This window comes from Equus przewalskii, chromosome 8 (assembly GCF_037783145.1).
Source record: "Equus przewalskii isolate Varuska chromosome 8, EquPr2, whole genome shotgun sequence".
In the NCBI taxonomy this organism is placed as follows: domain Eukaryota; kingdom Metazoa; phylum Chordata; class Mammalia; order Perissodactyla; family Equidae; genus Equus; species Equus przewalskii.
In genome coordinates, this window is record NC_091838.1 from 84,974,268 (window position 1) to 85,034,618 (window position 60,351).

At 46.9% G+C, this 60,351-nt stretch overlaps 2 protein-coding genes across 8 annotated transcripts; both read right to left on the reverse strand.

The window, feature by feature from the left end:
• Window positions 1-9,130: 9,130 nt before the first annotated feature.
• Window positions 9,131-25,060, reverse strand: ZNF16 (zinc finger protein 16). Of its 4 annotated transcripts, none has more exons than XM_008526186.2 (3): window positions 24,894-25,060; window positions 22,119-22,323; window positions 9,131-11,246 (listed from the first exon to the last, which is right to left on the reverse strand). In XM_008526186.2, exons 2-3 carry the CDS (start codon window positions 22,312-22,314, stop codon window positions 9,481-9,483), a joined length of 1,962 nt encoding a protein of 653 aa, XP_008524408.2. In that variant the 5' UTR covers window positions 22,315-22,323; window positions 24,894-25,060; the 3' UTR covers window positions 9,131-9,480. The 4 variants fall into 4 exon arrangements, with proteins under 4 accessions (XP_008524408.2, XP_070488493.1, XP_008524409.2 ...); XM_070632392.1 differs by having other exon boundaries at window positions 22,225-22,323; window positions 24,894-25,049; XM_008526187.2 differs by lacking the exon at window positions 24,894-25,060 and adding an exon at window positions 23,989-24,062.
• Window positions 25,061-40,689: 15,629 nt separating this feature from the next.
• On the reverse strand, window positions 40,690-55,972 carry LOC103554899 (zinc finger protein 252-like). Of its 4 annotated transcripts, none has more exons than XM_008526183.2 (5): window positions 55,648-55,972; window positions 53,182-53,257; window positions 52,686-52,812; window positions 51,881-51,994; window positions 40,690-44,630 (listed from the first exon to the last, which is right to left on the reverse strand). In XM_008526183.2, the coding sequence occupies exons 2-5, from the start codon at window positions 53,215-53,217 to the stop codon at window positions 42,259-42,261; spliced, it is 2,649 nt and encodes an 882-aa protein (XP_008524405.1). In that variant the 5' UTR covers window positions 53,218-53,257; window positions 55,648-55,972; the 3' UTR covers window positions 40,690-42,258. The 4 variants fall into 4 exon arrangements, with proteins under 4 accessions (XP_008524405.1, XP_008524407.1, XP_008524406.1 ...); XM_008526185.2 differs by lacking the exon at window positions 55,648-55,972 and adding an exon at window positions 54,907-55,037; XM_008526184.2 differs by lacking the exon at window positions 55,648-55,972 and adding an exon at window positions 54,370-54,506.
• Between the last annotated feature and the right edge of the window lie 4,379 nt (window positions 55,973-60,351).

Sequence of the window (60,351 nt, forward strand, 5' to 3'; positions counted from 1 at the left end):
TCCCCCCATCACTGGCAACTGATCTGCTTTCTGTCACTGTCGCATAGTCTACACTTTCTATAATCTTATGTAAATGGAATCTTAGAGTAGATATTATTTTGGGGGTGGGTGGGTCTGACTTCTTTCACTCTGCATAATTATTTTGAGATTTATCCATATTGCTGTATGTATCAATAGTTGTTCCTTTTGAGTGCTGGGAAGTATCCATTGTAAGAACATACTACACTCTGATTACCCATTTACCTGTTATTAGACATGGGGTTGATTCCATGTTTTGTCTATTGCAGCTAAAACTGCTACAAATGTTTGTATATAAGTCTTTGTGTGGACCTGTTTTTGTTTCTCTTGGGTAAATATCTAGAGTGGCATAGCTGGGTGGTATAGTAGATGTATGTCTAACTTTTTAAGGAACTGCTAACCTCTTTCCAAAGTGTTTTTACCACTTTACATTCCCCAGCAGACGTGACAGCTCCAGGTGCTTCACATAACGCCCTCGCTTGGTATAGTCAATCGTTTCAAAACTTAGCCCTTCTTGTGGGTACAGAGTGCTGTCTGATTGTGGTTTTAATTTGCATTTCTAATGCTTAATGATGTTGAGTATCTTTTCTTGTGCTTATTTGCCAAGATAGATTCTTTGGTGAAATGTCTGTTGAAATCTTTTGCCCATTTTTTATTGGGTCATTTGTCTTCTTTTAATTGAATTGTAGGGCTTCTTTGTAGGATGGGATACAAGTCCTATGCTGGATATATGTTTTACAAATATTTTCTCCCAGTTTGTGCTTTGCCTTTTGATTTCATTTCATTTTTGAGGAGCAAAAGTTTTAAATTTTGATGAAGTCCTATTCACTGGTTTCCTTCCTTGAAAGTTATGCTTTTCATATCCTATTTAATACATGTTGGCCAAAGTCAGTGTCACTAAGGTTTTCTCCTAGAAGTTTCTACTTTACGTTTTGGTTAGTGACACTCTCTTTTTTTTTTTTTTTTGGCAAGGCAGATTAGCCCTGGGCTAACTTCTGTTGCCAATCTTCCTCTTTTTGCATGAGGAAGATTGTCCCTGAGCTCACATCTGTGCCAATCCTCCTCTACTTTGTATATGGGATGCCGGCACAGCATGGCTTGATGAGTGGTGTATAGATCCGCACCTGGGATCCAAACCTGTGAATCCCAGGCCCCCAAAGCAGAGCGCATGAACTCAACCACTACGCCATGGGGCCAGCCCCTGATGATACGTATATAAAAACTAACTCAAATATTTATGGTGTGGGGTAAGGGTTGAGGTTCATTTTGTTGGTATATGGTTATTCAATAGTTCCAGCATCATTTGTTGAAAATGAAACCCTAATTTTAAAATAATCTTTTGTAAATTAATTTATATATGCTACCTGTAATATAAGTTGTAAATATTTCCCCCAGTTTGTCATTTGTTTTTTTACTTTGACTATGTTATTGGTCATGCAAGAATTTATTTCTCTGCAGTCAAATTTATCAGTGTTTTCCCTTATTGTTTCTTGATTGAGTCATAGTGAAATTTCCCTAACGTCCAGGTTCTGGAGGAATTCATCTAGTACTTGTTTGGTTTTGTTTCTTTACATTTAAATCTCTGTTCCATTTTGAATTTATTCTGCTATATGATGTGAAGAATGGATCTAATTTTATCTTTTTTCCATAGGGCTGTCTGGTTATCCCAATACTACATATTGTGAGTTTATCCTTTCCCCACAGATTTGGGATGCCACCTTTTTCTTACATCAAATTTCCACATGGGAGTGGTCTCACCAGTAGATGTTCTGATGTTGGGAAAAACCCAGAGCCTGGCCCATGGACACAGAAGACCCTCATGTAGAACAAGCCACACGGGGACCCCCAGGCCTTTGTGTTACTTCCAGGGAGGCTCAGTGAGGACTGTCGGCCCTTGCCTGCCAAGCCCCAGGTGAGTGGTCCAGCTGAGATTCTGCTGCTGCCACAGCTGCCACGTGTGGCCTCAGCCATCAGGGCCCTGTTCTCCTCTCAGACCCTGGAGTTCCCTCCCGGTCCACGGAGGCTCCAGCATTGCTGGGGATCCTGGCCCCACTCCCCACACACTGCACTCCAGAGTTTCTCTGCTTCACCTTGTGTGGACGGGGACCTCTCGGGGGAGACTTTTTCTTCCCTCATGTCAATCTGACCCCACAAGTTGCAGGACCCACTTGTGGGGCCTGGGCTGTGAGAGTCCGTGAAGGAGATCTCGCAGAACTACCAAGCATGTGAAGATCCTGGCTCGGTTGGTACCAGGCCTGCTTCCAGCTGTTAGGGCTACTTTCTTTGTTGTTCTCAAAGAAATTGGGGTTGTTGGTTGGAGGTAGGAGTGTCTGGAAGTGGAAAAAAGGAGCAAGGAAGCACATCCTTGCAGTCTCCAGTTCCAGTGGTGCATGGGGCGGGGGGTGGCGGGGAGAGGGCTTCAGGCGACCTGTGTGGTCAGGAAGCAGCCGCGGTTTAGTTAAAACAAGAAGCTGAAGGAAACTTTCAGAGAAGTCACAATTCAGAGGAATTTGTTGATGTCCATAAACAAGAGCAGCGTCGAAGGTGTGGCCAAGGAGGGCTTCTATTTTTTTTTTGAAGGTGTGAAAAGGTGTATTACTTACATAATGAAGGTCTCTGGGCAGAGTGGTGAAGGCCTCTCAAACAGGTCTGAAATGGCTTGAGAGAGCAAGGAAAGGATGCCGGCCTGGTCTTTATTGTGGTCAGCAGATGGGGCCGGCAGGAGGGTTCCCACGCATAGGCAAGGGCTTATGTGGTTTGACTCTCCTGCTGGTGTCAAAGGAAGGAGCACTCGGCTTTCTTATCAGCTTGTCCAGATGTGGGCATGGAGAAAAAGGAAGATGAGGCTTCAACACTGTCAGCAAACATCAAAAAATGGGGCCAGACCACTCATTACAATTCACCCTGACATTTTATGGCTGAGACATACCATGTTTCATTTAACTGAATTAGAGCTTGTTTAAATAAACCTTATGGCACTCTCTGCAGCCTGCAGCCTGAGGCTGGTAAAGGAGGTGAAAACCCCACTGAATGCCTTCTTCAAGAGCCTGGCATTGTGTATTCTGAGAAGTGACGTGAGTGCCTCTGCCACTGTAGGTAAAGTCTGGAACTCCAGAGGGGACAGGGCCTCGGGCTCATATACGCAGAATCGTCAGTGACCTTTGTTGGTATTTTGGGGCATCTGTGAGGAGAGAGATTCCTGGAGTTCTTTACCCCAAAGGGGGCAACTCTTAGGCAATAACACAAGAGTTTGTAAAAATGTGCAGATGGGGCCCTTTGTTAGCCAGGCCATCCAGTGTTAAGATAACTGCCTGAAGTTCGGCCAATTGTGCCAACCCTCAAGGATGTCCCGGTTCAGAAATGAGCAGCAGCTCCCCACTGAGCTCCACACCTTTGTGGCTGGCAGTGCTGTTCAGATAGTCATGAACTCCCACTGCTGTTCACCTAGTTCATTCCAAGGGGCTACCGAAGTAGCTGAGGGGTCTAGGGAGGGCTGACCTCCAGCACCCTGGCATCTGGCAAGGGACTGAGGATGGGGGAGGCCACCCCTCCTGCAGGTGGGATATGCCAGAGGACCCAGGTTTGGCCCCATCCTGTACGAAGGCAGCCTTAGCAGCAGTGCTGAGCTTGTGGGGGGCTGCTTCCATGACCCAGAGCAGAATGGGCAGCTGAGGACAGAGCGTCACAGGCTTAGGGACTGTGAGAGCCTCCAATTCCGGGAGGGTCCAGTATTTTGCAGCTCTAGTGACACATAATATGGGGGCAAGGAGGGCAGTTTCTTGCATCAGAAGCCCTTGGACGACTTACGGCCATCATGGGTGGTCCCGAGACTCCAGAGGGCATGAAAGGAGGGTGCTGAAGCCCCTGCCATAGAGGGGTCTTGGTAGGGGGCAGTATTGGGGATGCCTGTGGTATTGCAATCTGGACAGATTCTAGTCTTTTGTTGGAGGAGGCCCCATTTAAGGTGGGCCGATTTGCAAGTAACAGTATAAATGGGGTTAAGTAAAATTTATAAATGAGGAATATGTTGCCTCCAGAACTCCCAAAACACCTAAAAGATATTGTGGGTGTTAAGAGGGTCAATGGCTGTTTCTTGACAGCATCAGGGAGGGAGTGGCTCTTGGTTTACCAGTCATTTTCAGTAACTTAACAGAGGTGGCAGGGCCTTGCATGACATTTGGGGCAGTGGCCCATCCCCTCTTGGTGAGCTCCTTTGTATTTTTGTGTCCTGATAAATGATGAATGAATGAATGTCAAATGAATCTCCTTGGAGGAGGAGGTCATCAATGTAATGTCACACCTGTGCTCCTGCAGAAGGTGGATGCAGTTAAGATCTTGTCTGCCAAGACTGCCTGTGGCAGTAGGGCTGCTGAGGTACCCCGGGAGCATCCTAGAAAAGGAGTGTTGTGTCCCTTCAGAGGTGAAGGCAAACAGTGGCTGAAAGGCTGTTGAAATAGGCACTGAATGGGACAAATTAGCCAAATCTATAATAGCCAAATCCTTTTTTTTTTTTTTAAAGATTTTATTTGTCCTTTTTTCTCCCCAAAGCACCCCATATATAGTTGTGTATTTTTAGTTGTGGGTCCTTCTAGTTGTGGCATATGGGACGCCACCGCAGCATGGCTTGATGAGCGGTGCCATGTCCACACCCAGGATTCAAACTGACGAATCCCTGGGCCCCCACAGCGGAGCGCGCGAACTTAACCACTTGACCCTAACCCTAACCCTAACTTGCACCCCTATCATAGCCAAATACTTAATTGCTGATTGGATGGAGTCAGTAATTTCAATAATATTGGGTGTGGTCTTTAAATAAGTCATGTATCGTGGGTTTCAATCCTTAAATGCCCTGTTTTAATTTACATGGGGCTGTATTAACTATTTTAACTGCGGGGTCCATGGGGTCCCATGTTGTCAAGCCAACTTGTAAGTGGCAAAGACTTAATTAAATTTTAGTTGCTTGCTTACTGCGTCGGAGCGTCCATGCCCACGATGGAATACTTTAGGGCAGTGAGTGCTATGATGATGGGGAGTTTAGGCAAGGCAACAGTTCCGATGGTTACGGTGAGGCATGCTGTCTGGCTGCATGTCCAGCTGCGTGAGCAGTGCAGGTCAGGTTGCGGAGAGACTGAAGACAAGACCCAGAGATGGCGTTCCAGACATAAAGGTTCACTGGGTCTTACTTCTGGGACTGTCTAGGAGAGGCTGGCGGGATGGCATTGTGCACCTGCAGCCGCTGCCGTGAACAGGGAGGGGTTGCTTATATAGGCGGGCAACAAAGACTCTGTGCTTGCCAAGAGGGGCTGTCCCTGGTAGGCCAGCGTTCCCAGGAACCGTAGATCATGTGGAGGGTCTCTGTGTTCCTTGAGGTAAGTTCTGATCTGGGTTGGCCAGGCCCAGAACTGTTACAAATCCCAGAATGTTGGCCTCCTGCCCGGGACACGTGGCTCTTAAAGGGCTCGCAGCTATTGCTGAGCAAGTGACCCTACACATACCATCTGTCCTCTATTTTATATTCAGTGATTCTGTCATAATTATGGAGCCGTGTTTAAATGTGATGGGATCCCCAGGTGTAACTGTAATTTGACACCCGATATCAAGTCTTGAAGGTTTGCCAACTGGTGCATTTCTTCAGATGTAAATTCAGAACCCATGTTATAGAGACGCGAAAGACACTCATCTTTTTGTCACATAAGTTCTTTTAGTAAATTCTGAATTTCCAGTGGGTCAAATTGTGGACCCCTGTTTTGGTTGTTTTTTTCCTCACCCTGTATCCAGGTTTCCTTCCTTTCTTGGGGTCACTGGATATACTTCAGGGAGGCCTCTCTACTGCACTCACGTTGATACATTTCTTCCTTAGCATGCCACCAAATGCCTCCCCCCAAATATGCTCTCATGAGTGTTGCGTATTCCCCCCAAAAGATGCACCTCCTGCACAGGGTGGAGTCTCTCCTCTGAGCCGAGTCAGTCACAGCTCTGTTTTCACATACAGATAGGCCTGGGATCAGACACAGAACCCAGGGCCACTTGAAGGAGGGCCCCAAACCCATACTTCTGTCTCTAAAACACCAATTATCAAACCTGCTGATTTTGTTCAGCTAAATCTGTAACAGAGGCTCCATTGGACTCAACAATGCAACACTTGCAACACGGCTGAGTGCACACCAGCCTGCAGGCAAAGGGCTGGCAAGTGAGCCAAAGAGAAGGTGGCTCCCTGGGCTGATGCCATCGCCTAGACTGTCTGCTCGCAGAGCCAAGTCCTGTTCTCATGTTCACCTACAGAGGCAGATGGACGCCACCCCAAATTAGGTTCTGATGTCAAGACTGATGATGCCACACACACACCATGAGGGTATGAAAAGGTTTATTCCTTACATGACTGAGGCCGGTAGGGCGGGTCCAAAGTGGTTTGAGAGCATGAGGACAGGAGACTGGCCTGGGTGTTTACTGTGGTTGGGGTGGGGCTGGGGCGAGCCCCCCACGTTCGAGCAGAGTGGTTTGAATCTTCTGCTGGTATCAAGGGAGGGAGCACCCAGGCTTTCTTACCAGTGTGCCCTTATGTCGGCACAAGGGGTGTGTAGGGGGCAAGGCTAAATGCTGTCAACAAACATCAAAACTCAGGCTCGGACTGCCCATTCCACTGTTGGTCTGAGGTAGATCCCTGGACAGTTGCTGTGCTCCCTCCTCATTGCTTCCTGCTTGGGATTCTCAGCATCCTGCATGCAGGCACAGATGGCCCCAGAAAGCCTGGTGAACATGACTCAGCCCTGCAGCGGTGTCCCTAGAGAATGTGTTAAGTGGTGAAATTGTGTGAGATAACTTTTTCCCTTTTCCAAATGTGCATTTTCTCAAATGATGTTGATTTAAAAATTTAATTGGGGAAGCTCCATTTGGAATCATGGCTGTTACACTGTCACAGGCACATGTCTGTAGGTGTGTGAGTCTACCACCTGCCGCCTAGTGATGTGCTCATTGCTGGCCCTGCCCCTGCACGGGGTGATCAGGGATGGCAGTTGCCTCTGTAGTACCCAGAACTCCCCCAGACCACAAGAAGGAACTGGGGGATTGGCAGCAACAAGACGGGGCAGGGTAGGCACTAGCTCTCACTTGTTGGGCGATTTCAGTCCTTTTAACAAATGCCGTCCTGAGACGCGAGTAGTAGCCAGGGCAGGGAGGGCGGGAGTCCACGGATGAACACGGTAAGAGAGGGATGGGCGTTTTAGGAGGTGGGAGCAGTGTTCAGACCCCAGTCCCAGCATGGAGTGTGATGGGTTCTCCCTCTCTGTCCTCTCCACTTCCCGTCTCCACTCCCCAATCTCTCTTTCGGTTTCTCTACCACATAAACCAGGAATTTAAATACTTAAGGGTCTTTTAAGGAAAATAATAAGGCTGGGGAAGGGGTGAAAGGAGTCAGGAAGGGTGTGACAGAGAGAGACATGTGCTTGCCCCCAGTGTCTTCTCCACACAGATGATCTTGTTGAATGGAAGTCACATCAAACCCTCCAGCACTTCCCCATCTCACCCACCATAAAAGCCAAAGTCCTGGTCATGGCCACAAGGCCCTTCGCGATAAGGCCATCACGCTCACTTCATCTGCTTCTCCTTTTGCTTGCTCTACTCCTAGCCACCTGACCTCTGATGATCCTTCAATGTTCCAGGCCCACTTCTGCTCAGGGCCTCTGCACCGGCCATTCTCACTGACCCCCGCCCCCCCATCTCACTGGTCCTTATTTGCTTCAAGTTGTTGCTCAGAGTACATCTCAGTGAGGCCCCCACTTAAAACTGAGCCACACCCCAGCTCCTCCTTAGTTTGCTTCACAGCAATCATTACCATTAGGGCATTTTCTCTCCCCACTGGCATGTACACTCCTTGAGGGCAGGCATTTTTGTCTGTCTTGTTTATATGCATATAGCAAGCATTCAACAAGTATTTACTGAAAGAAGGAATGCTCACAGCCAGGCTGGACAAGGAGAAATAAAGCCAGAGGGTTACCTGACAATGAGAAAGCACCTTGGAGTTTTCCACAAGATGAGAAGACCAACCAAGTGAGCTGGAGGATAACAGGGCAAGGTTGTCATCCAAACTGTGATGTGGCAGTTTTTTGTCTAGGGTGCTGCCTTGGCAAAGGGGGGCTGCGGTGGAGGGGAAGGGGTGCGGAAACCCGAGGGGCGAGTGTGGCGAGCAGTGCCTCTGCAGGTGAGTGGTGACGGGCTCTTCTGGATGGTCTCTGAGATGAGGGTAGGCAGCCTTTGGCCCAAGCTGATGGGCCAACCTTTGCGTCCTTGAGTCAACTCTTCCACACTTTCTTCTTTCTTCAAACCTCCCACTTCTTCCCTATCTGTGACTGACAGCCTTGCCTCTACTTCCTTGAAAACATAGAAGCCAAACACTTACCTTCCCACCATAACTACCAAACCTGACCTCATCTGCCTATTTCCTCCTGGAACAATGCAGGAGATGCTCCACCCACCCATCCATCCATCCATCCTATGACACCCCCAGGTTGGGACTTGCTGGCTGGCATACAGGGGCTTCCCTCATGGCAGACATGTTGCTTCTGGGCCAAGATGCCCTCGCTCAGGGAGCAGGAGCACAGCTCTGGGAAACTGAAGGGGGGGGGGGGGCACGGTCCTGGCACCTAGTGAGTGCTCCATAAATTTCTAGTGATGAATGGACCTGGGAAAAAACTGAGCCTGGGAGCTTGTGGGGAGAACAAGACGGGCAGAGAGAGAGCTGGCCTCTGCAGGGCTGACAGCTGGGACCGTGAGGCACAGAACTGGAGGCTGGGAAACAGCTGAATGCATAATTGTGCAGCAGCCCCAAGTGGGGCCATGGGGACCTGAGTCACAGTGGAGCTGTGAGGAGAAAGCAGGACCTGAGACTGCAGATGGACACAAAGGAAAGGGAACAGTGGGGGAGTCCTGTGTGCAATTACAGAAAGAATAGGAAAGGAGGAGGAATTGGTGGTAATGAGTACACACCACCTCTGGGGGAGGGTGACAGCAAGCAGACCTGAAAACTCTCGGCCTGACTTTTTGTAAACAGAATATCAATTACAGCCACTGACAAACAACTCATTCCTTATGTCTAATTACCAGACAACAGAATTACTGTGGTTATCCTGAACCAAAGGTCAGTTTACTTTTTTGGTTACATTTGATTACAGTAATAAACTCTATTCATGAATATGCAGCCTCTATCATCTTTTCCCTCCTAACAAATATGGCAGTCTGATGATAAAACGTAAAACAAAACAAAGAAGAAACAAGAGGGCACATGAGGCAGGAGTGACAGCAGGGGGAAGGAGGGAAGGGAGCCTGTAAAGGACGTCTCAAAAGAGGGCCCAGCTTTGTGGATGGAGAGACGTGGCATGGAGGGCAGCGGGTGGGCCTGGCTTCAGGTCTGGGAGCTTGGAGAGGCTGAGACACGGCCAGTGAGCTGGAGGGAGAGCACACTCAGTTTCACTCCCTGGTGTGGATCAGCTGGTGCTTGACCAACTTCGACCGCTGGCTGAAGGCTTTCCCACAAGCAGTGCAGTCGTAGGGCTTCACCCCAGTGTGAATCCTCTGGTGCTGGATAAGGACTGAACGCTGGCTGAAGGACTTCCCACACTCATTGCACTTATAGGGCCTCTCACCAGTGTGGATTATCTGATGCTGAATAAGGTGTGAACTCTGACTGAAGCCCTTACCACATTCAACACACATGTACGGCTTCTCCCCAGTGTGAACTTTCTGGTGGTGGATGAGGTTTGAGCTTCGATTGAAGGCTTTACCACACTGGTTACACTCATGGGGCTTCAATCCATTATGGATTCTCTGATGCTGAATGAGAGTTGAGCTCTGGCTGAAGGTTTTCCCACATTCAGTACATTCATAGGGTTTCTCTCCAGTGTGAACTCGCTGGTGGAGGATAAGGTTGGAGCTGCGACCGAACGTCTTCCCGCATTCGTGACACTCGTAGGGCTTGTCGCCTGTGTGGACGCCCTGATGCTGAATGAGGGCTGAGCTGTGGCTGAAGGCCTTCCCGCAGACGCCACACTCATATGGCTTCTCCCCTGTGTGGATTATCTGGTGCTTTCTGAGCACCGAGCTGTAACTGAAGGCTTTCCCACACACACTACACACGTGAGGCTTTTCTCCAGTGTGAATTCTCCGGTGCTGAATGAGGCTCGAACTCTGACTGAAGGCCTTTCCGCAGTCACTGCACTTATAGGGTTTCTCTCCAGTGTGGACCCTGTGGTGCTTAATGAGATTGGAGACCCGGCTGAAGGGTTTGCCGCACTCGTTACACTCATAAGGTCTCTCTCCAGTGTGGACCCGCTGATGCTTCCGCAGGTGTGAGCTCTGGCTGAAAGCTTTCCCACACTCATTGCACTCGAAAGGCTTCTCGCCTGTGTGGATCCTGTGGTGTTTAATGAGGTTTGAGCTTCGCCTGAAGGCCTTCCCACATTCACTGCACACGTACGGCTTCTCCCCAGAGTGGATTCTCTGATGCTGGATGAGGTTTGAGCTCCGCCTGAAGGCCTTCCCACATTCGCTGCACTCATAGGGCTTCTCACTCACGTGGGACTTCTGGTGCTTTTTAAGGCTCGAGCTCTGGCTGAAAGCCTTTCCACATTCACTGCACACATAAGGCTTCTCTCCACCATGGTTCACCTGGTGCCTCACGAGGTTTGAGTGCACACTGAAGGCCTTCCCACATACACTGCACTCATACGGCTTCTCACGCACATGAGACCTCTGATGATTCCTAAGAACTGAGTTCTGGCTGAAGGTTTTCCCACACTCATTGCAAATGAATGGGCTTTCAGCTGTGCGAAGCCCCTCACAGCTAGACAGGTCCATGCCGTGTTGGAAGCTCTGGCCACACAGGTCGTACGGAGGCAGTCTCTCTTCCACAGGGACTCCCGGATATGCCACTGCGTTTGGGCTCAGACTGAAGTTTCTCTCAAAATCATCCGAGTCCAGCTCACTCTCTGCTAAAGGGCCCTTAGGAAGCACGGCCACTGGTGTGAAGTCCTCCTTCCGGCAGAGGGACTCCACCCGTCTCTCGTCATCAGGGACTCCCCAGTCTCCTTCTAACACATCGTCACAGAGTTCTCCAAGCTCAGGTGCCTGGGAAACATCACTGGTATAGTTTTCTGACATTCCTGCCTGTAGTTCCAAATTCTCAGAAACTTCCTCCTTCTGAAGAAATTCCTTACCTTCAGTCCTGGTGTCCCAATCTGAAATGACAGACAAAGTCACTTGGAAGGAAACAGGAAAATACACAGGTGAGTCTAGGGGTGTGGGACCCACTGGGGGTGGTAGTCCCAGATCTCCTGAGGGGGCCAGGGAGGGGCTGTGAGAGCTCCGAGAGGACAAGGCTGCCGAGCAACGAAGACTGACCCTCAGCCCCATCTCAGAAAATCACCAGCAATCTCCATACTGGTTCAGGCCAAAATCCTAGTGCCCCTCAGCTGCCTTCCTTTTGCCCGCAGCAGGTCATCAGCAAGTCCTGTCAGCTCTACCTGGAGTGTGTTCCACACCCAGGTGCTCACCCCTCCCATGTGCACAGGGAAAGCAGTACACACTTCGCCTTACACTGTTGAACGCTCTACTCCTTTTTCTTGACCACAATGCGTGGTGTCAGTTTCTCAAGCCTCCATTTGTCCTCCTAGTGCCAACTAACGGCATTCAGACTTTGCCTGAGGAATTGCCAGTGTGGGGGGTGGGCCCGCCACCAGCAGGTGCAAGGAGCCCCCTCCCTTCAGAAAAGCAGAGCTGGTTCCGGAGGTGTGGTGGGCTGAGGGCTGTGCTGGGGACTTGTGTGAAGCATCAGAGTCTGTCTCATTCAACAGGGGCCCCTTCAGAGGCCTTGCCCTGCCAAAGCCACTATTGCCCCTTAAGACCCACTAAGAGACCTGACTGGGTTAGCTGGGTGATTTCACGCTATGCTACAATGCTGAAGTGGCTGCGTCTCTCTGGGAAGGTGGAGACATGCACAAGGCTCCTCGCCACACCAGAAGGGCTTCGGCACCTCGCCCTTCTCTCTTCCCGCCTGAAGGAACAAGGAAACGCTCGCTCTCCTGGATCTCTCACCTCAGCAAAGATCCTGAGTCTCCGTCTCATTGAAGTTGAACCCCTTATCCATACCACTGCCGCCTTTCCTGCCTGGACACTGAGCAGCTTACCTGGTCCCCCACCTTCCCCTCATGCCCAGACAGCCCGGTGACACCAGGTACTTCAAGACTCTCCCAGGCCCTCCCACGCTCATACCCACCTCTCCTCCCGCTGTGCCCTCAGCAGGTGGACACGCTCACCTCAGGATCCGCCTGCTGAACAGCCTCCCCGGATGGTTCTCATGCTCCCCTTCCCTCCCTCCTGGCCTCTGCTCAGATACCTCACTGGAGCGCCTCCTCTGGCCATCTCCTGCACAACCGCCATCGCTCCCTGACAGGGCTCCGTGTCCTGGGTCTGGGCAGCCACTCGTCTGGCTGCAGTCAGTAGCGCTCAGTGGGTGGGTGAAACACCCCCCACCACACAGCCTCCTTGGGCCCATGGCCCTCTGACCTACCACTCAGTTTGGGCCAACACTGCCTGGAACTTCTCCTGCCTCATATGGATGCCTCTGTTCTCCTTGGAGTCACCAGAGTGATCTCAAGGCAGACCTGGCTGGTCACATGCTCAGCATGTCTCAGATGTGCACACATCTGGTGCTGATACTTCACATTCCAGTCACCTGCATGGAGTCTGTGCCAGGCCTCTCTCCTATGTGGGTGACGTGCTTTACCTTCCTGCTGACCCTGGGGCAGGCCCACTGCCACACGCTGCACACAGGCTGACCGTGTCCTCCAGTGAGCCTCACTCCCTCAGGCTGGGAGCCCTGCCTCAGGGTGTCTAGGAAATGCCCACATGCTGCTAGGCTCCCAGGAGTCACGAAGGGAGGGTGCAGCAGGAAACAAGGGTCTGGACAGGATGGCCTGGGGCTCACTATGCCCCCTGTTGCCCCCAGCAACTGACCCAGGGAGCCCCCGCTCTCTTCTTGCTGCATGTGGAGAAAGGACCAGAAGGGGATGGCACACACAGGAGTCAGCAGAGCTTTCCTGTAAAGGGTCACAGAGGACCCTTTTGAGGCTTTGTGGCTGTATGGTCTCTGTCACATGGTCTGCTTTCTAACAATCCTTAAAAACTCTCTAAACCAGTCTTTGCTCACAGCTCATAAAAAACCACTGGCCAGCTGGATGTGGCCTGCAGCCATAGTCTGCTGAGCCCTGACTGAGACAGTCACTTGTGTGGCTCAGGTGGCGGCAATGGAAACAGTCCTGGGGCCTGAGCCACTGTCGGCCTAGAAGTCTTTTATTTAGACAGGAAACGAAAGTGAGTCCTGTGGGTGAGGAAGGTGAAGTCACTTTGGATTTGTTAAATCTGATGTAATTCTCTGCAACATAAGAACTCTTGGAAGAAATAATGAAAGTTCCTCTTTTGAAAAGAAATACAAAATCAGAAATATGGTTTTCCTTAAGAAAATCTAAAAAAAACAAAAAATCCAGTAGAATTTGGGTTTAAAGGCAAAGCAAAAGATTTGAAGGCAAACACAGTTGCTTGCACTGTCCTTGCTGACCCCACAACTGACACCAACTGGACAAAAGAATGAGGACTCTGAGCCCTTCTAGGACACACTAAACCTACGGCATCAACCAAGAAGAATGCTCACTGAAGACCTTCATGATGAGTAGCTTCCAGGTTTGTGAAAAACAACTTTAGATAAGTACCCAAGTGAAAGCCAAGCTTGGGCGAATGCCACGTGTGCCTGTGGTCACAGGATGCTGCCAGTGGCACAGCAGCAACTGCACCCCCCAGTGCCTCACTGAGCCACCTGCCTTACAGACCCCCATGTGCCCCTGCACATTCAGGTGGGGGCTCCACTAATCTTTCATCTCTCACACAGCAGCTTTTGTTTCATTTTATGTAATAATTTATTGAGGTGAAATTCACAAACATAAAATTAACTGTTTTAAATAAACAATTCAGGGTGAGCCCCGGTGGCCTAGTGGTTAAGTTCGGCAGGGTTCGCCTTGGTGGTCTGGGTTTGGTTCCTGGTGTGGATCTACACCACTCGCCAGTAGCCATGCTGTGGCAGTAGCTCACATGCAAAAAGAGGAAGACTGCACAGATGTTAGCTCAGGGCGAATCTTCCTCAGAAAAAAACCAACCAAACAAAAAACCAAACAATTCAGTGGCATTTAGTACATTTACAGTGCCGTGTAATCACCACCTCTATCTAGTTCCCAAACACTCCCGGCACTCCAGAGCAATGCCCCTTTCCCATCACAGTTATCTCCATGCCTCCCCACCTCAGCTCCTGGCAACCATCAATCTGCATTTTGCCTCTCTGGATTTATCTCCTCCTGACATCTCATGGATGCAATCATAACATGTGACTTTTTGTGCCTGGATTCTTTCACTTAGCCTAACGTTTTTGAAGGTTTGTCTGCATTGCAGCATGTATCAGTGCTTCATTCCTTTTTATGGCTGGACAATATTCCAGTGCATGGATATACCACATTTTGTTTACCCATTCATCTACTGGTGAACATCTGGGCTGTCTGCACCTTTTAGCTATTGTGAATAGTGCTGCTGTGAACATGATAGACATGTACTTGCTGGAGCACCTGTCTTCAATTCTTTGGTACATATCTAGCAGTGGAAGTGCTGGGTCATACGGTAATGCTGTTTAAACTTTAGAGGAACTGCCAAATTGTGTTCCACAGTGGCTGCATCATTTTACACTCCCACCAGCAGTGTACTAGGGTTCCAATTTCTTCACACCCTTCAAAACACTTGTTACTTATAATCATTCTAGGGTACAGGAAGTGGTAATCTCATTGTGGTTTTGACTTGCACTTCTCAAATGACTAATGAATTTGAGCATCTTTTCATTTGCTTGTTGACCATTTGTGTATTTTCTTTGGAGAAATGTTTATTCAAGTCCTTTGCCCATTTTTAAATTGGGCTGTTTGTCTCTTGTTGTTGAGTTGTTAGAATTCTTTATATATTCTGGGTACTACACCCTTACTAGATATGCAATTTGCAAAGATTTCCTTCCATTCTGTACGATGTCTTCTCACTTTCTTGATAATGTCCTTTGATGCCCAGAAGTTTTAAATTTTGATGAAGTCCAATTTACCTATCTTCTTCTTTTTGCTTATGCTTTTGGTATTGTATCTAAGAATCCACTGCCAAACGCAAGGTTATGAAAATTCACCTGTTTTCTTCTAAGAGTTTTACGACTTTAGTTATTATATTTAGGTTATTGGACCATTTTGAGTTAAGTTTTATCTCTGTGTGAGGTAGGGGTACAAGTTCATTCTTTTGCATGTGGATATTCACTTGTCTCAGCACCACTTGTTGAAGAGACTTATCTTTCTGCAATGAATGGTCTTGGCAGCCTTGTTGAAAATCCATTGGGCACAGATGTATGGGTTTACTTCTAGACTCTGAATTCTATGCCACTGATCTGCATGTCTATCCTTACATCAGTACCAAATTGTTTTGATTACTGCAGGTTTGTAGTAAGTTTTGAAACTGGGAAGTATGAGTCCTCCAGCTTTGTTCTTTTTCAAGCTTGTTTTTGCTATCTGGGGCCCCTTGTAATTCCATATGAATTTGAGGATCAACTTTCCTGCTTCTGTAAAAAAGCCTGTTGGTGTTTTGATAGGGATTGTATCAAATCTGGAGATTGCTCTAGACAGCACTGACATCACAGCACTATGCAGTCCAACTCGTGGACATGTGATGTCTTCCCAATTCTTTAGGTATTCTTTAATTTCTCTTGGCAATGCTTTGTAGTTCTCAGCAAACAAATCTTTCACCTCCTTGGTTAAATTTATTTGTAGGGTTTTTTTCCTTTTTGATGCTATTATAAAAGAATTGGTTTTCTTAATTTCCTTTTTGGACTACTCATTGCTGCTGTATAGAAACACATGTGATATTGTGTGTTGACCCATACCCTGAAATTTTGCTGAATTCATTTATTAGCTCTAGCAGCCTTTTAACAGATTCCTTGGGATTTTCTATATATGGGATCATGTCTTATGCAAACAGAGATAGTGTTACTTCTTTCTTCCCAATTTAAATGTCCTGTCTTTCTTTCTCTTGCCTGACTGCTCAGGTTAGAACTTCCAGTACAATGTTGAATAGCGGTGGTGAAAGCAGGCATATTTTCCTGATCTTAGGGGAAAAGCTTTAAATCTTTCACCATTGTGTATGATGCTGGCTGTGGGTTTCTCATGAATGCCCTTTATCATATTGAGGAGATTCCTTTGTATTATGAGTTTTCTGAGTATTTTTTTTAATCATGAAACGGTGTTTGATTTTGTCAAATACTTTTTCTGCATCGAGATTGTGGTTTGTTCTCTTCATTCTATTAACATGGTAAATGACACTGATGGATTTTCTTATGCTGAGCCACTCTTGTATTCCAGGGTTATTACCCATGTAGTCATGGGGTAAAATACTTTTAATATGCTGCTGGATTCTGTTTGCTTGTATTTTGTTGAGGGTGTTACATCCATAGCCATAAAAGATCTTGATATGTAACTTTCTTTTCTTGTGATGTCTTTATTTGGCTTTCCTTGCTCTTCTAAATTTTATAAGGGTTTGAGAAAAATTGGTATTAATTCTCCCTTAAATGTTTGGTAGAATTTACCAGTGAAGCCATTTGGTCCTGGGCTTTTCTTTGTTAGGAGGGTTTTTATTACTGATTAAATCTTTAATTGCCACAGGTCTGTTCAGAGTTCCTGCCTATTCTTTAGTCACTTTTGGTAATTTGTGTGTGTTTTTTTAAGATTGGCATCTAACATCTGCTGCCAATCTGTTTTTTCTTCTTCTTTTCCCCAAACCCACCCACTACATAGTTGTATATTCCAGCTGTAGGTCCTTCTGGTTGTGCTATATGAGAGACACCTCAGCATGGCTTGATGAGTGGTGTCATGTCTGTGCCCAGGATCTCAACTGGTGAAACCCTGGCCGCCGAAGCAGAGCATGTGAACTTAACCACTCAGCCACGGGGCTGACCCTGTTAATTTCCGTGGTTTTTTAAAAAAGATTTTATTTTTCCTTTTTCTTCCCAAAGCCCCCCAGTACATAGTTGTGTATTTTTTGTTGTGGGTTCTTCCAGTTGTAACATGTGGGACGCCACCCCAGCATGGCTCAGTGAGCAGTGCCATGTCCATGCCCAGAATCCGAACGGGTGAAACCCTGGGTCACTGTAGCGGAGGATGCAGACTTAACCACTTGGCCACAGGGCTGGCCCCTAATTTGTGTTTTTTTAGGAATTTATATCTTTCATCTATGTTATCTAATTTGTTGGTGTACAACTGTTAACAGTATTCTCTCATATTCCTCTTCACTTCTGTAAGGTTGGTAGTAATGTCCCCATTTTAATTTCTGATTTTTGTTGTCTTTTTTCTTTGTCAAAGGTTTGTCAATTTCATTGATCTTTTCAAAAAATCAACATTGATCCTTTACTGTTTTTCTATTTTACTTCATTTATCTCTGCTCTAACATTTATTTCCTTCCTCCTGATAGCCTTGGGTTTAGTTTGCTCTTCTTTTTTGTAGTTCTTTAAGATGTAAAGTTCAGTACTGATCAATCTTCCTTTTTTATGTAGGCTTTTATGGCTATAAATTTCCCCTTTGGCACTGCCTTCCCTGCATCCCGTAAGTTTTACTGGTATTTTGTGCTTTTGTTCTCATTTGTCTGCAGGTATTTTCTAATTTCCCTTGGCATTTCTTGTTTGATTCTTTGGCTGAGAGAGTGTTGTTTTTATTCCTACATATTTGTGAATTTTCCAATTTTCCTGCTGTTATTGGTTGGAGATGAGACTTTAAATGTTTTCAATCTTTTTATCAATATACAATGTCCTTCTTTCTCTTGTAACAGTTTTTGACTTAGTTTATTTTGTCTGATATTTGCGAAGTCACCCCAGCTCTCTTTTGGTACTATTTGCAGGCATATCTTTTTTCACTTTAAACTTATGTGTGTCTTTGCATCTAAAGCAAGCCTTCTGTACACAGCACACAGCTGAGTCCATGCCTGTTCGCCCATTCTGTAATATCCGCCTTTGACTGGACAGTTTAAGGCATTTACATGTGACGTAACCACCAGTAAGGGAGGACTCACTTCTGCCATTCACTGTTCGTTTTGACCTTTTACCTCTTTATCCCTCATTTCCTCTATTGCTGTCTTCCTTTGGGTTCAGTTTATTTTGTGCAGTGTACCATTGTGATTTTCTTCTTTCTTCCTGTTCTGTATAGTTTAAGACACTTTCTTAGTGGTATCGTGGGGATTACAATTAACATCTTAACATCCTAAAACAATCTAGTTTGTTTCCCCAGCTGTTTTCCCTCTCTAGCTTTACTGAAATACAACTGACATATAATACTGTGTAAGTTTAAGGTGTACAATGTGACGATTGGATATATGATTATGTGGAAAATGATTATCACCGTAACATTAATTAACATCTATCACCTACATAGTTACTTTTTTTTGTGGTAAGGATTTTTAAGATCTACTCTCTTAGCAGTTTTCAAGTATATAATACAGTATTGTTAACTACAGTCACCATACTGTAATTAGATCCCCAAAATAAAACCATCAAGTTTGAATTGATACCAACTCAGTTACAACAGCATACAAAACTCTGCTTCTATACAGCTCTGTTCCTCCCTTTGTGCTGTTGTCACAAATGCATCTTTATATGTTGTGTGTTCAATAACATAGATTTATAATTATTTTTATGCATTTGTCTTTTACATCATGTAGGAAATAACAAGTGGAATTATAAACCAAAAACACAGTAATACCAGCTTTTATATTTACCTTGCTAGTTACCTGTACCGGAGATCTTTATTTCTTTGTATGGCTTTGAGTCCCTGTCTAGTGTCCTTTCATCTTAACCTGTAGGATTCCCTTTAGCATGTTTTGTAGGGCAGGTCTATTGGTAACAAATATCCTCAGCTTCTGTTTATCTGGGAATGTCTTAATTTCTCCTTCATTTTGGAGGATAATGTTATCAGATAAAGAACTCTTGGTTGAGGTTGTTTTCTCTCAGCACTTTAAATATGTCATCCCATTACCTTCTGACCTCCATGGGTCCTGATGAGAAACTGGCTGTTAATCTTATTGAGGATCCCTTACATGAGATGGGTGCTTCTCTGTTGTTGTTTTCAACAATTTGATTATAGTGAGTCTTGATGTGGATCTCTGAATCTATCCCAGTTGGAGTTTGTTGAGCTTTCTGGATGTGTAGATTTAATGTCTTTCATCAAACTTGAGATGTTTTGGCCATTATTTCTTTAAATATTCTTTCTGCTCCTTTCTCTCTCTTTCCTCCTTCTTGGACTCTCCTAATGCATATATTGGTTTGCTTGATGGTATCCCACAGGTCGGTTAGGCTGTTCATTTTTCTTCAACATTTTTGTTTTTAACATTAGCCCTGAGCTAACATCTGCTGCCAATCTTCCTCTTTTTTTGCTGAGGAAGATCGGCCCTGAGCTAACATCTGTGCTCATTTTCCTCTACTTTATATGTTGGCTTGCTGAGCGGTGCCATGTCCACACCCAGGATCCAAACTGGTGAACCCTGGGCCGCTGAAGTGGAACGTGTGATTTAACCACTGTGCCACCGGGCCAGACCCTTCAACTTTTCTTCTTGCTGCTCCTCAGAGTGGACAATTTCAATTCTCCCATCTTCAAGTTCTCTGGTTTTCTACTGCCTGCTCAAATCTGCTGCTGAAGCCCTCCAGTGGGTTTTTCATTTTAGTTATTGTACTTTTCAACTGTAGAATTTCTATTCTGTTCCTTTCTATAATTATATATAATATAAATTATATTTTTTATAGTTATATAAATATAAATCATATACTTCTAACTACATAAATTTAAAGTCTTCTATTGATAGTCTCATTTTGTTTTCCTGGTTTCCTTGAGTTCTCTCTACGTTTCCTTTTAACTCGTTGACCACATTTAAGACAGTTGATTTAAAGTCTGTCAAGAAGCTATGCTTTTTCAGGGACAATTTATGCCAGTTATTTCTCTTCCTTTGAATGGGTTGGCCATATTTTCCTGCGTCTTTGTGTTCTTGGCTAGACATTTGAATATATACTGTGGTAACTCTGTAAATCACTCTCTCCCTCCTCCAGGGTTTTCTGTTCTTGAGTGTTGAAGGCTACAGTTGTCTGTTCATTTAGTGACTTTCCAAACTGTTTTTGCAAGGACTGCATTCCTTGTCCTGTGTGGTCACTGAGGTCTCTGTTTCTTTAGCTTGTGTTCCACTAGTGTTTTGACAGAGACTTCCTTGAACACCAACATTAAAAGAAAAATAATCATCTCTCACAGTCTCTGTGGACTGGCTCTGTGCTGGGGCGCCTCTCCAACATCATTTATGACTCTGCCTCAGCTTCCTGCCTTCACAGGTCCTGGAGATCAGCCAGAGGTGAAGCTACAACCTTCATAGGTCTTTTGTGAGCACACATCCTGTCTTTCCTAAATTCCCTGATGTATGAGGGGGTCTTGGAATGCCCTCATCTCCCCAGCTTTCCCTCCTAGGCTTTACATGGTTAACTGTACTGTTAGGTGATGTTGCCAGTGGCTGTGGGGTTTTAGTTCACCTTACAATGTTGTTTGAGCCCACTGCTTTTCTGCCTTGAGTAAGTTCTGAGTTGGGCAAAACAGAGATGAGCACTTTGCATCAAACCTTAATCTAATCCTACACACGTTAGAACAAACAAAATAATTTCTGAATAAGGTCTGCTCTGTTCCCAGTAGAACCAGGGTCCCACACTGGGAATGCAGGCTGCTCACTTTAAGACTGCTACTGAGCCAGGGAGTGTTTGGGGCATGAACAAGTAAAAACACCACAAAGCTCTCCTGCCATTTTTAAGTTGCCTTTTTCTTTCTCTCTGGTGAGGAAGACTGGCCCTGAGCCAACAGTGGTGCCCATCCTCCTCCATTTTGTATATGGGACGCTGCCACATCACGGCTGGATGGGCGGTGCTTAGGTCTGTGCCCAGGATCTGAACCCGTGAACCCCAGGCTACTAAAGCAGGGCACACGAACTTAACTACTATGCCACTGGGCCCCATAAGTAGTTTTTTTCTTGATTCAGCATTCTCTTAGTTGCTGTAAACCTGACTTTCAGATTTCTGACAAAGTTGGTCCTGACAGCTTCTGCTTGTATTTTTATGTTTATGTGGAGGAATGAGTGTTCGGAACTGCCTACTCTACTAATTTGCTCTGCAATGGCTTTTTAAATATGAGGTACCATCAACCTGGTGTTTTTTGGAGCAAGGTCCTGGCCTCCCTCCCATTCTCTGCCTGGCATCCCTTTGGCCATCTGGTTGACATTCTGCCTCTGCCCAAGACAGTCAGCAGGTCTGTCTCTCAGGGCCACTTTCTGGGGTCTCTCACTCTCTATCCACTGCCTTCCTCCAGCACACCCAGGACTGAACTGCACCATCTCTGCCCTTAGGCCAACCTTTCCTGGCCACACAGGGTCTGACCAGGATGTCACAGGATGCTACAGAGGCACCGCCCAGATGTCCTGGCTGTAATTACAGGTGCCATGTAGTTAATAGTGTCCTCTTGTAAAACAGCCACTGTCAAGTGTCAGTAAGGAAAGCTTAATGCTGAGTATCCATCCTAATCACTGCTGAGGGTCCAGAAAAGGTGAGCCAGAAAGCCTTCAGGGAGGACCCTCTGATAGGCTTCTGAAGGGGATGGGAGCAGCTGGGCAGTGTGAGTGCAGCCAGGAGGGAACAGAACCAAGGCCTGGATTATGGCAGAACTCTGAGGTCATAGGACCACCACCAGCCTGGTGGTTGGGCTAAACAAGGCACAGCTGACGACCATCATGACGACCCCTCTATGGGGGGGGAGGGGAACTAGTGTCCTGCTTAGGGCGCCAGGGGCCAGGTAACTTCCTTGCTGACCTCCAGTCTTGGCCTCTCAAGTCCACAAGGCACCCCACCCCTAATGATGACAGAGACACCTCTTGGGGGTGGACGAGGTCCCCCAGAGGGAAGGCACCAGTGAGAAACTTGCTCCCAATACCTGGCTGCTGATGGTGACGGGAGGTGGTTCTTGGCTCAGTGTTGCCACAGCAGAGGGGACCACGGAGGGCAGATCCAGGGTGGGTCACACTGGGAGCATCACTCACACAGGCCTGGGCTGTGGGGGTCCAAGGGGATGGTCCAGGAACTGAGGGCTCCATTTCTGTCTCTTCGGGGCGAGCTCTGAGGCTGGGCATGGCTGGGACCTGGAGACCAGCAAGGACGTAGGTGAGTGTGCAGAGGGGCTAGCTCCAGGGGCCCATCCTCCCACCAGGCAGGGGTCTCTTCCTCCACCCTGTAGCCCAGGCCTGAGTACGGTGTGGCGCTGGGTGTCAGGGACCAATGCCACATTCCCTGATCCTGGACCCAGGGGGAGGGGGAGCCTGCCATGGGGACACAGACTCACGAGCCAGGGCCACAGATAGGAATAGGTAAGATGCTGACCCAGGGCAAGATGAGCACACAGTGCCCTGTGGGCACCTCCTGGAAGGGCCAAGGCCTGCCATGATAGGAGAGCAGCCCCCACAAAGCCTGCACCCTCGTTCCTGACACAACACCCTGAGGGTGGACCACCAGCCTCCCACACAGCAGGGGCAGCAGTTTCAGAAGCTGGGCAGCGTGTGCGGCAGATGTGCAGTTGGTCATTCCAATGGTCAGGTCTGTCTGAGTTGTGCCCTCCTGACAGCACCCACAGAGGATGTCCCTGTCTCCACTCTCTTGGGCTGTCCTCCCATTGCACCAGCAGCTCCCTCCCAGGCTCCTCCTCACCTCCCTCTTCGTGCTGGTGCCCCAGGTTTCACTTTTGCATCTATACCAACTTCCTTGGTTAATTTGTCCAGTCCTGAGGCATCAACATCCCTTATCCTGTGAAAACTGCCAAACCTGGGCTCATCTCCAGTCCTAACTGCTCCCTGAGCAGGAAACAGGGCATTTCCACCCGGACACAAGTTGGGTCCCCCACATGGACGGAGTTACTGATTCCCCCCACCACTCCCACTGCCTTCGCTCTGTACAAATGCACCATGCCCTGTCCAGCGGCCCACCCAGGAGTGTGGTGGCACCCCTTGGCCCCTTATTCACACTGCACCATTGACAGCTACCACTGACCCCTCTACCCTTTAGGGGTAGAGAAGATGAGGCAGGAAATTTTGTCAGAAGCCCATTGTGGACACTGCCTTCCAATCTAAGGACTGGATTTCTCCTCTTGGACATGCATTTTGTGTTTCCCAAACACCCACCACACACCAGGGTCTGTTTTGGGGATGGTGTGAGGACACAGCAGTGACCATCCTCCTCAGGGACCTTAGCGAGGAGACAGGTCATAGCAAATACATCAGTAAGGTGGGCAAGAGCTCTGGGCAGAGGCAGCAGTCAAGGGGCAGAGCCCTGGGGCAGGTGGGGGCATTTAGACCAGGCCCAGAGAAGGGGGCTTAGGACAAGTCTGGTTAGAAAGGTGGGAGAAGGTAGAGAGGAAATGGGACAGAGGTGTGGGCAGAGCTCAGGGGCAGGGGCATGGCAGGAAAGACTATAAGAGGCCAAGGCTGCCTGATGAATGGGAGGCGCTGGCCACACTTCGCTAGCAGGAGACAGAACTGACCGAACATCTCAGGGAGACTGACCTGGCCCTGGTGCCCAGAGGGACGGCGCAGAGCAGGCAGAGTACCGACTTAAGGCGTCCCTCTGTGCGGCAGCAGAACTGAGCAGGTGCCGCGGCCATGGGGGACCTTCAGTATCCCTCTCCAGAGGGAAGACTCTATCATAGGCAATACTTATTTAGTTCATTTTATTTTAAAATTCCTGAAATCATTATCACTGTCACTGAACAGGTGCAGTCAGATGGCTCAAAATCCAAAAGGTAAAAAAGGACTTACGGCGAAACACCTCCTTGCCGGCCACTCAGCTCCCCTTCCCAACTTCTAATTCATCCTTCCAGATTATTCTAAGCCTACACAAACAAATATATATATATATATATATATATATATATATATACACACACACACCTATATATATATTTTTATTTTTTTATTATAAACTGTACCCAACTATGCTCGCTTTACATCCTGCTTTTTCACCTCAGTACACGTCGGCTCTGGCTCGGGGACTGACACCAACCTGTGACAGACAGAATGCCCCTCCCCACCACGTCCACACCGAATCCCCGGACCTGTGGTCACGCTCCACCACACAGCAGCACAGACTGCGCAGAGGGAGCGAAAGGGACGGGCCTGGACTGTCCTGGTGGCCCCCATCTAACCGCATGAGCTGCTGTGACTCTGAGACGCAGGGACCCGTGCAAGGACTGGGCCTCCAGGAGCGAAGGACGGTCAGCGAGGAAACATGCACTTCGGTGCAAGAACTCAAGGCACCGGACTCTCCCGGCTGAGGGCTCAACCCGGCGCCGAACAGAGATGACCGGAAGGACCGCAGGACGGCCCGGCCCTCGCGGGCCCGCTCCACGGGGGAGAACGGACTCCCCCGTCCCGAGTCCGCCACCGCCGGGCCCTCCGGGCGGGACGCCCGGCCCTGAACGGCAGCCCCACGTCTCGCCCGGCTCGGGCCGCTCCCGCGTGCGCGCCGAACGCCCGCGGCCCCTCCACCGCCGCCCCTCGCGCCGGGACACCACTCACCGCACACCCGCCCCGCGCTCCGCAGCGGCCTCGCGCGCAGGCCCGCCACCAGCCCCCGGCCAGCGCCCGCTCGGCCGCCCCCGCGCCCCACCGCAGCCCCCGCGACCCCCGCCCGTCCGAGCCTGCACCGCGGGCCCGGAACCCACCGCGGCGGCAGCGGAGTCTCGCGGGCGCGGGGTCGGCGACCTGGAGCCCGGCCTGCTCGAAGGCCCCTACTCCGGGGGTCGGTCTGCGAAGGGCGCACCGGCTGCAGCCCCGAAGCCGCAAGGCCCCGAGGCGGACCACGGAAGTCCCGCCCCGACTTCCGGAACGCGGGCACGCCCCGCCCCGGCCAGCGTAGCCGCTCTAGGCGGTGGGAGGCCTGGGGTCGAGTGTATCCATGCAACTAACGAGATGACAACTAGCTGCGGAAGATGACCTGTTAGAAATGGGGGGAGAACCAGATATGCCGCTGTCGTGGGGCCTGGATACCGGGTACCTAGAGTCGAACAGGCTGTAGATTGATAAGCACATGGAGATATATGTAGAAGAAAGGAATCCCGCCGTCAGCAAGTGATTCGACAGACAGATGGAAAAGCCAAAATTCCTTGAATAGGAATTTCGTGGGACATTTACAAAAATTCATTATACACTTAGACATAGAGAATACAAATATTCTGCATTTTACAGGCGGATAAAACTATCAAAATTAGAAATACATGATAAAAAGTTGACCAAAAACACGTTAACTGTTGGAATTTACGAGACAGTGTCTACATAACCTTTGAATCAAAAATGATATTAGCCGGAAAATTACAGACTATTTACAAAGCAATGAAAAGAAAACATCTCATTCTCACACCTATGAAACTCAGTGTAAAATATATAATATTCCCTGAATGTTTTTTAGAGAAAAATATATAAGTATATCACCTTAAATACATTTTCATTATTAAAGAAGACAAAAGCAGGGGCCAGCCCAGTGGTGCAGCGGTTAAGTGCACACATTCTGCTTCAGCGGCCCAGGGTTTGCTGGTTAGGATCCGGGGGACGGACATGGCACCGCTTGGCAAGCCATGCTGTGGTAGGCATCCCACATAGAAAGTAGAGGAAAATGGGCACGGATGTTAGCTCAGGGCCAATCTTCCTCAAAAAAAAAAAAAAAAAAAAAAGACAAAAGCATTTATCTTAAGAAGCTAGAAAAAGGAACAATACATCTCTGTGCACCAGCAATAACATATCAGATAATGTAACAAAAAATGAAATGTCCTCCACAACAGCAAGAAAAACTATAAAACACTGGGAATTAACAAAGAGCACTCTAGGCCAAAGAGAGAACACTTTGAAAACTCTAGTAAAGGACACAGAAGATGATCTATCAATGGAGAGAGATTTCTTGCTCTTGGATGGGACAATTTAGTATTTCAAGGATGTAAAATTTCCCCCAATTTAATCTACAGATTTACTGCAATCCAATCAAACTTCTACTTGAATTTTTAGGAGGAAACTCAAAATGTGTATAGAAAAAGAAACATCAGTGAATAGCCAAATCAACCTAAAAAGGGAAGGAGAGGGTGTGCTATCAGTATTGGCACAGAATTGACAAACAGCAAAACAGCACAGTGAAGAGCTCAGTGACAGACTTTTGTACAGATGGAAATTTAATAGATGATAAAAGTGGCACCACACTCAATGGCCAAAGGGTGGGTTGTTGGTAGAAGGTGTGAGCAAATGAGCTCACTCAATGGAGAAAAACAGAACCGGATTCCTACCCAACAACACACACAATGGTCATCTCTAAATGAGCTAAAGACCTAAATATGAAGCATAAAGAAATGAGATTAGCAGAAAAAAATACACAGGAAATATTTTTGAGACCCTGGGTTGGAAGAGATGCTCTGCTGATTAGCCATCAGAGAATTGCAAATTAAATGACAAGGAGATACCACTTCACACTGCTGGGCTGGAAAAGTTAGAAGCCTGGATAATACCAGTGTTAGCACTTGAGGTTCGAATATTTTTCTCTCATGTAAAATCACAAGTTTGTATGGCAGTTCCCCTAGACAGTGATCAGGGACCCAGGTGCCTCCCCTGGATGTTCTGCTGGCTGACTTGGAGGAGAATGGATAATAGGGATGACAGTTGCTTCTGCCACAGCCTTTCCATGTGGCTACCTGCTGCATCAGGATGCCACCCCTGGCCAAGAGGAACAATCCACAGTCCCGTCCAGTCCCTAATGCCTCTTCATCCAGTCCCTCTGGACAAGGTGCAGCCTCTCCACCAGGTCCTAGAACTGAAGGGCAAGTCGCCTGCCCCTACACACGCAGCTTGCAGTGTGGAGAAGGAGGAGGATAGGAAACACACAGCAGCATTCGGTCTGCTGGCAGTGTCTAAGAATAAGTCTGGCATGTGGTTATTGTGTACACGGCATAGCTGTGTTGAATGCAAAGTTTTCACATATGTAAGCGAGCCTAGCAGTCGTCTTTTGCAGGGTCTGCAGCGTCCTCCCATGGGCACCTCTGTATAAATGCTGGAGACCCTTTCCCTGGCAGGGCAGGGAGCTGTGGGACAGCACCCTCGTGCCCAAACTCAGCTACGGGAGGAAGTCCCTTGGCTCTGGGCCTCATCAGGTCTGACCTGACCCTCTGCGGGGCTTCCTTGTCCATGATCCCCATACCTACTTTCAAAGCGATGTGAGAGGCTACCCTAGGCAAGGCTGCACAGCTTTGCAGAGGTTTCCTGATTGGCAGTTGGAGGCCTGGGTCAGCTTTTCTGCTACACACTTCTATTCAGCTCCAGATTCAAATGCCCCATCTAGTCTTGGGTTTAAGTCTGAAGACGCTTGTCTTTTATTTATTGGCTTCTATGTGCTCACCATCCTCCTCTATCTCTCTAGCTCAATATGGCTCCCTTGAGGCCACCTGTATTGACAAACTCAGGTGAGATGGCAGCCTAAACTTGGCCATTCATCCACCAAGTATTTACAGAATTACCTTCCATGCACAAGACACAGGCCCATTCTCTGTGGGCAGGACCATCTTCATGGGCGTTAGATCTGTGCAGTGACAAGGGCTCTGTGCTTAGAAGGGCAAAAGCTTGGTTTAATGCTGGACTGATCCCTGTTATCTGGCCAAGAACTCTGAGTATTTGGGAGGATTGTGGGGCACATTGGCTGCCTCTTCAGAGCCTTGCTTTCTCAAAGCTTCATGTGGGGTTCAGAAGAAGCTGGTGTTTTCAGCCTTGTGGGGCCCACTTACCAGACTCCGGGTGAGAACAGATCCATAGCCACAGGCAGAGGCAAATCCCCTTGTCCAGATGTGCTCTCTTCCACCTGCACTTCTGTCTGCCTTCTTCTAGCCTGCATCTCTAGGATGGCTTTGCTGAAAGTGGCAAGAAGTAACCAACACTTGCCAACATTTCGAACTATTTTCAACCATTTCCTCTAGGGCTATAGTTTTAGTCACATGTAGTCTACTCCTAATATATCACAAGAAAGAGTCATACCAAGTGCTTTTCCATGCATAGCAGGGGTTGCCAGCTTTCCACTTGTAACACCTGTGCCCTCATGGCCTGATCACTGAGCCAACTCCACATGTATTAGGTTGTGTTTTGGCACTGCCCTACTTCCAGGTATCAAATTCTGAATTAGTTAGAATAAAGCTCAGCTGATGTAAAGAGGCTCAACACTAACACCGGCTTCAGCAAGGCAGAGAGCTGTTCAGAAATAGTTTTTACACCTGTGACAGTCCATGTCGGGGGGGGGGGGGTGGTGGCTGTCCTGAAGATGGAGGGGCACAGGCCCCTTCCACCTGAGGACTCCACCCTCCCCAGAGCATGGCCATCACCTGTGTGGCCAAAGATGCTGCACTACCACATCCCATCTCAGCCAGTTGGAAAAGGAAAAGGTGAGACCTTGAGGACACACTGAGAAGATGCACACATCCCTCCGCCCATGGCCCACATGCCACATCTCACTGCAGTACAGCTTAGAATCGTCATTTTTGTCTGGATGGGCAAATACTCAGCTAAAATTCCATTTCTAAAAAGGATAGGGAGAATGGAAAGATAGTAAGGGACAACCAGCAGATTCTGCACATCTACTGCAAGAGAAAAATAACACAATAAATACAACACCAGGAAGCAACATCAGAAATTATAAGAGGAAAAAACAGATAAAGATGGCCAAGACAAGGTCTTATGAAAACACAGCAAAAATCCACTATAATGTGCTGAGTGAAAAACACATTTGAATTGAGTATGATAGATCCTTTGTTCCGATGCCGGTTTTTGTGATGGCCACTGGGACGTGTGGTGAAAGTACCTTCCACGTGACCCAGCAGTCACAGACTAGGCATTACTGCTGTGCTCACTGACCCTGTGACCTTGAACACTAATTCCCCAGGTGCTGACCGTCAAATTTTGAAGTAGTCTATGCCCAAGAAGACAGGCTCCCACAAGGTCCCTTTGCTCCTCCCTTCAACACTACGACCTGGGCTCCTATTTCCCAGCTGAGCGAGCTCTCCTGAGAGAGCCTAAAGTGGCAACGGACGGACCTTGACCCTTTAGAGAGAAGGTAGTTAATCTCCTCTGTTATTCCAGGTCCCCTCTCCCCAGCTTCCCCATGGATTTCCAGGCCCCGTGCAGCACAGGGTTCACCCGGGAGGGAGAAGCATAAGGAAAATGATGTGATAGCAGCCTTGTGGGGAGGGACAGAAGGACTATCGGAAGTCAGGGATGTGGGGAAATGGGATGCTTGCTGGCCCATCTGCCCCGTCTGTTCCCTTCCCTCCAGGATGCACTTCTCACCTCTTGACTCTCACAGGGACCTGCACAAGCTCCCCTTTGAGAGTCAGAAGATGGGGAAGATCTCTCTGGTGGGGGTCACTGCCCGCTCCTGTTAACTTGTAAAACCTCAAAATGAGTTTATTTGGGAATAACCAAAAGAATTGCATTTTGGGATGTGCATGCCATGACAAACCATAGGCCAATCCAGAAAAGAAAGGAGGGGAGCTGACTTTATAGAGAAAAAGGGGAGAGGGAGGGGCTGTTCTAAAGGAAAGTCCATGAAGGGAGAGTAAGAGTTCTGGGTGGCACTGGCTTCTCATTGGCTGAGTTGTGGCATTTCTCATTGGCTGTGCTGTGCTGTTTCTCATTGGCTGAACTGTGGTGTTTCTCCTTGGCTGAGCTGCAGTGTTTCTCATTGGCTGAGCTGCAGCATCTCTCATTGGCTGAGCTGTGGTGTTTCTCATTGGCTGAGCTGTGACATTTCTCATTGGCTGAGCTGTGGTGTTGCTCATTGGCTGAGCTGTGACATTTCTCATTGGCTGAGCTGCAGTGTTTCTCATTGGCTGAGCTGTGGTGTTTCTCATTGGCTGAGCTGTGGTGTTTCTCATTGGCTGAGCTGTGGTGTTGCTCATTGGCTGAGCTGTGACATTTATCATTGGCTGAGCTGCGGTGTTTCTCATTGGCTGAGCTGTGGTGTTTCTCATTGGCTGAGCTGTGGTGTTTCTCATTGGCTGAGCTGTGGTGTTTCTCATTGGCTGGGCTATTACCAGGTGGGGAGAGACATCTCCCTTCAGAAGTAAAGTAGTGGTACTTCCTGTTGAGATGCAAGCGCCCAACTCTTCCTGTTTGGTGTAATTAACAGGTGTGATGGGTTGAGAGCTCCCCTACAGGCCTCCGTGACTCCAGTTTAGTAGAGGTTTCTAATTAATTTCCACACTTCTGAAGGCTCCAGCCTGGGGAGACCCCTCTCTGCTTTAACACCAGAAACTTGGCTCCCTCATTGTGCCAACAATATCACCATGACTTCTCCCGAGGGCATCCCATTCTTTGTCCAGGACCTCGAGTGTTCCTAGTGCTAACATGCTCTCCTCAAGCAGCTCCACCTTTTGAAGATTAGCCTTTATCCCCCCAACAGCCCCATTGTGCACCCCAAATCCTCATACAGGTGCATGCAGTCTACTAGCAGAGCCCAGAGCCTGTGCTTCGTGGTCTTATGCCCTCCTAAGGACTTTCCTCAGCTTGCTTCCCTCTGTGCCCTTCCTCTTGACCTTACATAGCCCTTACTACTAAACTGACCCTGGCCCTCTCAGCTTGCAGTGTTGGCAGAAGTTTGCACTTGCTGCCCACACCCGTTCATTCCCACTGCAGCCTGGCTCCTGCCCCTATCTCACTTTCCCTGGGCTGTACTCGTAGTTCCAGTTGACATTCTAAGTGTCAAATCCTGGGACACTTTTGGTCCTTATGTAAAGGGCCTCTGCAGTATTTGATCCACTTATCACCCATCCGCTGAATTTCTCTTTTGCTTCAACATTACCAGGATCCTGATTCCACTAATGAGTTCCCTCTCTCATTGATGGATCCCATTTCCTCTAACTGCCCTCCATTATTCTCTTGCCCAGGACACCAGCGCCTACTTTTCCACTCCAAACTTCAGCCAATCTACGGGCCCTAGCAAGGCCCAGAGCACCATCTCTTCCTCATCTTCTTTCCCATCTCATCTACCCCTGTCCCCCAAAAGAATACCCCAAATTTATCTTGGTTGATCCACTCAGACACCTGAACAAGAAATGATGGGTTATCCTTGATCTTATTTCTTTCTCACTCCCCAAACCCATCCAGTCACCTGTCCTTCCAATTTTGCCCCTTAAACATTTCTGTTCCTTCTCCTGCACGCTTTTCATGAATTCAGTACCATATCATCTTTGTCCTGGATGATTCCTATCCCTTTCAGTCTGATAACACCTTTTCCTGGCATCACCCTACACCTCCCTTACCCATTTCTCTCCAATAGGTGCATTTCCATATCACTTCACCGGGATTAACACATCCTTTTTCCCTATTTCCCTGCCACCACGTAAGTCACATATACCTTTACCTGGATCACCCCTAAAATCTCCTCATTCCTTTCCCTACCAGTAGGGCTGTAACACCCACTTCCCTGTCTCTTATCTTGGCTGATTAAAGCAACACTCCATAAAATTAGTCATCTGTCCAAGGTCCCAACAGGATCCAGTTCAAATACCCTCAAAGCTTTCAGTGCCCCTCTGTTTACAGTCAATGCTCAATCTCGATCCACAAGGTCCTGTACAACTGGGCTGCTTTTTGCTTTCTCAGTCTCAGCTTCTGACTCTGCTTGCCTGGGACTCTGCACCCAGCATGTGAATGGCCCCTGTGCTCACACTCACCTGCTGTCATGCCTGCCCTGGTTCCTTTCTGTCCCTTTCCCCTCACTGCCTGGCTGATGCCCCTGGCTCACCCAGATTTGGTCCTCCCTCTCCCACCTCCCTCCTTTTCTCAGCCTTCACTTGGAGATGGAGCAGAGGAAGGTGACATTACTGCTCGAACAGCCACAGGTTGTATTCACCTCAGAAACTGAGGGTATTTGAGCTGTATGTTCCCATGTGGGTGCTGAGGGAGGGCTGGCTCTCAGAGTTTTGGGGTAGGTGGGAGGGAGGCTGTTTTTAGCTATGAGTTTGTGCACTTGGGTGGCGTTTCCTCCATTTTAATGGTTTTTAGGAAGTTGTTTGGTGTTCTGATGAAGAAGTTTGGAACAGACATCAAGAAGAGAAAAACTGTGGTGGGGAAAATGGGGAGATGTTGATCAAAGAGTACAACCTTGTAAGATGAATGCATTCTGAGGATCTAATGTACAGCATGGTGACTAGACTTAATAATACTGTATATTATACTTGAAATTTGCTAAGAGAGCAGATCTTAAGTGTTCTCATTACATAAAAAAGATGTGAAAAACTATGGAGGTGATAGATGTGTTAACTGGCTTGATTGGGGTGATCATCTCACAATGTATAGGTGTATAAAGTCACTATGTTGTATACCTTAAATACATATAATTTTTGTGAATTATATATCAATAAACCTGGAAAAAAAAAAGGCCAGAGAAACTGCCCTGAAAATGCAGGCAGGGGGCTTTTGGATGCAATGCAGGCCTTTCCCACTGCTCAGGAATTGGACACATCATGGATGTTTCAGTGTGGCAGAGAATCTTCATTCCCAGAAAAAGGGACTCTCAACACAGCTGGAGGCCTCTAAGGCCCCTTCAGTTGCAGGTTTCTGGAAAATGGGATTGTGAATAATACAGAGCGCCTTCCTGATCTCATTCCTCTCATTCCACAAAGTTAGAACTACAACCCTGAAGTCCAGGTGGGTGAGAACAGGGATTGAACCCGCGAGGAGCAAATGGAACAGCCCAAGCATCTGGACGTGTGAAGATGGATCTGGCAGGGTCAGTGGCAGCTCCCTGAGGCTCCTGGCTCCCACTTAGGCTCTCTGCTGTCTCCTGGGTCTTGGGGCTACTGTTGCCTGTTCTCTAGTTTTGCTCACAGTGAATGCCCAAGCTGACGACCAGCTGCCCGCCTTGGTGAGGAAGTTTGGGATAGGTGAGCTCTGGGTACCCTACACTCTCTCTCATTGCTCTCTTCTCCCTCACCTGCCAGCCCCAGATGCATCCTTGAAGCCTGGGTGCTGAAGGTTTGCAGCAGAGAAAAGCCTGTGAGCCCCAAAGCAGAAACCTGAACCCCCACCCTCTTCCCAATGGTTGGCCTCCCATGGGCGTGGGATGGGTGTAAGGGGTGGGGAATGAGCGACTTGAAATTTCTCCATGGTTGGCCAGGGTTTGAAACACGTAATGACCACTGATCTACACAAAATACTTAAGATACAGAAGCAAATAATGGCCAGTGACCATCCTTAATAAGGCCCCACAGTGTTGAGGGAAAAACAAATGTCACCATCCCAGAGCACCCATGCCTACAGGGCTTGGGGACCCGGGCCCTGCAGCTACTTGCCAAATTCTTCTGAGATGAGAGCTTCTAGATATGTTTCTTTGGCCACGGTGAATGGAAAGGATACCTACTTCTGTTCCACGACCAGCTATTCTGTTCTCTTTTCTGCTTTATTTTCCTTCAGGGCATTCATCAGAACCAGACAAGTTAATTGCTTTTCATCTTTCTCCCCATAGATGCATGCTCCACGAGAGCAGAGCTTTTGTTTTACTCACTGCTCTGTCCCCGGCACTAGAACCACAGCTGGAATAGGTACTCATTATCTACACTTGTTGATTAAATGAATCCATGAGTCAACTATATTAGCTCTCTTTTAAGAAGGGGAGAGAGTGGTATTTGGGAAAAAATTATGCCACAACATTATAAAGGTCCCACATAAATCTCTCTGTAATACGAGTTATATTATGGCCTCTTTCACAAACGAGAAAACAGGCCAGTGAGGTGGAGCCAGGACTGTCACCAGGCTGTCCCCCACCAATGGTGGTGTGCTCCTCCTGCTGTGCCTGCTGCCCTGGCAAGGCTGCAGGGGGCCTCCGCTCCGCTGTGCGCCCACTGCATTCTCAGTAGCACCCTGGCTACTCTGCGCACTTGGTTCTGCCGAATCCCTAAGCAGCCCTTCAAGGATTGGTATTCTTATCCCCATTTTGCAGATAAGAAAACTCACATGGGAGATGTTAGCTTACCCAGAGTAATCCAGCCACAAGGAGGGAGCTAGACTCACCTCCAGGCCTCCTAATCCAGATTCCTTTCACAAGAGCCCCACTCCATGAGCCGGAGAACTCACGTGGGGACTCTGCCAGGTGTGAGATGTCTACTCCATCTGTTTTCTGGATCTGGGTGAATACTGGGGGTGGGGGTGGGGGTGGGGGGGGGTGTTCTAGGTCCCACAGTGATCTTGCTGTGGGATGGCCCTGAGCTAAAACTTCACTCGCCACTTGACTCCATAAGCTCCTACTCTGGTGAACAATAGCAGTATTTTGAATTAACGTCAATTCAGAGCCACAGTCCAGTAATCCCCGTGCCAGCTCAGACCACCAGGAACAAGCCTGTACCCTGACAAAGTCAGGGCTATGGGCCCATTGCCACGAGGTGACAAACGGGAGAACTATGGGGGTGTTTGTTCTCCTGAGAGCAGAGTTGCTACGGAACTGTGGGGAAGGTTGGAGTTCAGGTGAAATCCACATGAAGCAGTGTTTTGATGGGCAGGTGGCAAAGCAGGGTTGAGCAGTGGGTCATCATCAGGTCTGGACCCAGGCTCCTGTTTTCTTGGAAATCACAAAGTTTACATGTGGGATGTGGTCAAAACTCCGTGATTCCAGTTGTAAACCAAGGCTGCTTCTCTGTGTCAAAGTGACTTACATCCACTAGGAAAGAGTGGAGTGTTTTGTTCTTGATGCAATTTTTAACATGTTTCTGTTAGCCTATGACATTAGAGAACAAAGTTTCTCAGTAAGTAAGAAGGCAGAGGTAAAACGTTATGACAGCTTACAGCTGTGCATATCTTTGGGAGAACTACTGTTTCCCACGACCTTTGAAGCTGGTTTTATCCGTGTCTTTCATAAAGTTCAGGCATCTCTTCACCAGATTTAATGTCTTTCCACTTGTACTGATAATGACTTTAGTGGGCAGTCTACCTATTTCAGTCCTAGAGACACCATCACTATTATCCAGGGCCAAAATGTCTGGTCAAACCATTCTGATTACTGCTCTGGCTGTGCTTGTTACAGTGACACAACCTCCCCGTCTTTGAAAGGGTTACATACTGCTGTCTGGCATTCGACCATCTCCACTGAGTTAGGAAACCCATTTTCATGACAGCTCCTCCTACTGGCATTCCTAGCCTACAGATAATAGCCAGTGTAGGGGCCAGCCCCGTGACCAAGCGGTTAAGTTTGCATGCTCTGCTTCGGTGGCCCGGAGTTCACTGGTTCAGATCCTGGGCACAGACCTACACACGCTCATTAGGCCATGCTGTGGCAGCATCCCACATAGAACTGGAATGACTTACAACTAGGATATACAACTATGTACTGGGGCTCTGGGGAGAATAAAACAAAAAAAAAGAGGAAGATTGGAAACAGATGTTAGCTCAGGGCCAATCTTCCTCACCAAAAAAAAAAAACCCCAAAAAGCCAAAAGAAAATAGCCACTGTAGAGTCTTTCACGGGTGTTAGTACCCCTTCACCAATGCACTTCTCAAAGCCCGGGTGAAAGTGTCTCTAGACCCTCCTGGGGGCCACAGGCAGGGATAGGCGAGCAGGTTCCTCAGCATCCACTCCAGCATTCCCATCTCCCTGAGCCCCTACCCGCCATTGTAAACTCAGGCAGTTCTGGCATGCCAGCTTCATCAGTGTAGGCCACGACCAAATAGACTTCCATCAACCAGTTGCTGCTGAAGCTAGCACAGACTCCAGTCTGCCATCCGTGCACTCATATCATGAATTCAGCCCAATTCGGCATTATATTCTCTAGTCTAATGGCCTGAGTGTGTTCCCAGTCACATGACTCAGGCTTCTGTGGATAGCAAACTGGCAAAATCTTTCCATTCTTTCCCATGCAGGGCACTCCTATTCAGGTCAAACTGCACTCATCTCCTGGCTCTGCTGGGGTTTCACTGCTAGAAGCAACCAAATTGGTGTGTGCTGAGGAAAACTCACACTTCCTGTAAGATGACAGCTTCAGGCATGTTGATGAGGGTAGCTGTAGGTAATTCATTGTGATGTAGTTTTCTATTGCGTGTATGAATAAAAAAACTTTTTGTCTTCTTTCCACACACATCAGTTACCACATTTTGCTGTTACACACACTGCTGCTGTGAACATTCTGAGACACATCTCCTGGTTTTCATGCAAGAGTGTTTCCTGCATGTATGTATAGGAGTAGAATTGGGTTTGGGCTATGTGCATCTTTACTAATAATGCCAAATTATTTTCCAATGTGTTGTTCCAATTTCACTCCCATAAATACTGTATGAGAGTAATTGTTGCTCTATATTTTTTGCAACACTTGTTATTGTCAGACAATTTTTGCCAGTCTGATGAGTGTAATATGGCACCTCACGGTGACATTATTTTGTACATCCATGATTACTAATGAGCTTTGCCCATCTTCCCATACAGGTTGGTTGTGGGAATATCTCGAGCACTGGAGAAGCTTTAGTGGGTTTTGTGGCAGAAGGTGGCGGCGGAGGCAGGAGATCCTGGGTGCTGCACACTGGTGCAGATGGGAGTCCAAATGGTCCCCCCTCCCTCTCCCCCCAGGAACAGGACACCTGCCAAAACTTCTGGCCACTGCAGAACGAGCCTCTCCAGTCAGCAGGCCTGGAACACGACCCCTGAATCCCAGCTCTTCCCTGAAGCTCATGGTCTCAGGTTCAACTGAGATGCCCCCATTCCAGGCCCATGTCTTAGGAAGGTGAAACCTCAGTCCAGATGCCCTCGCCCTAGGATCCTCATGCACCACCTTAGAGAAACTGCCTCCCTTGCTCATCCTAATTCTCTCTGGACCAGCCTGCACCTGGCCTGATGCTCCAAGTCTTGCTGATGTGGCCATGCCCAAGGATGGTGCTGCTAGGACTGAATGCCCAGAGCAGGTTGCTAAGGTGGAGGCAGGACTCCCTCACCCCAATTCTGGCACCCTATCCTTCTGCAAAGCTGGCACTGGGTGGGTGCTCGGAAGTTCCTGCTGAGAGCAGTAGGTTCCTTTCTAGTCCCTTCCATTCACAAGGCCCTCCTGTCCTGCACTCTCCTCCCCAGGTCATCTCCCTGGCTTTCCAATGCCCCACAACCTTTTCAAGGACCTGCTCCTGCCCACTCAACACACACAGTGGCTCCTGAAGCCACTCTGCCCCTCTTAAGAGGGGCAGCTGGATAGGTGTTGACATCTAACCCAGGTGAGCCAGAGTTCCTCCCCCAAACTCTGTACCCATGGCCATATTTATCAGTCTTGCAAGTTTATGGGTCTATGAGTGCACACCTGACCAGAGATGGCCAGAGTGCTCTCCTTAGAATATGAATCGAAACACACAGTTCCCAGCCTTATTCCGGCAGGCCTCTCAGAAGCAGCAGATACGAACCCAGTAACTGTGGTGGCCAGTTTTAGCCCAGTGAACTAGGAAACTGAGAAAGCACATCTCTAGGGAAACCAGGATAGAGCGGTGGAAAATCCTGAAATCTTTCCAGTTCTTGACTCCAGCTGTTTTCCTGCCTGGGGTTCCTGAGACATCCCTGGATCCTCACAGCTAATGCTCCCTTCTTTGCTCAAGTTATCTTCAGTGGGTTTCTGTTACCTCCAACTAGGAGTCCTAATACACACAACCCCTCAAACTTCAATCCTGCAGTTTTCCTCTGGCCCCACCTTCAGATACACAGAAGATGCTGTGCGTATGCAGTGTTAGAGTGAAAAAACCCAGCTCAATCCCACTGCCTGGAGAGTTGGGTCCTCAGAAATTGGGATCAGAAGCAGGGACTTGAGTCCTAAAGATCTTGCAGTTTCTCAATGATACCAGGTGGCTCCCACTCCTGCATGAAAACGGGCAATGCAATAATGGAATCCACTCATTACCTTTTAATGCTTGTGAATAAACATATAAAACTCAAACCTTAAGAATTGGTGGGGAAAATTGAAATATCAACTACACATGGTAAACCAGTAGGATTGTCACAGGAATATAGACAACAACTTAACAGGCACTGAAGGACAGAACATCTCTCACAGCAGAAAGACCAGATCTCAGTCCCTTCCTGACACACATCTTCAGCTGTGGGTGGAGGGCTAGTGGTGGAGGTCAAGGCCATAGGTCAACCTTAAGTCCACCACACCAAGGCAGCAATGGAAATGCCGTAAGACAGGCAGACCCAGAGGAAAAGTGAAGGGGTTCCTGTGACCTTTCAGCACCTACCTCCACTGCCTGGGGCATCCTTTCTCCTCAAGCAAAGGCTGCCCAAAGTCTCTGGGAATTTTACTCAATAATCCCATGTTCTGGCAATAGCCAGGCACCAGAGCTAACAAAACCACCCTGGACTTATAAATACTCCACTCCTGACCCCCACACCCAGAGCAGATCCTGGCTGAGCTCCACGGCCCACCATCTCACTGTGACCACAGTCTGCCAGGAAGGCTGAGTACTCTGGCAGCTCCTGGAGTACAAGTTTGAAGGTAAGAGTCGTTCTCAACACTCCCCTCCCAATATCTCTGGCTCCCAAGTCCAGTCAGGCTACAAAAGTAGTTCATGGAGAGCAGACCATCCAAACTGCTGAATTCTGCCAGTTCACTGAGCAGCAGATCAGGCCCACATCTCAAAGTATTAACCACCCTAAGTTGTTTGCTGTCATGACCCACACAGCCTGTGGGAAGAATTACTGATACACAGACATATGAGGTAGGAGCCGTCATCCACCTTCTACTTAGTAAGAGGGAACTATGAGAAAACACCTGTTGCCTCATTAGAACAGCAGCCTTCCAGGGTGACCTGAAAATACCCTACTTGTGAGGGCAACGGGCATGACTAGACAGAGCAGCTCCCTCTGGGAACAGCACGAATAAGGGAGTCTTTGGAATGAGTTACTAGATGAGTATGATGTCTACTGAGCAGAGCTCAAATTCCTGGATTTCAAAACTCTCCTGTCTAACATCAGTCTCCTTGCTTCCAGAGTGTTTCAGGTGACAAAGGCCTGTGCCACTGGTGTGGGCCATGGTGGGGTTCTTGGAAGGGTGTACGTCTGCTAGCACTGGCATAAAACTCCTCCAGAAACTGGAAAAAGTGAAATGCCCTTCTCTTCTTAATTGTAACTAAATTACTTGGCTTCACAGCCAGGAGGCACCGAGTGGGCGACTGCTCCGTGCCAATCATCAAGGGTAGCACAGAGGCTCTGCACCATCAGGGGACAGTCTGGCTACCAACGGACAGGAACGCCTTCACCTAGCTAAGTAAGAAACTGGGTAACAGAAATTTCTGACTGGAATTGAGAACATTTGCAACTATGCAAATAAAATTCAATACAAATTGCATGAAATTTTTAGCTGAAAACTAAAACAATCCAAACTGATCATAGAAATTAGTCATAAAGATGTTTTAGCCACACAACCTAAAATGGGATTAGAATAAAAGCTGATGTTCTTAATTAAGTAAACACCTCCAATGTACATAAAGATGGGAGTGAAAAAGAAAAAGCCAAAATATTTCCTCCTGATTTGGCACTCTAATCATGCAACCTTGAGGGGGACACTGCCATGGCTTCCTCATCCTTTGTCTCTTGAAAGGATGCCAAAGAGATCCTCAGAGCAAAAAATAGTGACTTTCTTTTTCTCCTCTCCTAAAAGTTCTTTCTCTAGAAGCAGAAGTTGTAACTGGGTAAAGAGCTCCAAGGCCCCATCCCAAACTCAAGCCCAGAGACCTGGGTGAGAAGGAGCTTCTGACACAACTTCAGGAGATTAAGCTTTCCAGCCAGCTTAGGAAGATAGCTATTCTCTCCCTTTCAGGGGCAACGTGGCCACTGGGCTATGATTAGTAAGTTGTAAGCCAGAGACCCACTGTTGGACTGTTTTCTCATTTTCCTTCATTGATAACACATCTGGAAGACCCATTTACCAAACCATGTTTGAGTAAAATGTACAACTTCCCACCTAGAATTAGTCAGACTGGCAAGCTCCCTGCCAGCAGTGACTTAACTCTTGGGGGTGCCAGCCTGCAGCAGGTGCTCAGGAGGTGTTCCAGGAGCACGGGAAGTGGAGCCACGTGGTGCCAGTGCAGCCACTGAGCTGCCTCTGTGCCTCAGTCTCACTGTAAAACGGGGTTAATCAAAGTACCTACTTCACTGAGTTGATGCGAGGATTAAATGAGAAAACCCAGTAGCATTTATCACAGTTCCTGGCACACGCTAAGGTAAAAAAGGCAAAGGTTTGTTGACTGAATTTTTCTTCAGCACATGATAACCATTATCTTCAGAGGGAATTCATTCCAGTTAAAAAAAAACAAGTCAAAGCTATTTGTGGTGAAGTGTGCTTAGGAAGATTATCACCAAGAGGCAGATTTTCCAATCAGCTTTTCAAAATCCTAAAATGAATAAAGACCACCACTACTACTATATGGACAAAGGCTGGCGAATAAGGCCTGAGCCACAGGCCAGGTTAATGTAAGGAGAAAAGATCGGCCAACTTCTAAGAGGAAGTTCCTTTAATAAATAGGAAAACTGGAACAATTTACTAGTGAAAAGAATATTATAAGGGAATAATGTCCAATTATTAAATAATTCATTGCTCTTACCTTTTCTTTCATTTCATCTCTTCCTTACCCTGATTCTTAGACACAAAGCACTGTTCCATTACAGTTTATCCCAAGTCACGAGTGGTCAACCCCTTCTGAAGTGTCTGCATATATGACATCCAGCTTGCTCATCAGACTCTATAGCCACTTTCAGTTGCCAGATTTGTTTCTGGAACTGTCTCTCACAGACTGCTTTTGCTGAATTTCTCATATTTATAACCCTGTTTCAGCCCATTTTCATGCTAATCTTCTTTCTTCCACAAAATAAGACGACAGTACTATAGAAGTTTCTGGAGAACAGGGTTCTAAGGATGCTGGAGTGAACCACATGTGAGTGAATCGGGCAGAGGCCCCAGAGGACAGGGGCAGCAACTCTGACGACTGCGCTTAGGAAAACAGAGCTCCTGGGACATTTACCCTCATCTCAAACACCAGGTGAGAACTGAAGGACACTGAGACACTGTTGACCAACATGGCTCCAGAGAAGAACAGGCACCTTTCCAGCGCAGACACCAGCTCACGCGTTGACAACCTGCACGAGTATCCACCTACTGAAAGCTGCTCACTGCCACGGCCCTGCCTCACCTGGTCCCGTCCTGTGGCAGCAGCAGGACCTGCCTTCCCCGCCACCCTGCTCAGTGCTGAGCTGCCCAGGAAAAGGGAGCAGCTACGGCTACTCACCTGCTTTCCTGTAGGAACTGATGGGATACACCAATCTTGGCTTTAAGAACAGAATCTGTAAGTTGTGTCCCATGCCATCACGTATCTACTTTATGCCTATTTTCCTCCCAATTCACAGGGTTTTTTCTTTCCAAATTACCTTGCAGAAAAACCCATTGTACACTTATCATTTGACTTCTTGGCAGGATCTCAACTGTTTGAATCTACACACAAGCCTCATCTCATTCCTTAACAGACTTTGCTTATACTCATGAGGTTTCTCTCCTGTGTGGGTTATTTGCTGCTGAAAAAAAATAACACTTTTGAAGTTAAAGTACCATATCTCTCACAATTGAACAAAAACATTTTGAAAAGGGCCAAACAAATACATAAGAAAGCCTCAACCTGGTTCCATCACACTTGAAAGTACAAGGATCCCAATTACTCTTTTTGAAGCTGAAATAGATGATGAAGAAGAAAGAAAAGAAAAGCCAGTGGCCAAATGAAATACCTAACAGTACTTTAACATCTGGTGCTATAAACACGCCCTAAATAAGTGTATTTCAATTGCACTTGTTTAAAGTCCTCAAGCAGAGGCCATCCTCCAACTCTCAGGGAAGGCACATTGCCTTAGAAGTTGTACCATGTAATTTGGCAGCCTGCCTTTGGTTAGGAGCTCACTGGGAGACAGTTAAATCTCTGAAGAGCTGAATATCTGAAATGAATGTCATTAAGCAGTGGCAGTGTCATCAGGGTGACTCTCCTGATGTAAACCAGTGAAGAATTGATCGAATAAGGCGATTACTTTCCACTGTGAACTTTATGATGCTGAATGAAAGCTGCCTGTGCACTAAAGACTTCCCCACACTTATTACACTTACAGGCTTGCTCTCCAACATGAACCTCATGAATTTTCTCATGACTGATAAGACTTATTCTCTGACTGAAAGTTTTCCCACATTCATTACACTTGTAAGGTTGCTCTCCATTGTGAATTCTCTGATGTCGGGTAAGGTGAGAGCTTTGCCGGAAGGATTTTCCACATTCTGTGCACTTGTAGGGTTTCTCTCCAGTGTGAATTCTCTTGTGTTGAATAAGGGATAAGCGTGCACTGAAGGACTTCTCACACTCATTGCACACATAGGGTTTCTCTCCAGTGTGAGTCCTCTGATGCTGAATAAACTGTGAATGCTGACTGAAGGCCTTGCCACACTCACTACACTCATAAGGCCTCTCGCCAGTATGAATCCTGTGATGCTGGATGAGAGAGGAGCGAACATTGAAGGCCTTCCCACAGTCCCTGCACTCGTACGGATGATCTCCAGTGTGGATTCTCCGGTGGCGGAGCAGGTGTGCACTCTGGCTGAAGGCCTTCCCGCAGTCCCTGCACTCATAGGGCTTCTCTCCGTTGTGCGTCCTCTCGTGCTTAATTAAAGTAGAGATCTGCCCAAAGGCTTTTCCACACTTGTTACACTCATAGGGCTTCTCTCCGGTGTGACTCCTCTGATGCTGAATTAGGTGTGAGCCCTGGCTGAAGGCCTTTCCACATCTGTGGCACTCGTAGGGCTTCTCTCCGTTGTGTACTCTCTGATGCTGAACGAGGGAAGAGAGCACGCTGAAGGCTTTCTCACACTCGTTGCATTCATAGGGCTTCTCACCATTGTGTGTTCTTTGATGGTGAATAAGATTAAAGCTCTGGCTGAAAGCCTTTCCACACTCACTACACTCATAGGGTTTCTCTCCAGTGTGAATTCGCTGATGCTGAATAAGATGTCCCTTTTGACTGAAGGCTTTCCCACACTTGTTACACTCATAAGGCTTTTCTCCACTGTGAATCCTCTGATGCTGGACAAGAGACAGGCGAGCACTGAATGACTTTCCACACTCGTTGCAGATATAAGGCTTCTCTCCAGTGTGAATTCTCTTATGTTGAATAACTTGTGAGCGCTGACTGAAGCATTTTCCACACTCATTACACCTGTAGGGTTTCTCTCCAGTGTGAATTCTCTGATGGACAATAAGCGTTCGGTTCAGGCTAAAGGATTTTCCACATTGATTACATTCATAGGGTTTTTCTCCTGTATGAATCCTCTGATGTTGAACGAGAGACAACCGTGCACTGAAGGCTTTGCCACACTCAGTGCAGTCGTAAGGTCTCTCTCCAGAGTGAGCTCTCTGATGCTGGACGAGGTGTGACTGTCTACTGAAGGCTTTCCCACATTCCTTACACTTGTAAGGTTTCTCTCCACTGTGAATCCTCTGATGATGAATCAGGTTAGAGCTATGACTAAAGGCTTTCCCACACTGATTACACTCATGAGGTTTCTCCCCAGTGTGAATTTTAAGATGTTGAGTACAAGATGAATGTGTACTGAAAGCTTTCCCACATTCACTGCACTTGTAGGGTCTTTCTCCAGAGTGACTGTTATGATGCTGCACAAAGCACGAACAAGCACTGAAAGCTTTGCCACAATCACCACATGTGTAGTGCTTCTCACCACTGCGAATTCTCTGATGTTTGCTAAGGAAAGAGTGTCGACTGAAAGCTTTTCCACACTCACCACACCTGAAGGGCTTCTCTCCAGCATGGATCCTCTGATGCTGAACAAGAGCTCTACTCTGACGGAAACTTTTCCCACACTTAGTACACTCACAGGGTTTCTGTGGATTGTTAATCCTCGGCTTCTCACTAAGAACTAAACTCTGCCTGGGCGAACTCACAAACACGTCTGTCTGAAATGCTCCTTCTCCCAGATGGAAACTCTGGAGGTTAACGAGCTCCTTACTTTGTTGAAAGTTTTCTACATGTGACACACTCTGAAGGAGACCCTCCCCTCTAGACACTCTATGAGAGCTGACAGGGTTTGGGTCTGCAGCGCAGTTTACCTCAATAGCACTGAATCTCTGGCATTCCTCCCCTGTGGGGGTTTTCACATGTGTCACTGTCACTGGCCTGAAACTGCTGTTCTGGGAGAAGGATTTCTTAAGTCCTTCCACTGAAGATTTTCTCCAGTAATTCTTTAATTTGCCCTCAATTTTACTCATCCCTTCAAAATCAGGTTCCTTGGAAATATTCCTTAAATATTTTTCTGATTTTGCTCTCTGGGATTCCATTTCTTCGGACATTTCCTGCATTGGAGTTAGCTCCTTCTTTTCCATCCTAGACTCATAACCTGAAAGAATGAAGAAAAAATGAGTTACTTGCGTTTTACTACAGGAGAAAGAATTAGAGCATAAATAAGAACACTTATATGAAACAACTGTCTCCCGGGGGTTTAGTGGATTCTCAGAACAAAAAACCACAAACAACCTCACTCGGAAGAGGAGAAGAAAGCAGAGGAGAGGGAAGCATGCCATCACAGCAATGAAAGCTGGCGTGGGAGGGAGGGAGGAAGAAGCCCGAGGCCAGAGGCTGACATCTGCAGACAGGCTCACTGGCACGATGGGCAGGGACAGTGAGGCGTGACCGGAGGGGAAAGTTCTCAGAGGTGAGGAGGGCAATGAGGAAGAAGGGAGTGGTGGTGGAGAACCTCACTGCCTGTGGTGATCCTGTCACTGCTGTAAACTTTGTGAACAAGGTATCTTTCATGGCTTACACATAACAAGTATCCAAACATTTGTTGAAAAAATAAATGAATGATAAATGACTTATAATGAATGTAGGGTATACAGAGTAATGGATAATGGGAAAAACCATTTGATCTGCACAACTTAGTTTCACGGAAGCAAAGCAGGGAAAATAGAGAAAAACAGAAATGAAGAAGCAACCTACTCATTCAAATAGCAGGCACAGCACAGGCAAAAAAGCCAATGTGTGCAACAGTCCACCCCACACATTCCCAATGAATAAAAGGACCTGAAAATTTGTAAAAACTGTAGTATCACTGAATTCTTAGTCCCAATGAAAGGAAATTTACAAAACAAAACAAAAAAACCCCAAACCCAAACAAAATCATTGAATCACATGGATACAAAGACAGTTGGAAGGACAGGCCAGGTCAGGACAGGCAGAGGGGAGCCCTATTTGAGATACCACAAAAGCACAGTGGAATCTCTCCTGTAGACAGTGGTGTGATCAGAGCTGTAACAGGCTGTTACTTCTGGCTGTTTAGCCAGAACAGGAAGGCTGAGCTGAAAATGTTAACTGGACAGGGTCCAAAATTGGGTTAAGTAGTCTTAAGAGACTTCAGTGAACCACTCGCAGTATTTCAAAGGGACTTATTGTAATATTCAAAGTATTAAAGGTAAAAAGCAAACGATAATTTATTCTAGAAACCCATAAGCAGCCTGAAGGGGCAGGTTGTGGATGGCAAACACCCAAACTCCTGTGGCTTCTGTCAGGGTTATCTGAGGTATTAAGAGCCTTCAGCATCTTAGGACCAGAGTCTAAAAAGGTGATCCTAATCAAGAGGTTGTATTTCACCAGGTAGGAAACAGAATAAAGAATGTGAAAAAAATGACAAACCACAGAACAGAGTGATCTGTGAATCACGAAGCAATGTCTCACACTGGTTCACCCTGCCATTTCCCTCAGATATCTGGTGGCCCCTGGATGCCTGTATTTAATTAATTAATTAATTAGTTTTTGGTGAGGAAGATTGTTGCTAACATCTGTACCAATCCTCCTCTATTTTGTACGTGGGATGCTGCCACAGTGTGGGTTGATGAGTGGTGTGCTGGTCTGTGCCCAGGATCCAAACCCGTGAACCCCAGGCTGCTGAAGTGGAGCATGCGAGCTTAACTACTACGTCACCAGGCCGGCCCCTGCCTGTCTGTATTTTAAACAGAGGCACTAAGAAGATGCTTGGGAACTCTGTGTATGAGTGGTGTTGCCAATTGGAAGGGCACTTGAGTGAGGTGGTAGCTATAAGGCCAGGGCACCCCCAAATGCTCAAATTTGGAGGTCTTTGCTCTAGGGCTATTTCTTTTTTTTTGAGGCAATCCCCTAGCTTTTGCCATAGGTAGAAGATGCCTGCTGTTGGATATTCTTCACGCAGGGTTAGAGGAAGGATGTGGTAGTATTAGCTGCTTCTGTACGTAGGTATTTTAGTTGATATCTCAGGATTTAGGCTTGATTTCTTTCTTTTTTTTTTTAACACAAAAACCTCTCCACATGTGGTAGAATATTTTCCCATCAGGAGGTGCAAAATGTCTCGTTGCTTCTCTTTTTGTGATGTTAACAGCCATTAGTAATCATATTTGTTTTTAAATTTGGGATTGCAAAATAGTGATTTCTAATCCTGTCATTCATTCTTTTTCACCCGGAACTTCAATGAAGAGAAAGTTCTACTCATCAATTGTTTAGTTATCCTGAGGTATTTAATATATCTAGTAAAGGGAGAATAAATACTTGATTCTTTTACTTACCAATGTCCAGCATAATAAATCAGTTTCTTACATTCCTCAAAGGTCACCAGTGAGCAGGGAATTTTTTTTCTGAGTATCAGACCAGCCCTAACAAAGCCTAAGACGAACCCCCTGACAGACAAGGTGGCACAGTGGCACATTATCCATCTGCCAGAAGGAGACTTAATCCTCTTTCAAGAGTGTAACATCATATAGGGCCTCTATAATTCTTTATCTATAATAACTGACAATTAAATATCAGAAGGCATGTTTAAAAAAGACTAAATGACAAGAAACCAAGAGGAAAAACAATATACAATAGAAACAAACCCAAAGCTGATTCAGATAGTCATGAACCAAGATAAAAAGAAAAAAGCAAACCAAACCTATGTTTAGTATATGTAAGAAAACAAAGAAATATGTAAGAAAAACACCAGAAATCAAATGAAAACTTAAGAGTTCAATAGAGAGAGAGCTTATTATCAGACAGGACATAACAGAACAGATGATTACTCAACAGGAAGGCACGTAAGTATTCGGATTGAAACACGGAGAGAATGAAAAGAACAGGGAATACAGAAGAGAGTGCAGGAAGCAGTGTGACATGGCAGAAAGGCGCAGTGTGTACACTCACATCCCAGGAGAGGAGAAAGGGAACAGGGCAGAAGAGAGATGCTAAGAAATACTGGCCTAGAATTCTCTACAACTGATAAAAGTCTACAGACAATAGATTCGAAAAGCTCTAAGAACCCTAAGTAAGATAAATTCAAAGAAAACCACACCTAGGTATAACATAGTCAAACTGCTGAAAACCAAAGAAAGAAAACATTAAAAGCAGCAGGAGTAAAGACAGGTCACATTCAAAGCAAAATAAGACTGCAGACTGACTTTCTGACTTTAGAAGTGGGAGACAGCAGATCAAAGCACATTTTAATGTGCTGAAGCAAGTAACTGCCAACCTAGTTTCACATCCAGAAAAATGTTCTTCAAAATTGAAAGCCATGAAAGTCCACTTCCAGGATGACAGTGTAAAGAACTCTGGATCCACATCACAGGAAAGCAAGCAAAGCTGGCAGGAACTATTAAAAAAACCCCCAAACCAAAAAAAGCTCCAAACTAAGAACCATTTAAAGTCTCGGGAGGGGCCAGCACAGTGGCATAGTGGTTAAGTCTGAGTGCTCTGCTTTGGCGGCCTGGGGTTCACAGGTTTGGATCCCAGGCAGGGACCTAGCACCACTTGTCAAGCCATGCTGTGGCAGTGTCCCACATAAAGTAGAGGAAGACTGGCACCAGATGTTAGCTCAGGGCCAATCCTCCTCAGACACACACAAAATAAAGTCTCTGGAAATTGTCCTAAGGACAAACAGCAAATGTAGGGGGCCGGGTGGCCTAGTGGTTAAGTGTGGCATGCTCCGCTTCAATGACCCTGGTTTGGTTCCTGGGCGCAGATCTATATCACTCGTCTGTCAGTGGCCATGCCCTGGTGGTGACCCATATACAAAATAGAAGATGACTGGCAGATGTTAGCTCAGGGCAAATCTTCCTCTGCAAAAAAATAAAATAAAGTATATCCTTCTAAAAAAAAAACCCAAAGCAAACGAAGAAATATTTATTCAAGAAAATCTACTAAAACTTGGTAAGAACTCTGAGTGTGTGGCATTTGAACCATGACCCACTCTGCCCCCATCCTCTCAGCTCAGCATGACAGATGCTCCACTCCAGTTAGGTGGGGCAAGAAGGGGCTCCCTCTCCCCTTAGCTCCCAAGGAAGGCTCACCGTCTCTCACCAGGAGGTTAGGCCACCAGCATTTATTGCTCCCTCCAACTCCAAGTTAAAGACACAAAATCGCTGGTGAGCATGGCTGAGTGGGCAGGGGATCCCTTCTTCCACCCACCCTCCTGGAGTCAGAACAAACCTCTAAGGCTGACTTAAAAAAAATGCTGCCCAAATTTAAGAGAATCAGACTGCTGAGCTATTTATACCCCAGGGCACTGTCAAAAGCAGCAGAGCAATCTTTTTTTTAGACTGGCACCTGAGCTAACATCTGTTCCCAATCTTCTTTTTCTTTTCCTTCTCCTCCCCAAAGCTCACTAAACCATAGTTGTATATTCTAGTTGTAGGTCCTTCTGGTTCTTCCATGTGGGACGCTGCCTCAGCATGGCCTGATGAGTGGTGCTAGGTCCGCGCCCAGGATCCGAACCAGTGAAACCCTGGGCTGTCGAAGCTGAGCATGCAAGTCGAAGCGGAGCGTGTGAACTTAACCACTCAGCCATGGGACTGGCCCGCAATAGAGCAATCTTTATTGTTCTCATCGTTTAGGAAATTCCAAGGGTTTTAGGAGTTCTGTGCCAGAATGGGGACAAGGACCAAATACATACTTCTTAATATAAATCACGGTATTACAGATAGAAATGTATTACATGTGCCAAAAACAGCACAAAGGAGGTGGGTGACAGCAGAATTGTACTGCAGTAAAGAAATGACAGCAGCAAACTATAAATATATGCTTGCTCTTTTCCATAATAGACATAAAATTATATAAAGCAATAATTATAAAAATGTATTGTTGCATTTGTAACATACATAGATGTAATTGCACAAAAAGAGCACAAAAAGGGAGAAGAGGAAATAGAGCTATACAGGAGTAACAATTCCATGTCACTGGAATTGTCAGTATAAACCAGAAGTAGATTCTGATAAGTTAACATGCATATGGTAAGTTCTAGAGCAACAACTAGGAAAATAATGGTATGAAGTGTGGCCACATAACTGAATTCTCACCAGTGGAATGTGAGTGAAAGCGAGGCGGGCTACTTCAAGGCCAGAGCCTCCACAGCAGTCGATCTGCCTCCTCCACTCTCTTTCCCCTTCTCACAAGCCTGAGGACAGAGGCGTCTGACCCAGTGTTAAACCTGCAGATGAGCATTTGGGCATGCTGCTCCAGAGGATGGGAGAGAAACCAGACACGCAAACCAGCCTCCGAAGAAGCATGTCAAACAGAGAACCCACTAAACAGGGACTCCGCTAAATGAGGCAAACAAATTTCTATCTGGTTGAGCCAATGCATTTGGGTCTATGAAATACTGTCATATAATGCCAAGAATGAACATGTCTGCGCAGCAAGATTTGGGGTGATGTTTTATTCTCACGGCCGTACTTCCCTACATGGCTCAGTTTTGTTGTTTTCCTAAAATGATACATGTTCACTGTATAAAAATAATTATTTTTAAATACACATTTCACAGCTTTCTACTCCCCTGGGATAAGAATCACATCTAACGCAGTTTGCCAGGCCCTGCCTGATGTGGTCCTGTCCACTTCTTGAACATGTGTCTCTGTTCAGGCCTCTTCTCCCCTGCATACTATGGGCTCAAGAGACATAAGGATGCCACCTAGCTTGTTCACCATCATAAGCCAGAGCCCAGCTGAGCACCTGGCACACACTGACATATATGAACTCATCCACATTCCCTGACTAACTGACCAGCCTGTCCTTGACAAACTCTTCTGCCTGGGCTTGCTTGTCCTTGCAACCCCTACTTTCCCACTGCTTTTAGTTCCTTCTTAGGCTCCTCCTCCTGCCCAGGAGGCAAAACCACAGGATGTCACAAAGCCACCTGGAGGAGAAGCATGTCAAATTCTCAGCTGAAGGAGCAGGAACATCCTTGCAACTGGGCAGAAGGACAAAGTCCACACTGGTCTCAAGTGGTGCAGAAGGAACCACACAGTCTCTGGAGCCCATGTGGCTCTGGTTCAAACCCCAGTGCTCCCCAGCTAGATGTAACTGACGAATCTCTCTGATCATCAGCTTCCTTGCCTATGAAATAGGGAAAATAATGCTGTGAAGTTTCATTCTTGTAGATTATATGACAATTAGAAATAACTCATACAAAGGACCTACCATCCTAGCACAGACTGAGCCCTTAAGAAGCCATATGGGAGGTTGCATCACAGGCTCTGGGAAATCTCCTGGGAGATAAACTACCTCTTTGTACAGGCAAGGAAGAATGACAGGACAGAAAAGAGTCATCAGGGGACAATGTTTAAGAGATTGTTAACCCACAGAGGGTGGTACACTGCATGTGGAGAAACTGAGGGGGACCCCAAAAGTAAGTTTAACTGGTTCTGTTTCATCAGGTGAGAGAGACAGAGAGGCCATGCTACCACTCAGTTATTTTACTGCACCTCTGCTACCTGCACCTCCTTCCTGCCAACAGGGACCTGTTCTCCCACATGCCCACTGTTCCCATGGCATGCATCCACCATGGTGTACAAGAGGCTATGTAGCACAAGGTTAGATGAATGGGCTCTGCAAGGTTGCAGGGTACAAGAATGATTTGCAAAAATCAACTGTATTTTTACATACAAGTAATGAACACCTTGTGCAATACCATCAAAAGCTATGAAATACTTAGGGATAAATCTGACAAAAGTTATAAAATGCCTGCATGTAGAAAACTGTAATAGATTACTGAGAAACTAAGATATAAATAAATGGAGACATACACCTTTTTCATGGGTCAGGAAACTCAACATATGTCAATTCTCCCCAGATTGATCTATAGATTCAATGCAATCTCAACAAAAATGCCGGCAGGCTTTTTTTCAGAAATCAACAAGCTGATTTTAAAATTCACATGGAAACACAAAGGGCCTGGGAACTGTGAGGAAGCAATGGCAGGAGTGAGAGTCTGAGCAGGAGGGCATGTCTCTCTCTAGGTGGTCTCCCCAAGTGGTGTCTCTAAGCAGCCAAGGCAGAGCCGGCCAGCAAGGTCTGAGGAAGAGTGGGTGACATGGAAGAAACTGGGAGGTAGCCAGGGCAGGGAGCTAGCTGCTAGGGAAAGACACCTGAGCTCTTTTCTGGGATTGTAGGAGCATTTTCTAGGGTAAAAAAACAGGAACCCATTTATGGGCACAGAATAGGAGCCATTAACAGCCAGAAAAAAGGAGAGAGAGAAGATGGAGAATGAAAGCAAAGCCCTGGTGCTAACAAGAGATTCGGTCCAGAGGCCATGGAGAAGGGCCTGGAGAACCGGGAGCAGAGGCAGGAGAGCAGGGGGTGTCCCTGCAGACTCACCTTCACTCCTGAGCCTCCAGATCCAGCTCGCCTCAATTCTTGGTGAGTGTGGGGCCCATGGCTCTTGCCCCTGCTCCAGCCTGGAGATGACATCAGATTTGGAACCTTGAAGTCCTGCCCCAGAGAAAGGAAGCAAGACTGATCAGTCATCCAGGTCCAGGGCAGGATTGCCCTGTGGGCAGTGCCTGTACGCCTGTCGTGACCTCCTCTGTCACCCGGTCTCCAAACCATGGAGACAGACGCAAGCCTCCGGCCCAGATGAAAAAAAATCAAACCCAGTTCTTCTGGGGGCCATGGATAAGGAATAGAATTGGGGCCTGAACACATCACAGTAGAAGATTCGTGGTTGAGGAGGTGTTGATGTCCAGCAGAAGGACTAAAGGGCAGCAGCACATTCTGGGATAAGGCAGGGCACTGAAACCAAACGGAGTCAAATCCCAGATCTTCCCCTGACTGCCTGTCTGAACTCAAGGAACTTAAGATATTTGTCAGCTTTAGGTTAATCTGTAACAGTGCATCTCACCACCGACCTCGAAGAAGAATGAAGATTAACTCAGGGGATGTAAATACACTTGGTGACCAGTGAATGACATTTTCCTTCTGTATCCCTACAAAAAAATTGGGGCGGGGGTGTCCCCGGCACTGCCCGTCCCCTCCTCTGTGCAGACCAGGCCTGCCTCGGCCCAGGGTCAGAAATGCCCCATGTCTGGGCCCAGGGAGGTGAGGAGCCTCGAGCCCAGCCCCAGTCCCCAGGGCCATTCATGTAGCAGGAAGCCAAGAGCTGAGCTCTGGGGAGGAGCCTTACCCAGCGAGACCAGGTTTCTGTAGGTCTCCAGCATCACGTCCCTGTAGAGGCCCCTCTGAGCAGGGTCCAGAAGGCCCCACTCTTCCTGGGAGAGGAGCACAGCCACATCCTCAAAGGAGACCAAGACCTGTAATGACAAGATCTTGTTGCAAGCCCAGGGTGGGCGTGGGTGGGGAGGAGACACTAGGCTCAGGACGGGCAAACCACTCTGAGCACACATACCAGCCTGTCTTTCTGAGAGTGGGCTCTCCAAGGCAGGCACCATTTCATTTGCCTCTGTCTGCCCAGCCCCTGCCCTCCACCATTCCCAGTTCAGGGATTGGAAGACACAGTGTGGAGCACATTTCAGGGACTTCAACTCAGGGGCTGAAGACATTGGTGAGAACAGGGAGCTGTCTACCCTCTGAGACTAGCCTCTGATAGAGGGAACCATGGAGAGACTCCAGGCAAGAAAAGTCTGAGGCCACAGAGAGGAGTCTCCATGAGGACCACTCACCTGGAGCCCACCAGGAAGGAGATGCTTGACGGCCATCACTGGGTCTCTGCAGCTTGTCTCGAGGAGGCAGGCAGAGCTGCAGGGAGAGGGAAGACTGTGACGGGGCTTGTTTCCCCCAGCAACTGTGAGACTTCTGGGCCTGGACCTCAAGAGGTCTGTGGCAGCAGAGACCCAGTTTTGGGCTGCCTGAAAACCCCAGGAAGGGCAGAAAGACTGAGCATCCAGCAGCCTGAGACCATATCCCCTTGCCTCCCATGAGGTCCCCCAAGCAGCTCCATGGTATGACAGCATCCCAAGGCCACCACGTAAACGCCAGATCCTTGGCAGTGCACCTGGTCAGAGGAGACAATGGGCTGCAGCTTGGGCCCACCTAAGAGGTCCTGGGCAGTGGGCAAACAGCTGAGGACAAGCAGACCAGGGTCCTGCTCTAAGGCAGTGCACAAGTGAACAGTTTGACAGATGCAATACCTGTGTCAAGTGACAGATAAGGGACAGAAAGAATGGGCAGCATTTGGTGGTGGGTACTTCACACAGGATGGCCACAGAAGGCACCGTGATAGAGCAACATCCAAGTAGAGATCTGGGTGGAGTGAGAGAAGGCACTATGTAGATGTCAGGGGAGACACATCCCTGGCATGGGGAAGCACAAGTGCCAAGGCTGTGAGACCCAAGCACACTTGATGTGTTGGAGGAAGGGCAAGAAGGCCAGAGGGGCTGAAGCAGAGTAGGGGATGGCAATGGAGAGGAGACAGGGGTGCCTCACAGGCTATAGAACTTAGGCTTTTACTCTGGATGAGACGAAAAGCATCTGGAAGGCCTGGGCAGAGTGACATGACGTGACACATGGCCTCTCCAGCTGCTGCTTTGACAAAAGACTAGGGGGTCAGGGTGGAGGTGTAAGGGTGTAAGCAGGAAAACCAGTTGGGAGACTCTAGCAATAATCCAGCTGGAAATGACAGTGTATTGGACTAGACGGGTGGTAGCAGGTGATAAGTAGTCAGATTTTACATGCATTTCAAAGGTATAAAACAAGGTTTGCTGATGAATTAGATGTGGGATGAGATACCAAGATCTTTGGCCCAAGCAACTGAAATGATAAAATTTCCATTTACTCAGAAAGATAAGACTGTAGGAATATATCTGAAGGGTAAAAATTAAAAGTTGTTTTGCACATGGTGTTAGACTTACAAGTGGAGAATGAAGGCATTTGCTATACAGGTCCAACATTCAGGAGAGGTTGAAGCCCGCTGGGTGCACAACGGAAACTACCAGGACACATGACTTTTAGAACATGGTCTGGTTTTACCTTAGACTGACACGTGACGCCAGGTGTCACTCCCAGGAAAACCTTCCCAACTGGCCTCTGATACACAGCTGGCCGCCCAGCCAAACTTCCAAGCAAACAGCCCCTTAGTCCAGGCAGAAACGTGCCCTTTTTCTCGCCCAGCTTTCCCTTGCCCCTAGGGGACCACGAGGTCCAGTTCTGGTCAAGAAGATGTGAAGGAAAGTTTGCCAAGAGGCTTCTAAGAAGGGCTTTTCCTCCCTGATGATAAAAAGGAAACAAGGAGAAACACTTCCGTCTAGAGTGACCCTGAGGGAAAACCCAGAGAACCTCAGGCACATCCGGGAACAAAGCCTGTCTGTGCCACCTTCGCCACTCAAGCCTCTGACCATCACTTGGCCTCCGGAAGGTTTTCTCTGACTAGCAGGTGACCCCACGCTTACCGATGCCCATTTCTTTTCTCCCGGGCCTCCCTGAGTCTCCACCGGAGGCCACGTGGGCCAGGGGCGGCCTTTGAACCTCAGCCAGCCCTGGCCCGGGCCTGGCGCGCCCTCTTCGATTCACAGACGGCCCTTCCTAACACGCTCTGCCTCCTCTTCCGGACCCATCCGAGGGGCGCCGAGCGCTGTCGGAAGCAGGGCTCTGGACCCCGGCAGGACCCAGCACCTGCTAGTGCAAGGGTCTCCGGGGGGCGACTCGAGTTTCCCCACAGACCATCAGACGCGACACCCCCGCTGACCGTCACCGGCTATTTTGAGTTACGTGAGAAAAACGCACGCAGCGCTTCGCCTAGTGTTTGCAAACCACACAGGAAAACACTAAACCTTAACGGTCATCGTCCGGGCAGCGTCTAGCGAGCGCCACGGAGGGAAGAAGGCCCGGGGGACCAGTCCCGGCGCTGCCCATGGCCCGCCGCCCACCCCCGTCCTCGCACTGAACCCGCCCCCTCCGTCCCCGCCCGGCCGCTGCCGTCCACCCTCCACCCGCCGCCCGCCGCCCGCCGCCCGCCGCCCGCCGCCCGCGCTCCGCCTCCTCGGCGAGGCCTCGCCGCGACGCCGCCCGCGCAGCGGCCCCGAGCCCGGCACGTGGGAGCGGGCTTCGGCGCGCCCGCCCTCCGCGCACACAGCCGGGCGCTCCGCCTCCACGCCGCGCTCTGCCCGCGCCGGGCGCCCGGCCGCACTCACTCAGCTCCGCCGCCGCAGGGGGCGGGGGTCCGACGCCGGCAGCAGCGCGCCAGACGCACCGACGGAAACGCCCGCCGGAACTTCCGCCCCACCCAGCTCGCCCGCCAATCGGATCCCAGGGCTCGGTCGGGCCTCTCTAGGCGTCCGAAGGACTCGATGCTACTGGCCGACCTGCCGTGGAGGACATTTTGTTGCCAGTAGAACCGCTTTGCGAGAAGTGCTGGAACCAGTTCTTCAGAGAGATAGGAAATGATATAGATCAGGAACTCGGGGCTACGTAAAGAAAGGAAAGGATCAGAGAAGAAATCAGTGAAGGTAAAGTCAAGTCTTTTATTCTTATTAACCTAAAAGGTTATTGTTTTTCAAAGTAATAATAGCAACAATGTATTCGATAGTATACCATATGGATAATTAAAATGAATGACAGCAATGTCTTAAGGGATGGGAGAGAGTAATTGGGAATACTTGGTTATAAAGTACCTATGCTGCCTGTATAGCCGTATAGTGTTATTTGAAGGTGGACTCAGATTAGTTCCAAATAACCACTAAAAATATATTTTTAAAAGCATAGTTGATAAGGTAAATAGAAAGAAAAATGGAATCAGATAAAATGCTTAATTAAATCAGAGAAGACAGAAAAAGAGGGGAAGATTTTAAAGAAGAAATAAGTACAATGAATAAAAAGTAGTTACACACAAGGTGCGTATTAATTTGTGGAAATTAATAAAAGAACCTTAACTAAACTGGAGTTGGGAAGGCCTGTAGAGGAAGCTCTCACCCCATCACACATGTCAATTACTCCAAACTGGAGAAGACAGACTTGCATCTCTGATAGGAAGTGAAAGGACTTTATTACTGAAGGAAGATTTCCCTGCCACTGGGCAATAGCCCAGCCAATGGGAAATGCCACAGCTTAGCCAATGGGAAGCCATTTCTGCCCTGGATAGTTACTTTCCTCCAATGGATTTTCATTTAGAGCAGCTCCTTCCTACTCCCCCTTTTTCTCTATAAAAGCAGCTCCCTTGCTTTGTTTTCCAGTTTGCCTGTGGTTTGCCATAGCGTGCACATTCCCAAATTGCAACTTTTGGCGCTTCCTGAATAAAGTCATTTTGGGGACAACAGGCAAATTCACTTTCTAAGGTGACAAATCCAACTATATTAATAATCACTTTAAATGTGAATGGCCTAGATACACCAATTAAAAGAGACTGTCAGAGCAGATAAAAAAATAAGACCTAACTATATATTGCCTATAAGAAACCCATTTTATTATAAAGCCACAGATAGGTTAAAAGGTAACAGGATAGGGGCCAGCCTGGTGGCAATAGTGGCTGAGTTTGGCGTGCTCTGCTTTGGTGGCTTGGGGTTTCTGGGTTTGGATCCTGGGCACAGACCTACACCACCCATCAAAGCCCTGCTCTGGCAGCAACCCATGTATAAAATAGAGGAAGACTGGCAACAGATGTTAGCTCAGGGCCAATCTTCCTCAAGCAAAAAAAAAAAGGAAAGAGAGGAGCACAGCATGCTAACACTAATCAAAAGAAAATGGGAGTATCTATACTGATCTCAGATAAAGCTGACTTCAGAGCAAATAAAATTATCAGGGATAAAGAGGCATATTACATATGATAAAGGGATCAATTCTCCAAGAAAACGTAATGATTCTTAATGTGTATGCACCTAACAACAGAGCATCAAAATACATGAGGCAAAAACTGCTAGAATTGCAAGGAGAAACGGATGAACTCACTATTATACCTGGAGACTTCGACAACCATATATCAGTAATTGACAGATTCAACAGGCAGAAAATCGGGAAGGATGTAGTTGAACAGAACCATCAGTCATTGGAATCTAATTGCCTTTTACACAATATCCCATCGCACGACAGCAGAATACACATTCTTCTCAAACTCACATTGAATGGTCGCTAAGATAGACCACACTCTGGGCCATAGAACACACCTTAGCGAGTTTAAAAGAATAAAGATCATACAAAATATGATCCCAAATCATAATGAAATTAAACTAGATATCAATAACAGAAAGATAGCTAGGTAATCTCAAAATATTTGGAGATTAAACAACATACTTCTAAATAACACATGGTCAAAAAAAAGTCTCAATAAAAATTTTAAAATATTTTAAAATAAAGTTAAAAATCTAACATCAAAATTCATAGATATGAACAGATTATGAATTTTATAAGGAAAGGCAAAATACCCAGAATAGCCAACACAATACTGAAGAAGAACAACAAAATCTAAGGACAGATTCTACCCAGCTTTAAAGCACTTTATAAAGCTACCGCAATCAAGACAATGTGGTGTTGATGAAAGAATGCACAATTAGATCAATGGAACAGAATAGAGAGCCCAGAAATAGATCCCCACAAATACAGTCAATTGATCTTTGACAAAAGAGCAAAGACAATTAAATGAAGAAAGAATAGTCTTTTCAATAAATTGTACTGGAACAATTAGACATCCACATCCAAAAAAAAAAAAAAAAAGAATTTAGACACAGACCTTACATTGTGCACAAAAACTAACTCGAAATGGATCTTAGATCTAACTAGGTTTTTGTTTTTGTTTTTTTAAATAACACCTAGGAAGGCTCAAAGTTCTAATCAAGGTGACCTTGAAATAAAAATCAGAGGGGCTGACTGAAACATTGTAATTTAGTAGGTTCTTTTATATTCTGTCTGTAATCGTGGAAGTCAGAAAAAAGAAGCCTCCGAAAAGCAAAGATTGTTATAAACCAATGTTACTGCAGTAAAAAAAAAAAAAAAAAAGCAAAGATTGGTAAAACCCTGATCAGGGAAAGGAACTGAGAAAAGCTTCTCAAAATTACTGCGCCGTCCTTGTTCTAATCCCAGGCTCGTATGTAACTCTTTGATGATATGTTTTCCCAGATGCTGTACTGTGAGGTCAACACAAACACAGTCTCTTATAAACTAACAAGTTGGCACTGAACTTTACAAGCACAAATTCACCCTGACAGGCAATCCGTGTGCTGCCGAGGGATGCTTTCTGAGCCTGTGGAGCTGAGGACCACGCAGCCCAGTCATGTATTCCAGGCTATACTATCTCTGTCCCAACGCCTCAGTTCTGCCATATGAGTGTGAAAGTAGCCACAGACAACACGTAAATGAACAAGCGTGGTTGTGTTCCACTGGACAGTGAAATTTCATTTTATGTAATTTTCACGTCATGAAATATTATGCCTCTTTAGAGTTTTTCAAGCACTGAAAAGTGTAAAATCTCTTCTTAGTTTATTTCTTGATTAGTTTCCTAAGAGGTTGCTATTTTTTTGACTTTGGCTTTGTTAATCCTCTGTAATGTTTCTTTGTTTACTGTTTCATTGATTTCTGTTCTAATATGTATTATATCCTTCCTTCTGCTTTCTTTGGGTTTTATTTAGTCATTTTCTAATCTCATTAATGGGCTACTTGGTGCCTCTGGTTTCAGCCTTTCTTCTTCTTCTTTTTTTTTTTGGTGAGGAAGTTTGGCCCTGAGCTAACACGTGTTCCAATCTTCCTCTTTTTTCTGGAGAAAGATTGTTGCTGAGCTAACATCTGTGCCAGTCTTCCTCTATTTTGTATGTGGGATGCTGCCACAGAATGGCTGGATGAGTGGTGTGTAGGTCTGTGCCCAGGATCTGAACTTGGGAACCCCGGGCCACTGAAGTGGAGCTCATGAACTTCACCACTATGCCACTGCGCCAGCCCCACTTCTTTTTTAATATAAGTATTTCAGGCGATAAATTTCCCCAAAGCACACTTTCACCGCATTGTACAATTTTTGATATGGAATATTTTCACTAATTTCTTAAGTGTTTTAAATTTTCATAATTACTTTTTATTTGATCTATTAATTATTTAGAATTATTAAAAATTTCCAAGTGGATGGGGACTTATATTTTTTATTACCTTCTAATTGAATTTTAACATATTCAGAGAATGTGGTCTATAAGATACCTATTTTTAAAAATTTGTTGAAAATTTCTCAATGGCCTAGTACCTGGATAATTTTTATAATTTTTATAAGTGTTTTATGTGAATTTGAGGAGAAATCTAATTGTTGAATGTAGATTTTAGTTCTATATTGTAAGAGATATATTTTGTCTTTTTTTTGGTTATTTTTAAGATCATAGTATACTTTACTAAGCTATATTCATGCTTTTTAAATTTTTTAAAAAACTTTTTATTTGAATAACATTTTTATTTTAGAATAGTTATATTTATAGAAAAGTTGCAAAGATAGTACAGAGTTTGCATACACTGCACATCTAGTTTCCCCTATTTTAATATCTTACATTAGTAAAGTACATTTGTTGCCAGTAATGAATCAATATGGATACATTATTATAAACTTTATTCAGATTTCCTTGGTTTTTACCTAATGTCCTTTTTCTTTCTTTTTTTTTAAATTGCAGTAACGTTGGTTCATAACATTATATAAATTCAGGTGTACATTGTTATATATTTCAATTCCTGTGTAGATTACATCATGTTCACCACCCAAAGACTAATTACAATCCACACAGATGTGCCTGTTCACTCCTTTCGTCCTCCTCCCTCCACTCTTCCCCTCTGGTAACCACCAATCCAATCCCTGTCTTTATGTTTGTCGTTGTTTTTATTTTCTACTTGTGAGTGAGATCATACAGTATTTGACTTTCTCCCTCTGACTCATTTCCCTT

What these genes read in the sequence shown, in the direction of transcription:
- LOC103554899 (XM_008526182.2), bottom strand. Translation starts at nt 53,472, where the DNA reads ATGCTGTCATACCATGGAGCTGCTTGGGGGACCTCATGGGAGGCAAGG. An exon ending in TCCTTCCTGGTGGGCTCCAG is followed by an intron (nt 52,813 to 53,181) that starts GTGAGTGGTCCT and finishes TTGTCATTACAG; the next exon opens with GTCTTGGTCTCCTTTGAGGA. An exon ending in CTGGAGGCTCAGGAGTGAAG is followed by an intron (nt 44,631 to 51,880) that starts GTGAGTCTGCAG and finishes TCATTCTTTCAG; the next exon opens with GTTATGAGTCTAGGATGGAA.
- ZNF16 (XM_008526186.2), bottom strand. Translation starts at nt 22,314, where the DNA reads ATGCCCAGCCTCAGAGCTCGCCCCGAAGAGACAGAAATGGAGCCCTCA. An exon ending in CCGTCACCATCAGCAGCCAG is followed by an intron (nt 11,247 to 22,118) that starts GTATTGGGAGCA and finishes CTGTCATTTCAG; the next exon opens with ATTGGGACACCAGGACTGAA.